Source organism: Nicotiana tomentosiformis, chromosome 3, assembly GCF_000390325.3.
Source record: "Nicotiana tomentosiformis chromosome 3, ASM39032v3, whole genome shotgun sequence".
NCBI classification, from domain to species: Eukaryota; Viridiplantae; Streptophyta; class Magnoliopsida; order Solanales; family Solanaceae; genus Nicotiana; species Nicotiana tomentosiformis.
In genome coordinates, this window is record NC_090814.1 from 3,840,014 (window position 1) to 3,912,102 (window position 72,089).

General features: G+C 39.7%; 1 long non-coding RNA gene, 1 other non-coding gene and 1 pseudogene across 2 annotated transcripts; 2 read left to right on the plus strand and 1 right to left on the minus strand.

The window, feature by feature from the left end:
• The first annotated feature begins 3,199 nt into the window (after positions 1-3,199).
• LOC104114588 (proteinase inhibitor type-2 CEVI57-like) lies at positions 3,200-4,527 on the plus strand (annotated as a pseudogene).
• A 2,324-nt stretch (positions 4,528-6,851) lies between these two features.
• LOC104114589 (uncharacterized) lies at positions 6,852-9,836 on the plus strand. Its single transcript, XR_690427.4, has 2 exons — positions 6,852-7,212; positions 9,534-9,836. It is a non-coding gene; the product is annotated as an uncharacterized lncRNA (long non-coding RNA).
• A 21,338-nt stretch (positions 9,837-31,174) lies between these two features.
• Positions 31,175-31,281, minus strand: LOC117276703 (small nucleolar RNA R71). The gene has a single exon (XR_004506973.1). It is a non-coding gene; the product is annotated as a small nucleolar RNA R71 (small nucleolar RNA).
• Between the last annotated feature and the right edge of the window lie 40,808 nt (positions 31,282-72,089).

Below are 72,089 nucleotides of genomic sequence, written 5' to 3' on the forward strand. Positions count from 1 at the left end.
CTTCTACCCGTATTTGATGGATAGTTCTTTCCACAAGCGGATGTCGGGCGTGGTAATTTCCAAAATATTTTGAACCCATCGGTCCAAGCCTTCTACCATCGGTGGGACCCATCAGGCCGCTATAATATATAGGAGTTAAATAATTAATACGGGCATGGAAAAGCATTTAGGAGGAACGTAATGAAAGAAACTTATGATAGCGGTTCCAAGCAACCGAAAAGGATAAAGTCGTTGTTGGAATAATGTTACCAGAGGCAACTGCAACGAACCGTTCCATCCACCCTCGGTCATTGTCATCATCCATGCTGGATATCAAAGCATGGTGACCTCGCTTGCAGAGATTTATCATTCCCCCGCGGAAGACTTTGGGGGAGTACAAATTCATCATATGAGCCAATGATAGCTCTTCTTTGGTTTCCAGACACAAATGCCGAAGGTAGGCGACCGTCCTCCACACGGAAGGACTTACTTGTGCCAACCACACCTGATAACAGAGACAAAATTCCGCTATGACAGTATCAAGTTCTCCGTCCAAAGAAAATGGACCAAAAGTAAAAGGGTACATATAAAAATATGTGAAACCCTCTCTGGGATGGGTCGCTCGCTCTGATAGATCGGGAGCAATAATGTCCAAATCTTGGCAGCAACAGTCTTCCTTCACAGTAGGGATACTGGAAGGACGAATAGAAGAGGGTACCTGCTAACCGCCCATGTACGGGGGTTATCAGTGGCAAATTTCTCCTCCAAATCCTTCAAAGTACTAAGCCTCTTAGGGATTATGGAACTTACTATTGGAGGAACAGAATCCTCGTTCTTAATCTTGTTCTTCAAAGAACCAGCACGTTTAGATGAAGAAGCCATTGAAGAAGAGAAAGAAAAGGTTCTATATTTGGAAGAAATTAGAGAAGAGATGTGGAACAGGGATGCAGGTTGGAAGTTCAAACAATTGAGCCTAAAGAAAAAGGGAGTCGAAACGTATATGTAAAAATTTTGGGCGGCTAAAATACTTGGCCCCAATTACCTCGATAACCGGCAAAAAACGTGCTAAATCATAGGAGGACGCGTGTTCAGGGCATTAAATGCGGAGAGACCGGCGTCTAATCAGCCATCAGTAACCTGCAAAAGGGATTATAGTAATTTTCGCCAAAAGGAGATTCTCGCCGACTTCCCGGTAACACAAAGTTGTGTCACCGAAAAGCAGGGGGACTATCTGTACTAGGTAAATACGTTATGCTACGTGGCCATCCAAGAAGGGGACACGTGAAATTAAAACCGGGAGGATGAAAAATCGGGCACATCTACCTCGTGTGTCACCAAGAAAGGCAAGTTCGTAAAAGCATTGAGCAGGCTGTGCCCGGTAGCATTCAATAAAAAATATTCTAAACATTAAAGAGTAATAGCTCATTAAAGAAATCTGAGCATTTATGTTTACCGTTAGGTTTTCATTATAATACTTTAATTATTGTCATTAGTGGTGGGCCCGATCATTACGCCCACTGAGCTATAAATAATAGGCTCAACTATTGGGTATCAAAGAAGGCATTTTCTAATATAGACCTCGATACTTTTGCTCTCCCTAGTTTCTTGTTTTTATCATCATCGTACCCTAAAACTCTGTTCTCGGGCTCTCCAAATCTATCGTTTTATCGGCATTTGAGCTAAGCATATTGGACGAAAATCGATTAATCCATTATCTTTTGGGATCAAATTGATTTATCTGTCTAGAAACCACGAACTAATTCAACTGTACCGTTTTCCGGGTGAACAATGATTGCTTATGATAAGTCGTAGACCGTGATGTTTGTTTGAGGCTAGCATACCTAGTTTGCCTCTATATACTTTTGCTAATGAAGTCACATGCTAATTTTCCTATTAGTTATTTCCCTATTTCCCTAAACTCGTAAATATGCTTGTTGCATGTCATATTATTTTTTTCCCTTTAAGCTGTATAATTACATTCAGTTATATATATATATATATATATAAAAGGTGGCTTTCCAAACAAGTATTTCAAACCCTGCGAGGGGCCAAACTAGCTACGACAAATTATTTTGAAGGTATGTCGAAAATTTTCGACTATTTTATAATTGGTGGGAACCTATACGATGTCATTTGGCACTTGTTTTCAAGTTTTCCGACTCAATACACAAAGCTCGATTAATTGATCGGCTGTCCACTAGTACGTATTTCTTTTTCTTCATGTGTGGCACAGCTACTGTTAAGTTTGGTAGAATATATAAGGGAAAATAATATATGGGTTAACTTTGATATTATTAATTTTTTATTTGGTAGTCTTTCTCAACATATGTGTAATTATTAATTGTACTATTCTTATACATAACAAATCATGACATTAGCAATACTATAATTTTTACTACATGAATATACTTGTATAAAGATAGAGTTGCCCTTTTAAAACATTTTCTAAATCTTTTTCAAATCGTCGCAGGACATTATTGAAAATAAATAATTTTAATTTTTATGCAATGTACATTTATTTTGATATAACAAATCAAACAGTCAATAAAAAATAATTACAACATAACTAATCCTACCATTACCAATCCCAACATACTCATAAACCCTATTTAGTACTATTCTTGTACACCATATCAAACAGCACCTTAAAGTTTTTAAAATTCGTAACCGTACCTACCACCATTTTTCAAGTTTTGAAATCCTTAATCACACCTACCACGTTGCTTAACTATATTTTACTTCAATTTAAGGCCAGTGCATCACATGATAGACCCGAATTCCAAGTCCTCACCATATGAGCAACTTGTTTTGAATTTAGATTATCAAAAACAGGAACAAAAAAAAAAGGCGCTAATTATAATAATAATTTAATCACAATAGTTATAGGAATCTCCACAAGAGTAAGGCATGCCAGTAACAAAAATACCTTAATACAAGATATTGATGAATAATTAAACCACTTAAAGTTAACCTTCTGCACGTTTTGTACAAAATATTGAATTTTCCTTTCCCAATAAAGTAGCAACCCTAATTTCTTTTACCAGACTTAGACAATTACTAGTATCTTGCAAACTGATTTATTCTATCCAGGAGCTATAATTAATCAAAAATATATACTTATAAATCAATTGATCCGTATGACTATTGAATTACTAGTGGATTTTCATAAACTAATTTTTTTTTTTTTTTTGTTCAACCAGATCTGTACGCATTTGCTATAAATAGGTGGACAGGATAAGACATTCCTTGCTCAAAAACGAATACACTTAGGTAAACACAAGAAAACATGGCTGTTCACAAAGCTGGTTTCCTTTCTCTTCTCCTTTTGTTTGGTAATGCTTTTATCTTAATCTTTACTTCTACGTTACGTTAAACCATTATATATATATGCTTGTATTTCCTTTGAACTCTTTTTCCAGAAATTTTACTAAAGGTATCAAAATATAAAAAGGTAAATGAAGAAAATAAGGGAAGTCAACATATAATGTGTGTATACATAAATATAAATTTTTGACCTAGCTAAACAGTTAAATTTTCCCCAGAAGGGTTATCAATTGACACCCTTTGCATAGGGTGGCTCTGCATTGTCTCTTTCTCATCTTAACCTTTGGTACTTCTACGTTGCAGGAATTTTTCTACTTTTAAGTGAGCTAGAATATGCAGATGCCAAGGCTTGTACCCGAAATTGTAATCCAAGAATTCGTTACGGGAGATGTCCAAAATCAGGAAATAAGAAGTTTAACGTAGGATGCACCAACTGTTGTGCAGGATCCCTAGGTTGCAACTATTACAGTGCTAATGGAACTTTTATCTGTGAAGGAGAGTCTGAGATTAAAGTCGAAACTATAGAGACTGAAGTCGAAACTATGGTCGAACCAAATAAGATTTGTCCCCGTAATTGTGATCCAAAAATTCGCTACGGGAGATGTCCAAAATCAGGAAATAAGAAGTTTAATGTAGGATGTACCAACTGTTGCGCAGCCAGAAAGGGTTGCAATTATTTCAGTGCCAATGGAACTTTTGTATGTGAAGGACAGACTGAGACTAAAGTCGAAATCATAGAGACTAAAGTCGAAATGCGGAAATAAAAAGAGTAGCGATCGAATATGCACCAACTGTTCCGCAGGCAGAAAGGGTTGCAACTATTTCTGGAACTTTTGTTTGCAAGGGAGAATCTAGAGTCGAAAGTATGATAGTTGTTAAACCTCGTCCCCGTAACTGTGATGCAAGAGTTGGTTACATGACTTGTCCACAGTTGGGATTGGCAAAACTTAGTCAAGTATGTGTCAACTGTTGCAGTGCAGGAGAAGGTTGTAAACTCTATGGTTTTGATAGATCTTTACTTTGTACTGGTGGGGATCGGATTCAAACCTATTAATCCTCATAAGGGTAGATGCCTTTTCTTTTTCTAGTTTGTACTCTCTAATTAAATAAATGGCTGAGGGTATGTCTCTTGGGTGGCGTATGATGCGACAGTGGATTTTTCCAATTTCCAATGTCTGTACTAGGTTTTCAAGAGCCTAATGAATGGAGTACTCGTTTATCTTACTAATTAAGTTTAATTTTATGCATTTATTATCTAAATAAGATTACAGCGGAATATCTGTGTTAAATACCATTGGTAAAAAATGGCAGCCCGGTGAACTAAACTCTCGTTATGCGCGGGTTCCGAAAAGAGCCAGATCATACGGGTCTATTGTATGCAGTCTTACCCTGTATTTTTGTAAGAGTTTGTTTTCACGATTTGAATCCGTGGCTCCCCTTAATACCATTGGTAACCTAATAAAAATGGTACTCCCTCTGTCCAAATGGATTTTGAAAGTCAAACTTCGCAATAGTAATCACAAGTTCGGACATGAAGCCTTTAAATTTTATGAATTAAAATTTATATATTTTGAGACTATATTAATAATTTAAAATATTTAAAAGATATATAAAAATATTAAAGTAAAAAAAATTCGTTACTATGAAAATTCGAACTGTATTAAACAAATTAGGACGGAGGGTATTTAGAGGGTTAAAGATTTTATTTTTCGCATCATCAGAGGAAACACGGATAGTGACTGTTATCTATACGATCAAGTCTATTAGCTTATTGCTGGGAGTTTCTTGTTCTCTTCTTTTCTTTAGTTCTATAATCTAACCTTGAAATGGGGCCATAGGTCGATTCATTGGAGTACGGCGTTTAAAGAAAAACTTTTAACACATATTTAACTCAATATATACAAAATATCAAAAGTACTTTAAGAATCTTGCAACTTTCAATATGTTCATGTAATTCGAGCAGCGACAAAGAGCCAAATATACCCTTTCACTTTCAAAAATGGTCTAAGAATACTCCTTATTATATTATTGGGTTATCTATACCCTTGCAGTCATACTTTGAATTCAAATATACCCCTCATTTAAACGGAGGGACACGTGTCATCGTCCTGTTAGTCAATTCTAAATATCTCCTAATTAATTAAAAATACCCATTACCCATACCCGAAAAATAATTTTTTAAAGCATTTTTTTTTGTAAAAACAGAAAAAAACTGAAATTATTTTTACTAAAAACTGGAAAAAACGAAAATATTTTTTTTTTTTCAGTTTTTACAAAAACATTGCTTTAGAAAAAACTGAAAAATATTTTCTAAAACAATATTTTTGTAAAAACTGGAAAACAAAAGGTGAAAATCAATTTTCTAAAATAATTTTTTTTGTAAAAACTGGAAAAAACTGAAATTGTTTTTACTAAAAACTGAAAAAAACGAAAATATTTTTTTTTCCAGTTTTTACAAAAACTGCTTTTAAAAAAAGCTGAAAAATATTTTCTAAAATAATATTTTTGTAAAAACTGAAAGAAAAACTAAAAAGTAATTTTCTAAAGCAATGTTTTTGTAAAAATTGAATTTTTTTTTCCAGTTTTTAGTTAAAAATATTTCAGTTTTTTCTAGTTTTTAATTGCTTTAGAAAATTGCTTTTCAGTTTTTTTTTTCCAGTTTTTTACAAAAATATTGTTTTAGAAAATATTTTTTAGTTTTTTAAAGCAGTTGTTTTTGTAAAAACTAGAAAAAAAAATATTTTTGTTTTTTTTCAGTTTTTAGTAAAAAAAAAATTTAAATTTTTCCAGTTTTTATAATTTTTTTTTTTGGGTATGAGTAATGAGTCTTTTTAATTAATTAGGAGATATTTAGAATTGACCAACAGGACGATGACACGTGTCCCTCAGTTTAATGAGGGGTATATTTGAACCCAAAGTATGACTGCAGGGGTATAGATAACCCAATAGTATAACGAGGGGTATTCTTATACCATTTTCGAAAGTAGAGGGGTATATTTGACCCTTTGCCGTTCGAGTAGGCCGTTTAGATTAACTGATAATCATTAGGTGCTGAAAAATATTTTTAAGTGCTAAAATTGATTTAATAAATAAGCAGTTATATGTTTGGATACAAGTGCTGAAATTTATAATAAGATGTTGCAGTATTTGATTAAAAAAAAGTGCTGATAAGCTCTTTTTCTGTTAAAATGACTTTTAGAACTGTTTACACTTATAAGAGCGTAATTTCTTCAAAATTTTAGATTCCAGATCGATTCAAATACAAAATATTCTATTTGTCATTTTATTTTTAATACAACTGTGCTTAGATAAGATAATTTTTATAATAAATATAATTTATTTTATGATAAGCATATAATCATAAGTTATAATAATTAATAAATTGACAAAAGTTTCTTAGTAAAATTAACCTAAATAGGACAAAATATTTGAAGAGAAACAAACACTATCTTCGTCACCACAACCACTACAAGAAATCGAAAAATTAACGGCGGTTTAAAATGGCGGCTTATTTGCACCACTGTAATAAGCAAAACATTATGGCGTTAGTTCAACAACCATATTGTTTATTTGGAAAACGGCGGTTAAGTGTATAATCAGACCGTTGCTACCTTTATTTCTATCAGGCACTAATCTCACCCTAAAAGATAGAACCCCCTCTGTCACTCTCATCCTAATAAACCCTTCTCTCCAATCTCTCCCTATCCCTCCCACCGATCCGGCGCATCCGGCGCATCCGTCATCTCTCTTCTCTTAATCTCTTCCCCTAAGGTCCTCGATTGGAAACTGAGTAATGTGGCTTTCGAACGGGAAGCTTCTGGTCTGCAATCGCCAACCTTCGTCGCGCGAATCTAGAGTTTCATTGTTGGTTTGCTTTGCTCTGTCAACTCCTAACTCCAAATAAGCAAGGTCCTCTCTACTTTTCCCTCATTTTCCCTATGTATTGATTATGGATTCATTTGGATCTAGGGTTTCATCGTGATTTTCTTTTCTCTGCCAATATAGTTGTTTGATATGCGCTTTTGTTGCTTTCTTTTATATAAAAAAAATATTTGTACTGATCTAAGGAAAAGTTTAATTTATTTCTGAAACTTGGTTGATTGAAGCAGGAGTTGTGCGTGAAGTAGAGCTTTTTATGGCCATCTACTGCTATGTCCTATAACTGATCTATATAATTATTTTGGTCAAAGGATTCGATTGTTTCAACGAAGTAATTATAGTGTCATTTGGAGTGATATCACTCTTTCTCTGCCTAGGTGATATGAGAATTACATTTCTGCGGGCAAAGAAAATACCAGTTGTTACTTCTTTACCCTTTTCCTCATCTTCTGTAAGTTTATGTGGCATTCTATTTCTAGTTTACTTTTTATCACTAAATGAATTTTTTTATTAATGAGATTATCAATAATTTTTCCTTATTTTAGCTTGGGAATTGCTGAAATTGGATAATTAGTGATTTAATTAAATCAAGCATTGTTTTAGTGAAAATTAGGTGCTTTTTTATTTTTCTTAATATATTGTGCTTGTTTTGCTGTGCCGACACCATTATTCCAGTGAGGTGAGGTGGCTGTTTGTTTTGGTTCAGTGGTTGTACAATCCGTGCTACTTTCAGCGTTGTGACTTCGCGAGCTTCACTGTACATGGATGAGTCTTAATTGATTATATTGATTGAATCAAGAGCTTTGTGTGGTATTGTTTGGACATTTATGTATTCTCTTATGTGAGCTATGGAGTGCTATTGTAGGTTTTTCTCTTCTTTTAAATAAGCATACTTGGCAACATGAATTGACTTGAATTTATTTATTCAAATATGTTCTTTTCATATATGTTTAATGTATTTGAATTAAATTTAGTATTCATTTTCTTTTAGATTTTATCATTGGTATCTGATTTTTATTACATTTTTGAGTTATCTTTTTTATATATGTTTAATTTACTGGATTGGAAAAATTTAGAGGCTCTAATACCGAATGGATCTTCCCTTCTTAATCATGCAGGAGCGTGAGCCCATAAGCTGAAAATATTACATAAAAAAAATTGGTCCTCGCTTGGTAGACATGTACTAAGAGGCATGTGAAAGTATGCGAGGCATCGGCTTTTTTTTCAGTTTACAATCTTTTCATTACTTGTTGGTTGACTGTCTTCATTGCGTAGTCTATTTGGCAATAACATTAAGCATTTATGAGAGTTTGATTTAGATGTATTGGCCATAAAGTTCTTATTTGCAGTCTATTGAAGACAAGCACATGATTTCTTTTTTCTAATCTTTGTTTAGATCATTCATATAAATCAAACTCCAGCTGATCTACTTTCTTTAGTGATTCGTAGTGACTTTAATCATGTGTTTCAAATGGTTGGTAAGAACTTTATGATCTACTCTAAGAACATTAGATATGCAACATGTGTTGTATGAAAAATAATCAAATGATAGTATCTTTCATTTTTTTTTATTTTACATGTGAGGTGATAATAGTTTTTTAAAAGTCGTTCGAAATCTTAATGTTATAAATAACATTTTTTCTGTTTTTATTGTACATGTGAAGTGATAATAGTTTTTTGATGTCTTTCTATATCTTTGTGTTATTGACAAAACATGACTTGTCAAGAAAGTTAGTTGGTGACATATAGAAAGTTGGGTACATATAGCTTTTTATTTTCTATTGCTTTCCATAATTTGGACCTCTACATTCTGGTTTGCGTATTTGATTTAAAGGCTCTTCAGCCATATTATTTTGATGTTAAATAAAAATGATCATCATTTAGAGAACCGAGTTACTTTACGATATATATATATGAATTGGCAAATTGCTCTACATCCTTGTTTTCTTTAGAGATAAGAGGCTTGAGAAATATGATTGATACCTTGTTCTATAAATTGCCAGATAGAAATTTGATACTCAATTGAAGTTTAAGTATTTTTCTTGAGGTGTGTCAAGAGAATATACTATGAGCAGAAGTTAACATAATCAGGACTGAGATATGCAGAATTATTTTTTCAATTTCTTTAGTCTGCCAAGTCACGCAATTGAGTCAGTTGTTGGTTAGCTTTATTTGAGTTCCCTGTTGAATTGACATCCATATTTACTTCGAGTCTGATCAACAACTTTTATGTATTTTATGAGTTACATGGTGTCATTGCTAAGAGTTAGAGTTAGACTAAAAGAGTGTCTGCTTCTTGTAAACACTCGCCGAAATTTAACTTCTATATGTGATGTAACTTTTTTATGCAGAGAACAAGAATTAGAGCTTCTGAGGATAGATATCTGAGAAAAGATATTCCGGGAGATGAAGATGAGTTTAAAAAATTAGTTAAAAAGATCCCCCAAATAGCAGTTCTGTTTGGATAAATATACATGACATTTCTGGTATTTTTAGCTGATGTTAAGAAGGCAGACTCAATGCCAGATTACGCCGAGTGCTCATTCAAAAATGTTGCAAGAAATGACTATGATTCTTTTTGGAATTTTAGTTCATCTGATGATGTAATATTGAAGTACCTATACATGATTTTTAATAATATATATTTTACTTAATTGATGGCTTGTATTTGTGTCAGAATTATTCTATAGTATTTGACATGTTTTGATATATTAGTATGATAAAGAGGATTAATTATAAGAAGACAAAAAAGTAAACACTGTTTTAAACCGCCGTTATATGCCAAAATAACCGCCGTTATAATACTGTTTTTTTTTGTAGTGAATACTTAGAAAGCAATACACCAAAATTTTTATATTTCATAATTTATTACATACAGTTCAAAGATTAAAACACAATCACATAAATACAAATATGCAAAAGGAATAGAGAATTTTCTTATCTTAAATAGTCAATGAAAATTGCAGACTTGGGGGGGGGGGGGGAGGGGAGGGTTAGGTTGTAAAAATACTTGAGGCAGTGAGTATCAATGTAATAATTTTGTTCTAAAAAGAAATATTTTAAGGATAAAATAGTAAAAATCTTAGTCAAACTTAAAATGCTTATAAGCTAAAAATTCATAAGTTGGGGGTGACCAGCTCATGACTTTTGACTTATTTTTGATTTATAAGCACTTTTAACTTTACCAAACACGTAGATAAGTCGAAAAATACTTATAAGCTAGTTTGACCAGCTTATAAACTTAGTCAAACAGCTTATAGTTTGACCAGCTTATAGAGGGTGTTTGGCTATAAAATGAAAGTAGTGTTAAAACTAAAGAATTTTTAAGTACAATGCATAAAACTGAAGAAAGAGTGTCCTGTAAAATAGAATCGAGGGATACTATATTAATATTTATATACAAAATATATGAAGAAGAGGAACAAGTATAATATCTCAAAGCTGACGCAAATTGGTATTTAGTTTTTCTGTCGCACGACGATTGGCGGTGCTGGGCGGTGATGACCGCGAAGAGTGGAAGCTTTTTATTCGGGCTTTGATTTTGGGAAAATTGTGAAGAAGAGAAACGAGAGTTTTAGTGAGAAAATTTGGGACATAACACTTTTGAAATTTGCTAGGGAGTACGCAGATTTAGTTTTATCCATAATTGTTTTTCAATATAGAATAATTTATTGTGCGAAATAACAGTAACACGTCAAAACTTATCTTTCTACTCCACAATTTCAATGTGGTATTAATTTTAAGGATATTTAAAAAATATACAAAATGCATTTATAATAAGCTTAAACCATGATGGAAATATTTAACAGGAGACGTCTATATAGATGCATAAATCGGATTTGGAAATGTGGATGTCTGATTTATAAGTCCGAGAAATTCGATATATGATTTGAAGTGTAATTTATATGATTTATAATGTATGTGTTACGCGACGTATAATTCCGAGAAATTCAATACATGATTTATATGATTTATAATGTGTGTTACGCGACTTATAAGTCCGAGAAATTCGATACATGATTTAAAGTGCAATTTATGCGATTTATAATGTATTTAGGTTAGGTCCAAACACACACGCAAGTATACGCGATCGACAAGTAATAGAGTAATACGAAAGTATCGTTCCCGCAAAGATTTATGATCAACTATTTTCCAATCTAAGCTATTGTCACGACCCAAAATCCCACCACAGGCGTCATGATGACACTTAGTCTCTAAAACTAGGTAAGCCGATTGCAATTTCATTTCGAACCATTTTTTATAAACATATAATTATAACAACCTTCCAAGACTAGTAATACGGAATCACGAACTCTAACTGAATACATGCAATGATCTCAAGGATCGAATATACAATACTATTCGAATAAGAGTTGATAGTACAATATAATGGAAAGACTCCAAGGGACTGCGACGACCAAGCAGTCCTACCTTGAATCCTTGCGATCACACTCTAATCTCTGCCCGAATCTGATATCTCCAATACCTGGCTCTGCACAAAAATATGTAAAAGTATAGTATGAGTACACCACAGTCGGTACTCAGTAAGTATCAAGACTAATCTCGGTGGAGTAGTGACGAGGTACAGTCAAGACATTCACTAGTAAAATAACCTGTGCAATATAACATACAAAAATAATAGAAAATAAATAGCAGTGATGACAACAATAATCAACTTGTGACATGAACAACAAGGCAACAAGAACACCATAAATATTGCTTAAACGAACAATAAACACAAGTATAGCCAATTAATCAAGTCCTTCAAAATATACATATTTTATCTATGAGTTTTTCAAATAAAAGTCTTTAGAATGTAATCCGTACAATTAAATATATCCCGAATATACTTTCTTCAAATAAATATCTTACGAATATAATTCTTTCAAATAAATATCTTTCAAATATAATTCTTTCAAGTAAATATCTTTCGAATATAATTCTTTCAAGTAAATACATTTCGAATATACTTCTTTCAAGTAAAAGTTACCACGTGACACCTCATTTAACTTTTCTGGTGTGAGAAATATATTCAACATATCACATCGAATGGCACGGTAATACCTTCGTGCACTTGTCTCATTCTCACCCGATATATATATGTAGATCAAATCAATTGTCACGGCAACACCTTTCGTGCATTTATCTCTTTCTCACCGTGCATACATATAACAATACCAACTAGGTAGGAGAAATGCTAATAACAATAAGAGAAATAAAGTGGGAGGCACACAGGAAGTAACAACGACTACAAGACACATAGAAAACATAGGTCCATAATAACAGCTCAAGATAAAGGCATGAATGTATACATAACGAAAAGATATCACAATATAATGTATGTCTCTTGTCTTCGCCTGCACGGAAACACCCTTCGTGCCATGAACATATGATAATATAAAAATAATGGCACAGTATCACCCTTCGTGCTTTCACTCTCATCCTCACATGATAATAGAAATAAAATGACACGGCATTATCCTTCGTGCATATTAAGAATGACACGACATCACCCTTCGTGCTTTATACTTTTTCTCACATGATAATATAACTGAAATGACACGACATCACCCTTCGTGCTTTACACTCTCAAATGGCACGATATCACCCTTCGTGCTTTACACTCTCAAATGGCATGGCATCACCCTTTGTACTTTACACTCTCAAATAGCACGATATCACCCTTCGTGCTTTACACTCTTCCTTACCAAGCACATGTATATCATTAACAAGCAAGGTAGGAAGCATAAAGAACATCAAGGAGAGTATTTAAACGACAATACAATACAACAATTCATATCACGATTTGCCCACCTGCCACAACCAACTCCAAAGATACAACAAAAATTAATTAATTTCAAAGAAAATAGCCCAAGGCTCCACACAATGTACATATATAAAATCTCAAAAACAATAACAGAGATGGAAAAGTAACTCAACATAGGACAACACCTTCTTTAATCCATAATTTTGATAAATATATTAACACCTCTTTTTAAGCTTATTTAATTAATTATTTGCAGATGGAAAATTCATAATGAAATTAATTCCAAAAATTATCAAATCAACAAACACACGGAATTTACATAAAATCCAAGTGGCAATCACCCTAAATTATCATATAAAATACAAACTCGACAAACAAGGAATGAGGCATGACAAATAAAGGATTTATTGTGTTTCAATAATTTTCTAATTTAATATATAAGGGTGTCTACAAATTTTAACCGGTATAAATTGTACATATAAACCAAGTACGTACTCGTCACCTCGCGTACATGGTTTTCAATCACACAATTTTCAAATAAGACTCAATGCCTAAGGGGTAATTCCCTCACTCAAGGTTATGCAAGATACTTTCCTTTTTGTAGTAATGTCGATATTCCAAAATAGCCTTCTTGCTTGAATTGACCTCCGGACAGCTCAAATCTATCCAAATTGATTGTATAACTTCAATAAAATTCATCGAAAACAATCCCGAATAATAAAATGTCAACTTAAAATTTTGCATTAAAAAGTCAATACGGGACTCGCCTCTCGGAACCCGACAGATTTTTTATGAAATCCGAACATCCATTCCGATACGAGTTCAACCATACTAAATTTACCAAATTTCGATAAAGAATCGACCTCCGAATCTTAAATTTTCGTTTTTGAAAGATTTTTCAAAAATCTCATTTTCTTCCAATTGATTCACTAATAAAAGATGAAAATAATCATGGAATCAAGAAATATAATAACAACCGAGTTGGAAACACTTATCCCAATCCATGTGGTGAAAATCCTCTCACGAAAGGGAAAGAAAGGGTAAGACTTTGGTCGGGCAATTGTTGCAGTTCAAAAATCGCCTAAATCCGAGTTCCCTAGCTCCAAAAATGTTGAAATGAGCTAAATTCTATATCATGTGCCAACAAGTCTGAAATCATATTATGGACTTAGTCGAGGCCTCAAATCACATCAAACAATACCGAAACAATGGAGCTGTTCCAATTTTCAGAATTGAATTTCGACTCCGATATCAATAAAGTCAACTCCTGGTCTAACTTTCTAAAAATCTTTCATTTTTCAACTTTCGCCATTTTGAAGCCAAAATCAATTACGGACTTCCAAATAAATATCCGGATATACTTCTAAGTCCAAAATTACCATACGAAACTATTGGTATCATCAAAATTCTATTCCGGAGTCGTTTGTTCAAAAGCCAAACTCCGGTGAAACTTTAGAAATTCAAGCTTTATAAAATCAAACATATTTTTAAAGCTAACGAAAAACATGCCTATGCACCTCGGAACAACTTCAAATTTTGTACATAAGTCAGAAATAGTTATGAAGTTAATCGAACTCTCGGAATCCAAATCGGGACCCGGTATCAACAAAAATCCAATTATGACCAAATTTAAGAATTCTTTAAACCTTTAAATTTTTAGTTTCCGTCAAATGGCGATAATTCAAGCTAGGGGCTTCCAAATTTGATTCTGAGCATACGCTCAAGTCCCAAATCACGATACAGATCCACAAGAACCATCAAAACACTAATCTGGATCCGTTTGCTCAAAACATTCACCGAAGTCAACTCAAATGAGTTTTAAAGGCAAAATTTCATATTTTCTTTGTTTTTTCACATAAAATTTTCCGGAAAAAGATACGGATTATGCACGTAAATTGAGGAAGGCTGAATGAAGCTATTCGAGGTCTCGGAACACATAAATGAAGGTTAAAATTAAAAATGACATATCGGGTCATCGCATTCTCCACCTCTGAAACAAACGCTCGTCCTCGAACGTGGCAAGAATTATTCCGAGGTTATCAAATTGCTGATTTTTCTCTTACACATATACTCGCGGACGATTCTACGTCACCGCAATAGACATACGTCTGACCACACCATCTCAATTGAGATTATTTCTTTTATCCATATTTATAACTTTAAAACCAAATTTCTTACACTCCAAACACTTTCAAAAAGTCTGATTTTCATATCAACGCACGATATTAGCCTCAACCGGTGGTAGCAACTCGTGCCTACACACGCATCATACATATGCCCATAACCACATCTCTCGTCTTAATAACTGTTCATAATCAATTACAACATTGTCAATTAACCTCATGTTAACAAAAATCTCGTTTCAAACCTTCACCTTACTAACAACAAGACACGAGGCACGAAGACCTCATAATTATTTACCTAAATTAACGAGTCACATTTAATGCCACCTGGGCACTCACATCGTAGGCTAAAAACTCAATAATTACAACACGAATATGGCTAAATGTGCACAGAAAAACACATACAAGAATTATCAAATAAGCCTAACAGGCATGACTCCCAATTAGTACTATAGTACAAATTAAATTTCACTAAGGGAGAATTTAAAACACATAAATTTAACCACAAGGGTCTCATCCTGATATGACTTCCACCATGACTTGTAGCCCAGTTTAAACATATCAAATCATATTAAAATGCGAGGATCCCGTCCTCAGTTCTGAATCACAAGTAATATGCACATCGTGCCAATCAAAATCTTTCCATTTTTTCGTTAAAATAATTTCCGTTAAACAAGGTCACAACACATAATGAACCCCCATACCGGTAGCGCATATAATTTACAAATTGTAGTCAGTTATCCGAAAACTACGTCAAACTCACCATAATGAGTAACAAAAAGTCACTTTCAACCTCACAACTCTTTTTAGTGACTAACATAAAATGATAGACATGGATATCTCCATAGAATCTCCCAACATGAGTAAACACATAAGTAGATTATAGAATCACGAAGCTCACTCATAAGTGGAGCATAATAGGAGGACTTGCCTCGATACTTAGAACCGAATCAGGTTAAGGAAATTATTACTTTATAATAAATCAATATCTTACTTGTAACGACACCATCTGATGTAGCGACCTCAGTCATACCATAGAAAATATATCAACGGGCCGAGTCTCCACCTCTAGGACGCCCTCTACCCGCCCGTCCTCTACCCTAAACATGTTCTAACATCTTGGCAATTTCTACCACTAGCCGAAATGAAGTATCAGCCTATAGCTCCCAAGTCATACAAAATTTTACGATCATAATTGAGTCCTTTAATGAATTTGTGGACTCGCTCTCTGGTTGTAGGAACAAAAGTAGGAGTATGGCGGGCTAACTTACCGTACCTGATGGCATATTCTGACACCGTCATGGTGTCTTGACACAACCATTCAAACTCTGTGCACCACGCATCCCAGAGAGTTTGGGAAACAAACTCAAAAAAAAAAACATCTCCGAAAATTGAGCCCAAGTTAGTGGTATTGCATCGGCTAGTCTATCAACTTCATAAACTTGCCACCATTGATACGTTGCTCCTAACAGTTGAAATGTAGTAAAGGCAACTCCGCTCACTTCCACAATGCGTATGGTGTGGAGAATACAGTGACATTTTTTTTTCTAGAAATCCCTGGGCATCCTCGGTAGTTGTGCCATTGAAAGTAGGTGGACTATACCTCACAAATCTCTTTTGTTCTTCTTTTGATAGCCACTGGCCTGAACTCAGGTTGAACCGGAATAACAGGTTGTACCGGTACAATACTGATGGTAGGTTATAATCTCATGTTTTAGTCGATTATTACATTTCAATTTACTGTACTTTAGTTGAGTTTGAGCTTTAATCGCTAGTGTTTTGCACTAATTATGTGTTTTATGCCTCGTAGGAGTGATTCCTTGCTATGTAGATGTTATGGAATGAATTCAAGTAATTTGGAGCTTTGAAGTATGAGTAAAAGGCCAAGGAATTAAGCCGGGATCGTGTTTGGGGATCAACGGATGATAGTAGAATGAAACGAAGAATCGAGAAGGTACATTGCGCACTGTCTAATACAATGAACATAAATTTTCACTCGGAACTCTATTTGGGCTCCACAATATATAGTTGGAAATATGTTTCAAAGGGATACAACTTTCATGATTTACGTGTTTTCAAATTCCTAACAGAACAGGGTGATACACTGGGCCTGATGAAGCCCTTATCAAGCAACTCCTACAATTGCTCCTTCAACTCCTTTAATTCAGGAGGAGCTATACAATATGGAGGAATAGAGATGGGTTGAGTGCCCGGAAACAAATCAATGCCAAAATCAATATTTCTATCAGGCGGCATACCCGGAAGATCAGCTGGAAACACATTTGGAAAGTCCTTCACTACTGGAACTGACTCGACTGTAGGGGTATCAATACTAACATCTCTCACAAAGGCCAAATACGCATCACACCCCTTCTCAACCATTCGTTGAGCCTTAAGAAATGAAATGACCCTGCGAGGAGTATACTCTAAGGTACCTCTCCACTCTAATCTCGACAAACCTAGCATAGCCAGCGTCACGATCTTAGCATGACAATCAAGAATAGCATAATGGGGCGACAACCAGTCCATGCCCAAGATAACATCAAAATCTACCATACTGAGAAATAACAAATCGGCTCTGGTCTCAAAACCACTAAGAGCAATCAAACATGACCGATATACGCGGTCCATAACGAGAGAATCTCCCACAGGAGTAGATACATAAACAGGGGAACTCAAAGAATCCCGAGATATCCCCAAATGTGGAGCAAAATAAGAAGACACATATGAATACATAGAGCCTGGGTCAAATAATACTGATGCATCCCTATGACAGATGGGGACAATACCTGTGATAACTGAATATGAAGAAACAACCTCTGAACGGGCTGGAAGGGCATAGTACCTGGCCTGACCTCCCCCTCTAGGGAGACCTCAACTTCCCCGACCTCCACCTCGAGCTGGCTGAGGAGGTGGGGTAGCAGCTGGTGCTGGAAGAATGGCCGGAGGACCCGGTGGAGCATGTGAAGGCTGATAAGTCTGTGGAGGTGCACCCCTCCTGGATCTGGGGCAATCTCTAACCAGGTGACGAGTGTCACCACACTCAAAACAACCTCTCGGAGGACGCGACGGTTGAGACTGACTCGGACCTGACATGCTGGACTGGCCGATAATAGCACCTCGAGTAGGAGGCATACTGGATACTGGCGGTGCATAATAGGGCTCCTGAGGGCTAGGAGGAGCTGGGACACCGCTGGCTGCTGGAAGAGCTGAATGAACAGGGTGACTCACAAAACCCCTACCATAGCGTGCTGCTGGTGCACGAGCTCTTGAATAATGACCAGTCTCTCGAGACCTCTTGGCCTCTCTCTTCTCTCGGTCACGGGCGAACATGCCCTCCACTCTCCTGGCAATGCTCACTGCCTGCTGATAAGTGGTGTCCATCTCCAACTCCCTGGCCATACTGGTCCGAATAATGGGGTGGAGTCCCTTAATGAAGCGACGAACCCTCTCTATGACTGTAGCAACCAGAGCCGGTGCATAGCTAGCTAACCCACTAAAATGGACTGCATACTCCGACACAGTCATAGAACCCTGACGCAACTGCTCGAACTCTGCGCGCCAAGCATCCCTGAGGCTCTGAGGAACATACTCACGCAAGAACATCTCTGAAAAGTGAGTCCAAGTGAGTGAGGCTGCCTCGTCCGGACTACTCAGCTCATAGGCACACCAACACTGATATGCTGCTCCCCTCAGCTGGAAAGCGGTGAAAGAAACCCCACTCGTCTCCACAATGCCCATAGTGCGGAGAATACGATGACACTCCTCAAGAAAACCTAGAGCATCATCTGCAGCTAGTCCGCTGAAAGTAGGTGGGTGGTACTTCTTGTACCTCTCAAGTCTGAGCTGCTCTGCCTCATAAGCAGCTACCCTGATCTCATGCTGAACCGGAGCCACTGGGGGCATAGGAATATACTGTGGGTCCTGATCAACCTGGACCCTCTGCTCAGGGGTGCGGGCTGCGGGAGTCTGTGCCCCTCCCCTGGCTTGAGATGTAGCGGGAGCTATCGAAAATAGTCCAGCCTGAGCCAGAGTGCTGAACATGCTCAAGAACTGAGCTAAAGTCTCCTGGAGGGCTGGAGTAGCAATAGGGATCTCCGGCGCTGGCCCTCCAGCTGGAGCTTCTGGGGGCTCCTCTGACGCAGCTCTCGCAGGTGCTCGGGCTGCACCACGTGGTCGTCCTCTACCCCGACCCCGACCCCGACCCCAGCCTCTGGTAGCTCTGGTAGGGGGCTCGGGTGCCTGATCGTCGGTCCTCCCATTGCGGGTCCTCACCATATGTGAGAAAGAATAAGATAGAATCTTAGAATTTTTTTGGTGTCAATAACTCGCGCGACAAGGAAATCAAAGAAATATGATTGTTCCTAATAGTTACATAGCCTCCCGAAGATAATTACGGACGTCTCCGCACCGATCCGCGAGACTAATAAACCGGCTTGTGACTCGCGACTCCTACGAACCTAGTGCTCTGATACCAACTTGTCACGACCCCAAATTATCCCTCCGTAAGGTGTCGTGATGACACCTAGTCTTTACGACTAGGTAAGCCTAATATTGCAAAAAATATAAAGAAACACAACATTTTAAAAATAAATAACATATTATAAATAGCCAAGAGTAGTACCACTCGGCATATACAAAATAATTTCACAAGACCTGGAATATCGCTAAGTCACAAGCTGCTATAATATATGTAGCTCTATACAAAAGTTTGAAGATAATAAAAAATAAATCTCTAGACGAGGGAGTAGAAGGGGACTCCAAAGATCTGCGGACGCAAGCAGAAATACCTTGAAGTCTCCTAGAATCAGCAGCACACGCTAATTCAAAGGCTGATAGCTCGTACCTGGATATGCACACGAAAAACATGTGTAGGAAAGGGCATGAGTACACCACAATGGTACCCAGTAAGTGCCAAGCCTAACCTCGGCCAAGTAGTGACGAGGTCAGGTTAAGGCCCTACCGGAGTAAATATAGTAATTTAAACAGTAAAAGATATAAGTAAGATTTACGATAACACAGTTAAAAAGGGAGCCCTCGACTCAGAACAAGGTAAACATAGTGGAAAATCTCTCGGGATATCATCCCGTAGTATCAAATGAATATGCAGTACCTGGGGGATCTCCCGAAATACGTCCGTAGTCCCAAAGCAAATATACAGTGCTGGGGGATCTCCCGAAATACGTCTGTAGTCCCAATTTAAATATGCAGTACAGGGGGATCTCCCGGAATACGTTCGTAGTCCCAATTTAAATATGCAGTACAGGGGGATCTCCCGAAATACGTACGTAGTCCCAATTTAAATATGCAATGCAAGATGAAATGGCAGGTATGGCACTGAGTTATACAGTTTATACTGGACACAAATAAGGCAAATAAGGACTTAACTAAACATGACGCACAGAATGTCAATTAGGTAGTTAAAACACGTAAGCATGCTTCTCTAGTCTAAGTTTCACAATTAAACGTATTAGTGCAATTTAATAAGGAAAAAAAATAATTTATGATTTAGAAAGGAAAAACAGGATTTTTTTTGCAATAATAGCCCGTGTACGTACTCGTCACCTCACGTACACAGCGCCCACACACCAAATAATATCAAGATATCCTAAGGGGGAAGTCCCCAACACAGGGTTAGGCAAGCCACTTACCTCGAACCGCTAAAATCAACTTGATATCACGTTCTTGCCACGAGTATCTGACTCCAAATGGCCCGAATCTATTCAAAACAGTACAATAACATCAATACGCACTAATGGAATGTATCCCACAAGAAAACTACAAATATTAGGCCAAAAATCTGAAATTGGCTCAAACCCGGCCCCGGGGTCCACGTCTCGAAACCCGACAAAATTCACAAAACTAGAAAGATCATTCACTCACGAGTCTAACCATATCAAATTTACTAAAATCCGACACCAAATGGTCCTCCAATCCACAATTCAAACTCCCAAATCCCTAGTCTCCAACTTCAAATTTCCACATTAATACACATTAACTAGGTGGGAAAATACATCGCAAGGCAAGATTATTGACCAAAAATAAGCACAAGGAACTTACCTCAAGAAATACCTTGAGAATGCTCTCAAAAATTGCCCTAACCCGAGTTTGCAAAGCCAAAAATGATAAAAATCGCGAAGCCCTTCGGTTTTAATCATTGCCCAGGTATTTCCGCACCTGCGGAACCTGAGCTCGCACCTGCGGGTGCGCTTATGTGGAAAAACGTGCGCATATGCGCAACTCACTTACCTCCTCTGCCTTCGCATCTGCGCACTCGCGCCTGCGGAGTCCCTTCCGCTTCTGCGCATCTTGTGCATTTGCGAACGTCCTTGCGCAATTGCGGGTATCGCAGATGCGAAAACTTCCTTGAACCTGCGACCCCAGGCCAACTCTCGATTTCTCTCATCTGCGTTTCCATCTCCGCATGTACGGCTCGCGCACCTGCGGTCTCTTTTACACAGGTGCGAAAACACCAGAACCAGCAAAGTTTAGAAATTCCTCTAAGTCCAAGTTTTCACCCGTTAAGCATCCGAAACACACCCAAGGCCCGTGGGACCTCAACCAAACATACCAACTAATCCTAAAACACCTTACGTACTTAGTCGTGCTCTCAAATCCCATCAAACAACGCAAAAATCACGAATCACCCTCCAATTTAATTTTAAAGAACTTGAAACTTCAAAATTCTACAATCGATGTCGAAACCTATCAAATCATGTCCGATTGACCTCGAATTTTGCGCACAAGTCATAATCAACATTATGAACCTACAACCACTTTCGAAATTCCATTCTGAGCTCGATATCAAAATTTCTACTATCGGCCGAAATCGCCGAAAAACTAGCTTCCGCCAATTCAAGCCTAAATTTGCTACAGACCCCCAAAACACATTCCGGACGCGCTCCTAACCCCAAAATCACTCAACGGAGCTAACGGAGTTGACGGAATTCCACTCCAGATCCGTCTTCACACGGTTCCGACTACAGTCCAAATTCTAAGGCTAAGCTCTCATTTGGGGACTAAGTGTCCCAAAACACTCCGAAACTCAAAACCAATCATCCCGGCAAGTCACAATAGTAGAAAAACATTTGGGGAAAGCAGTTAATAGGGGATCAGGGCTATTACTCTCAAAACGACCGGCCGGGTCGTTACATCCTCCCTCTCTTAAAACAATCGTTCGTCCTCGAACGAGTATAAAGACATACCTGAAACTGTGAAAAGATGAGGGTACTGGCTGCGCATATCCTGCTCGGTCTCCCAAGTCGCCTCCTCGACCAGCTGACCCCTCCACTGGACCTTTACTGAAGTAATATTCTTTGACCTGAGCTTTCTGACCTGCCTATCCAAAATGGCTACTGGCTCCTCAACATAAGATAGATCTTTGTCCAACTGGACAGAGCTGAAATCCAATACATGAGTCGGATCACCGTGATACTTCTGGAGCATAGACACGTGGAATACCGGGTGAACTTCTGCTAGGCTGGGAGGCAAGGCAAGCTCATAAGTAACCTCCCCAACTCGCCGCAATATCTTAAAAGGACCAATGAACCTCAGGCTCAGCTTGCCCTTCTTCCCGAATCTCATGACACCCTTCATAGGCGATACCCGAAGCAAGACCCGCTCACCAACCATAAATGCCAAATCACGAACCTTACGGTCTGCATAACTCTTCTGCCTGGACTGGGCCGTGCGAAGTCTCTCCTGAATAACCTTCACCTTAACCAGGGCATCCTGGACCAAATCTGTACCCAACAATCGGGCCTCGCCCGACTCAAACCATCCCACTGGAGACCGGTACCGCCTACCATACAAAGCCTCATACGGTGCCATTTGAATGCTGGACTGGTAACTGTTGTTGTAAGCGAACTCTGCAAGTGGCAAGTATCGGTCCCATGACCCTCCAAACTCCATCACACAGGCACATAGCATATCCTCAAGAATTTGAATTGTGCGCTCGGACTGCCCGTCCGTCTGAGGATGAAAGGCTGTGCCCAACTTCACCCTAGTACCCAACTCCTGCTGTACGACTCTCCAAAACCGTGATGTGAACTGTGTACCTCTGTCTGAAATGATGGATACTGGAATACCATGAAGGCGGACAATCTCTCTGATATAAATCTCAGCCAACCTCTCTGAAGAGTATGTAGTCAACACTGGAATGAAATGGGCTGACTTGGTCAGCCGGTCCACGATCACCCAAATAGCATTGAACTTTCTCAAAGTCCGTGGAAGTCCAACTACAAAGTCCATGGTGATCCGCTCCCACTTCCACTATGGGATCTCTAACCTCTGAAGTAATCCACCCGGCCTCTGGTGCTCATATTTGACTTGCTGATAGTTGAGACACTTGGCCACAAACCCAACTATATCCTTTTTCATTCTTCTCCACCAATAGTGCTGCCTCAAGTCCTGGTACATCTTTGCGGCACCCGGATGAATAGAGTACCGCGAGCTATGGGCATCCTCAAGAATCAACTCCCGAAGCCCATCTACATTGGGCACACAGATCCAGCCCTGCATCCTCATCACACCGTCATCACCAATAGTCACATCTCTAGCATCACCTCGCCGAACCCTGTCCTAAAGAACTAGAAGATGAGGATCATCATAGTGGCATTCCCTGATACGGTCATAAAGAGAAGACCGAGCAACCACACAAGCTAATACCCAGCTAGGCTCTGAAATATCCAATCTCACGAACTGGTTGGCTAAGGCCTGAACATCCAAGGCTAAGGGCCTCTCAGCTGTCGGAAGATATGCCAAACTCCCCAAACTCTCTACCCGGCGACTCAGGGCGTCAGCCACTACATTGGCCTTCCTAGGGTGGTATAATATAGTGATGTCATAGTCTTTAAGTAGCTCCAACCACCTCTGCTTACGCAAATTAAGGTCCTTCTGCCTGGACAAGTACTGCAAACTCCGGCGATCAGTGTAAATCTCATAGGGAACACCGTACAAATAATGACGCCAGATCCTTAGGGCGTGAACAATAGCTGCTAACTCGAGATCATGAACTTGATAGTTCTTCTCATGCACCTTCAACTGTCTAGACGCGTAGGCAATCACCCTACCGTCCTGCATCAATACCGCTCCAAGGCCAAACCTCGAGGCATCACAATAGACAGTGTATGACCCTAAACCTATAGGCAATACTAATACTGGGGCTGTAGTCAAAGTTGTCTTGAGCTTCTGAAAGCTCTGCTCACACTCCTCGGTCCACCTGAACGGAGCACCCTTCTAGGTCAGCCTGGTCATTGGTGCTGCAATGGGTGAAAATCCCTCCACAAAGTGACGGTAATACCTTGCCAAACCAAGGAAACTGCGGATCTCCGTAGCTGATGACGGTCTAGGCCAACTCTGAACTGCCTCCACCTTCTTCGGATCTACCTTGATCCCATCACAAGACACTATGTGGCCCAAGAATGCCACTGAATCAAGCCAGAATTCACACTTAGAAAATTTTGCATACAACCTCTTCTCCCTCAAAGTCTAAAGCACGGTCCTTAGGTGCTGCTCATGATCTTCCCGAGACCGGGAATATACCAAGATGTAATCAATAAATACAATGATGAAGGAATCAAGATAAGGCCGGAATACACTGTGCATCAAATGCATAAAGGCTGCTGGGGCATTGGTAAGCCCAAATGACATGACAAGAAACTCATAGTGACCATATCTGGTCCTGAAAGCAGTCTTCGGGATATCCGGCTCCCGAATCTTCAACTGATGATAGCTAGAACGCAAGTCAATCTTGGAAAACACCCTGGCACCCTGTAACTGATCAAATAAGTCATCAATGCGAGGCAAAGGATACCTGTTCTTCACTGTAACCTTGTTCAACTGCCGATAATCAATACACATATGCATAGAACCATCCTTCTTCTTCACAAATAAGACCGGAGCACCCCAAGGTGATACATTGGGCCTGATGAAACCCTTATCAAGCAACTCCTGCAACTGCTCCTTTAACTCCTTTAATTCAGGAGGAGCCATACGATATGGAGGAATAGAGATGGGCTGAGTGCCCGGCAACAAATCAATGCCAAAATCAATGTCTCTATCGGGCGGCATACCCGAAAGATCAGCTAGAAACACATCTGGAAAGTCCCTCACTACTCGAACTGACTCGACTGTAGGGGTATCAATACTGACATCTCACACATAGGCCAAATACGCATCACACCCCTGCTCAACCATTCACTGATCCTTAAGAAATGAAATGACCCTGCGGGGAGTATACTCTAAGGTACCTCTCCACTTTAATCTCGGCAAACCTGGCATAGCCAGCGTCACGGTCTTAGCGTGACAATCAAGAATAGCATAATAGGGCAACAACCAGTCCATGCCCAAGATAACATCAAAATCTACCATACTGAGAAATAACAAATCGGCTCTGGTCTCAAAACCACTAAGAGCAATCAAACACGACCGATATACGCGGTCCACAATGAGAGAATCTCCCACAGGAGTAGATACATAAATAGGGGAACTCAAAGAATCCCGAGATATCCCCAAATGTGGAGCAAAATAAGAAGACACATATTAATACGTAGAGCTTGGGTCAAATAATACTGATGCATCCCTATGATAGACGGGGACGATACCTGTGATAACTGAATCTGAAGCAACGGCCTCTGAACGGGCTGGAAGGTGCATAGTACCTGGCTTGACCTCCCCCTCTAGGGCAACCTCGACCTCCCCTACCTCCACCTCAAGCTGGCTGAGGAGGTGGGGTAGCAACTGCTGCTAGAAGAATGGCCGGAGGACCCGGTGGAGCACGCAGAGGCTGATAAGTCTGTGGAGGTGCACCCCTTCTGGCTCTGGGGAAATCTCTAACCAGGTGACAATGTCACCACACTCAAAACAACCTCTCGGAGGACGCGGCGGCTGAGACTGACTCGGACCTGGCCTGCTGGACTGGCCGGTAATAGCACCTCGAGTAGGAGGCATACTGGATACTAGCAGTGCATAATAGGGCTCCTGAGGTCTAGGAGGAGCTGGGACACCGCTGGCTGCTGGAAGAGCTGAATGAATAGGGTGACTCACAAAACCCTTACCATAGCGTGCTGCTGGTGCACGAACTCCTGAATAATGACTAGTCTCTCAAGACCTCTTGGCCTCTCTCTCCTCTCGGTCACGGGCGAACATGCCCTCCACTCTCCTGGCGATGCTCACTGCCTACTGATAAGTGATGTCCATCTCTGACTCCCTGGCCATATTGGTTCGAATACTGGGGTGGAGTCCCTCAATGAAGCGACAAACCCTCTCTCTGACTGTAGCAACCAGAGCCGGCGCATGGCAAGCTAACCCACTGAAAAGGACTGCATACTCCGACACATTCATAGAACCCTGATGCAACTGCTCGAACTCTACACGCCAAGCATCCCTGAGGCTCTGAGGAACATATTCACGCAAGAACATCTCTGACAAGTGAGCCCAAGTGAGTGAGGCTGCCTCGTCCGGACTACTCAGCTCATAGGCACGCCACCACTGATATGCTGCTCCCCTCAGTGGAAAGAAACCCCACTCATCTCCAAAATGCCCATAGTGCGGAGAATACGATGACACTCCTCAAGAAAACCCAGAGCATCATCTGAAGCTAGTCCGCTGAACGTAGGTGGGTGGTACTTCTTGTACCTCTCAAGTTTGAGCTATTCTGCCTCAGAAGCACCTACCCTGGTCTCATGCTGAACCGGAGCCACTGGGGGCATAGGAATATACTGTGGGGCCTGATCAACCTGGACCCTCTGCTCAGGGGTGCGGGCTGCGGGAGTCTGTGCCCCTCCCTTGGCCTGAGATGTAGCGGGAGCTATCGGAAATAGTCCAGCATGAGTCAGAGTGCTGAACATGCTCAAGAACTAAGCTAAAGTCTCCTGGAGGGATGGAGTAGCAATAGAGATCTCCGGTGCTGGCCCTCCAGCTAGAGCTGCTGGGGGCTCCTCTGACGCAGCTCTCGCAAGTGCTCGAGCTGCACCACGTGTTTGTCCTCTACCCCGACCCCGACCTCTGGTGGCTCTGGCAGGGGGCTCGGGTGCCTGATCGTCGGTTCTCCCATTGCGGGTCCTCACCATTTGTGAGAAAGAATAGGATAGAATCTTAGAATTTTTCTGGTGTGAATAACTCGCACGACAAGGAAATCAAAGAAATATGATTGTTCCTAACAGTTATATAGCCTCCCGAAGATAAGTACGGACGTCTCCGCACCGATCCGTGAGACTCTAATAAACTGGCTTGTGACTCGCGACTCCTACGAACCTAGTGCTCTGATACCAACTTGTCTCGACCCCAAATTATCCCTCTGTAAGGTGTCGTGATGGCACCTAGTCTTTACGACTAGGTAAGCCTAATATTGCGAAAAATATATAGAAACACAACATTTTAAATATAAACAACATATTATAAATAGCCAAGAGTAGTACCACTCGACATATACAAAATAATTTCCCAAGACCCGGAATATCGCTAAGTCACAAGCTTCTATAATCTATGTAGCTCTATAAAAAAGTCTGAAGATAATAAAAAACAAATCCCTAGACGAGGGAGTAGAAGGGGACTCCGAAGATCTAAGGACGCAAGCAGAAATACCTTGAAGTCTCCTAGAATCAGCAGCACGTGCTAATCCCAAGGCTGATAGCTCGTACCTGGATCTGCACACGAAAAACATGTGCAGAAAAGGGCATGAGTACACCACAATGGTACCCAGTAAGTGCCAAGCCTAACCTCGGTCAAGTAGTGATGAGGTCAGGTTAAGGCCCTACTGGAGTAAATATAGTAATTTAAACAGTAAAAGATATAAGTAAAATTTACGATAACACAGTTTAAAAGGGAGCCCTCGGCTCAGAACAAGGTAAACACAATGGAAAATCTCTCGGGATATCGTCCCGTAGTATCAAATGAATATGCAGTACATGGGGGATCTCCCGGAATACGTCCGTAGTCCCAATTTAAATATGCAGTACAGGGGGATCTCCCGAAATACGTCCGTAGTCCCAATTTAAATATGCAGTGCAAGATGAAATGACAGGTATGGCACCGAGTTATACAGTTTATACTGGACACAGATAAGGCAAATAAGGACTTAACTAAACATGACGCACAAAATGTCAATTAGGATGTTAAAACACGTAAGCATGCTTCTCTAGTCTAAGTTTCACAATTAAACGTATTAGTGCAATTTAATAAGGAAAAAAAACAATTTATGATTTAGAAAGGAAAAACGGGATTTGTTTTTTGCAATAATAGCCCATGTACGTACTCGTCACCTCACATACACGGCGCCCACACACCAAATAATATCAAGATATCCTAAGGGGGAAGTCCCCAACGCGCTAATGGAATGTATCTCACAAGAAAACTACAAAAATTAGGCCAAAAACCCGAAATTGACTCAAACCCGGCCCCCGGGGCCCACGTCTCAAAACCCGATAAAATTCATGAAACTAGAAAGCTCATTCACTCACGAGTCTAACTATATCAAATTTACTAAAATCGGACACCAAATGGTCCTCCAATCAAACTCCCAAATCCCTAGTCTCCAACTTCAAATTTCCACCTTAAATACACATTAACTAGGTAGGAAAATATATGGCAAGGCAAGATTATTGACCAAAAATAAGCACAAGGAACTTACCTCAAGAAATGCCTCGAAAATTCTCTCAAAAATTGCCCTAACCCGAGTTTGCAAAGCCAAAAATGATAAAAATCGCGAAGCCCTTCGGTTTTAATCACTGCCCAGGTATTTCCGCACCTGCGGAACCTGGGCTCGCACCTGCGGGTGCGCTTATGCGGAAAAACATGCGCATCTGTGCAACTCACTTACCCCCTCTGCCTTCGCATCTGCAACGAAAGGGCCGCATCTGCGCACTCGCGCCTGCGGAGTCCCTTCCGCTTCTGCGCATCTTGCGCATTTGCGAACGTTCTTGCACAATTGCGGGTATCGCAGATGTGGAAAATTCCTCGCACCTGCGACCCCAGGCCAACTCTCAATTTCTCGCATCTGCGCTTCCATCTCCACATGTGCGGCTCGCGCACCTGCGGTTTCTTTTACGCAGGTGCGAAAACACCAGAACCAGCAAAGTTCAGAAATTCCTCTAAGTCCAAGTTTTTACCCGTTAAGCATCCGAAACACACCCGATGCCCCCGGGACCTCAACCAAACATACCAACCAATCCTAAAATACCTTACGAACTTAGTCTAGCTCTCAAATCCCATCAAACAACGCAAAAATTACGAATCACCCTCCAATTCAAATTTAAAGAACTTGAAACTTCAAAATTCTACAACCGATGTCGAAACCTATCAAATCACGTCCGATTGACCTCGAATTTTGTGCACAAGTCATAATCAATATTACGAACCTACAGCCACTTTCAGAATTCCATTCCGAGCTCGATATCAGAATTTCCACTATTGGCCGAAATCGCCGAAAAACTAGCTTCCGCCAATTCAAGCCTAAATCTGCTACAGACCCCCAAAACACATTCCGGACGCGCTCCTAACCCCAAAATCACTCAACGGAGCTGATGGAATTTCATTCCGGATCCGTCTTCACACAGTTCTGACTACAGTCCAAATCCTAAGGCTTAAGCTCTTATTTGGGGACTAAGTGTCCCAAAACACTCCGAAACTCAAAACCAATTATCCCGGTAAGTCACAATAGCAGAAAAACATTTGGGGAAAGCAGTTAATAGGAGATCGGGACTATTACTCTCAAAACGACTGGCCGGGTCATTACATCTTCTTAGTAATCGAAAGAGGCTAGTTGAATTATTGTTTAGACCCAGTTAGGAGGATAATCGAAAGAGGTTCTCCTAAAGATGAATCCACTACGAATTATTCCATATCTTCACTGAGTTTAACTTAGTTTATATTGTGAGGTTGAGACTTAATCGAGAGAGGAGTTTTTACTGAACATTCAAACTAATAATACAGTGAATTCGAGAGACTCACATGAACCTTAGAAGTGAATCAACTAGAGTTAATTCCCAAACAAGTATCTTACACCTATTTCATCAACCCCTATTTTCTCCCTTCGATAGTTTCTTGATTACTCTTGTTGCGATTATCAATAGCCAATAGTTTAGACTTTTAGTTAATTTTAGTTTAATTCACACAAATCTAAATTGTTGATCATCTTGGATAGCATTCAAGCTATAAACTACGAAAGCACTGTTTAAATCCAATCCCTGTAGATATGACAATCTTCTATACTATATTCGACTAGCGAGCATAATTTTATGCTGTGTTTTTAGCTCGTCAAATTTTGGCGCCGTTGCCGGGGATTGGAAATCAATAGTGATTGAAATAGTTTGTAGTTCTAATTCAGGAATTTTTTTTTCTTTTTATTTTATTTTTCTCTTTTTACGTTTGGGTGTTCTTTGACTGTGCGCAGGCTACAAGTTAGATTAGTGCATGACCGATCTTCTGGGAAGGAATTGCAACCATATAAACCAGAAATCGAGAAACATCTGCGACAGTTGAGGAAGGAAAGAAATCTCTCAGAGAATACAGAAACGATTGGGCAATCCTCAACCAAAGAAAATATGGCGGGAGATGATGATAATGTTGATTTGGTTGCGAGAGAGGCAACCCAACTCAGAGAGAAAACTGCAAGAGATTATGAAGAAGCCACACTTAGAGATGCACAAATTGCTTATGAGGAGGATAGATCTTGAAGAATAGCTCAGAATCAGCCCATAGGTGCATACCAATTCGGAAAATAGCTCCCGGACAAGGGAGACCACTTGGTGATTATGCGAGACCGGTCTACAACCAAGGCTTATCGAGTGTGAGACCACCTCCTGTTGCAGCTAATAATTTTGAGTTAAAGCAGGGGTTACTTCAAACCCTCCAAAATAGTTGTGTCTTTAGAGGAAAGATGAACGAAGATCCAAACAATCATCTAATGGACTTCGAGGAGATTATGAACACCTTTCAATATAATGGTGTGTCACAAGATGCAGTCTACTTAAGGGCATTCCCTTTCACTCTCAAAGATGATGCAAAGCATTGGCTTCGAAGCTTGCCCCAGGGATCGATTAGAACATGGGAGGATATGACCAGAAAATTTCTTGCTAAATATTTCTCCTCAGCTAAAACGGGCAAGTTTAGAAGAGAAATCCATAACTTCTGCCAGAACGAGACTGAAATCATGTTTGAAGTATGGGAGAGGTTTAAAGAGATAGTGCAAAAGTGTCAACATAGCGAAATAGAAATTTGGATGCAACTCCATGATTTATGGGATGGATTTACACCAACTTCACGCGAAACATTGAGCAACGCAGCAGGCGGTCCATTGATGAAGAAGACTCCAGAGGAGATAGTCACTATTCTAGATGAGTTGTCTGAAGATGAAAATCAGTGGCTCTTGGAGTTTGCTGAAAGAAGAAGATCAACGGGTGTTCACCAGGTTGATGCTAACACATCTGTGCAGGTACAACTTGATGCCATGGCCAAAGAAATAAGGAAGCTAACCTTGGCTTCAATACATAATGAGCCTCATGCAGCATGTGACATATGTGGAAGATGACACCCTACTCATGAGTGTCAAGCTTCAATGGAGGAAGTTAATGTTGTGGGTAATTATAATTTCAATGCAATGGGTCAGAAGCACCCCGGTTTTTTATGGAGTTCACCCAGGGGTACAACAAATGCATGGCAACAAAACAACTCCAAATTTCAAGGTGTGCCTGGTTTTGTGAATCAACAGAGGCCGCAATTTTAGCCTCAATAGCCAATTCAGTTGGGGTTAGAAGATCTTGTGAAATCCTTTATTGTAAAGACTGATGAAAGATTAGATACTCATGGTGCATCTATCAAGGAACTTGGGATAGGTTTGCGTAACTTGGAGAGACAAGTGGGACAAATTGCAACTGTATTATCTGAGAAGATCCCGGGTACTCTGCCCGCTGATACTGAAAAGAATCCCAAAGAAATGGTAAATGTTGTGACCTTGAGAAGCGGACAAGTGTTGAAGGATCCCTCTCCATTTCACAAAGAAGCTGCGCCTGAAAAATAAAGTGGGAAGGAGCTGAAAATTGAAGATGATAAAAAGACTGAGCAAGGACATGCCTGCTCTACCTTTTCCCTAAAAGCTCTATAGAGAAAGCTGGACAAGTAGTTTGAGAATTTTTTAGATATGCTGAGATAGGTTAATGTAAACCTACCATTCACTGAAATTCTCTCACAAATGCCAGCTTATGCAAAGTTCTTGAAAGAGATCCTTATGAAGAAGAGAAAGATAGAAGAGACCAAAGTGGTTAAGCTCATAGAGAAGTGCAGTGCAATCTAGCAAAATTAACTCCCACAAAAGTGTGGAGATCCAAGGAATTTTACTATACCTTACTCTTTAGGCACTCTTAACTTTGATAAATCTTTATGTGATTCAGGTGCCTCAATTAATCTAATGCCATTGTCTATTTACATGAAATTGGAGAGATAAGGTCGGTGCCAATATCTTTACAGCTGGCATACCAAATGACTATAACACCTGAGGGGATAGTAGAAGATGTTTTGGTGCGGGTGGATAAGTTTGTATTTCCTGTAGATTTCATAGTGGTGAATATGGAGGAGAGCAAGGAGGCCCCCTCATCCTAGGAATATCATTTTTAGTAACGGGTAGAGCTATACTGGATATACATGATAGAAAACTCATGCTTAGAGTGGGTGAAGAGACAGTGACGTTTGAGATGAATGTAGCAACTGGGGTGAAAATGGAGAAGCCAGCTGCAAGTGTTAAGTGGAAGGTGAAGAGTTCAAAAGAGAAAGCTCCAGTGATTGAAAAAGACAAGTGTGGGATATACCCCAAGAAGGCTAAGAAGAAGCTGTCCGCGTGGATGTGTGCACTAGTTCGCGCGAGAAGATTGGAGCCCGACTTTGATTCAAACCCCGACTAGAGATTCAGGGAAGTTTCCTCTACCTTATGCTTTTTAATTGTGTGTCATGAGGACATGCCACAACTTAAAGTGTGGGGTGGGGGATATGTTTGTATGTATATAAATTTGGTAGTTTCTTTTGGGTAGTAGTAGTTTGATAGAAAAATATTGAAAAAAAATCCATAAAAATTTAAAATTTTTGATTTTTCCCGACGATGGATATCATTTGACGGGTTTCTTGAGGGATTAAAGTCGAAAGAAAAATACAAAAAAGATTTTCTTTTGGTAGGTAATGTAATAATTCCCCCTTGATTTTTCTTTGTATCGCGGTTCTTTTCTAAGGGTTTTGTTTGAACCGAGTGTAGTTAGTTTTTGTTTATAGGAGTAGGAAAACCTTGTGCTATGATTTGAATTAAAAGCAATATATTTTGACTTTATTATGCTTTGAGAATAGTGAGTACTTTAGTCGTGACGCTTAGGCTCCGTTTTTGACTCGTGTAAATACCTTAAATTGTATAATCTTAACTTTGCTTAACTGCTTTAACTAGAATGTATTGATGAGTCCAATACCGAGGGAGTAATGTGTCATGTGTGTGTGAGGTTTGTATGATTCTGTGCATTGCATTTGATGTCTAGAACTTGCCCCGTGTGTTTGCAAAGCGAATTAGTAGTTTTGTTCAGTCTTAGAAGTGATATAGGAATTTCTTTGTTGAGCCAGTTATATGTTTTACCTACCTAATTATTATGTATCGAAGTTAACCTCTTTGAGCCTGTAATCCTGTTTCTTTGGTAACCACATTACAAGCCTTACCCAATTGTTTTAATTGACTATCTATTTGAACCTTGTACCTCTCATGAGCACTTGAATTGGTTATGAATTATGTAAAAGTTGAAGTGTGGGGTTTTTGGTTTGGCTTTTGAGTGGAACCATTGAAATAAGGAGAAAGGTGCAATGAATTGAAAAAAATAAGAGCCACTTGAATTGAAAAAGAAAAAAGAAAAATTTATGTATTTGTATGATTGTGAAAAATAATCTTTGATAAGTGGTAACTCTTGATGTATTTGTGATTAAAGAAGTTGAGAGTTAATGTATATTAATATGAAGGTGGAGTATTGGTCTGACATAAGTGTGGGGTTTGAACAATGATGTATTAAAGTGCTTAGGGAGGTGTAGTCACTCTTATATTTAAATGTATCATACCCGTCCCGCAGCCTACATTACAACCAGTTAAAAGTCCTACTTGATCCTTGACTGAATGAGCTTAATTAGTAGAGTAGTACACTACGGGCAAGCCTATGGTGCATCTTTTGAGGCATATGAATGTTGTTTATGAGAGTGAGTGAATTCTTTCTATCTTGAGTTCCTGATTGTTCTTAATTTTTATTGTGTGTGGAACTATTCTCTTTTATTGTGTAAGGGCACACGATTCATGAAGGAAAGGTAATGTCGTTGACCTCTATGTTAGAGTAAGTGAGTGAGTTGTGAATAATGCGGGATACTTGTGAGTCAAATCTTGAGGTGATGATGTTACACTATTGTGCTTAGTCTATTTTAAATATTCTTGGTGTAATGAGTTAGGAGGGTTGCTTAGTAAAGTTGTATCTATATAAAGTGTGGTTTGATTGCTCGAGGACGAGCAATGGTTTAAGTGTGGGGTGTTGATGGTAAGCTATAATATCATGTTTTAGTCGATTATTACATTCTAATTTACTGCACTTTAGTTGAGTTTGAGCTTTAATCGCTAGTATTTTGCACTAATTGTGTGTTTTATGCCTTGTAGGAGTGATTCCGAGCTATGTAGATGTTATGGAATGAATTCAAGTGATTTGGAGCTTTGAAGTCTGAGTAAAATCTCAAGGAATTAAGCCGGGATCGTGTTCGGGGATCAATGGATGATAGTGGAACGAAACGAAGAATCGAGCAGGTATATTGCGCAATGTCTAGTAAAATGCAGATCAAGTTTCGCTCGAAACTCCGTTTAGGCTCCACAATATATTGTTGGAAAGCTGTTTAAAAGGGATACAACTTTCATATTTTATGTTGTTTCAAAATTAAACATAAAATGGTGAAAAGTGCACGGCCGCACACTAGCCGCGCATTGGGCGCGCATATGGGGCAGAATAGTGTGAAAAGTGCACGGACAAGTGCGCAGGCACACTTCCAGGTGCGCGGCCGCGCACGTCCAACTCCGGAAAAGTGTTCTATTTCGCGTAGGAGAAAGTATATTTATTTGGGCCCGACCATACTTGGTATATATACATGAAAAACGGTATTTTGAGGACTTTTGACATAATTTAGACCTAAGGAAGAGAAAGTGAAGAGAGAGAAGCAAGAGCACAAGGATTTCACCATTCATCCTCACTCAAGACAAGGGTTTGGATGTTTTTATGTTTTCCTTTGACTTAAACTTAATTGTGATGAATTTTTCCATATCCATGGAGTAATTCTTTCTTAGGGATTGATGGATTTGGTGTTTTGAGAATTATTTGTGGATATTAACTCTAGTTTTGTATGTATTGAATCGTTTTGTGTGTTTTAATTATTGCATATATTTTCACTTATTTATGTAATCGAAAGAGGCATAACTTGTGATGTTTTTGCATTATCTGTTGGTTGAATTCGTTGATTTTTCTTAGTAATCGAAAGAGGCTAGTTGAATTATTATTTAGACCCAGTTAGGAGTATAATCAAAAGAGGTTCTCCTAAAGACTAATCCACTACAAATTCTTGCATATCTTCACTAAGCTTAACTTAGTTTATATTGTGAGGTTGAGACTTAATCGAGAGAGGAGTTTCTACTGAACATTCGAACTAATAATAGAGTGAATTCGAGAGACTCACTTGAACCTTAGAAGTGAATCAACTAGAGTTAATTTTCAAACAAGTATCTTACACCTATCCAATCAACCCCTATTTTCTCCCTTTGATATCTTCTTTCTTACTCTTGTTGCGATTGTCAATAGCCAATAGTTTAGACTTTTAGTTAATTTTAGTTTTAATTCACACAAATCTAAATTGTTGATCATCTTGGATAACATTCAAGCTATAAACTATGAAAGCACTGTTTAAATCCAATCCATGTGGATATGACAATTTTCTATACTATATTCGACTAGCGAGCATAATTTTGTGTTGTGTTTTTAGCTCATCAAATTTTGGCTGAAACCTGACCAATGTGAACCTGCTGCTCTAGAGTACGGGTGGTAGGAGTCTGAACTCCTCCCTCAATCTGTGAAATATTTGGCAAAACAGAGATCTATCCTGCCTGAGTCAATGTACCAAACATGTTCAGGAACTATGCTAAAGTTTCCTGAAGTCTGGGGGTAACAACAGGTAGCGCGTCTCCTTATCATCCATGATAGAATAGAGATATAAAGGATCAAACTCCAAAATCAACAAATTCCGCACAAAAATGATGAAAGAAGTGGAAATTTCCTAATAGTTCTGTAGCCTCTCGAAGATAAGTACAGACGTCTCCATACCGATCCGCAAGACACTACTAGACTCATTCGTGACTTGTAGTACCTATGAACATAGAGCTCTAATACCAACTTGTCACGAGACTGGTAATATGGAGTCACGAACTCTAACTGAATACATGCAATGATCTCAATGATCGAATATACTATACTATTCGAATAAGAAATTAACAGTACAATAAAATGGAAAGAATCCAAGTGACTACGACGACCAAGCAGTCCTACCTTGAATCCTTGCGATCATACTCTAATATCTGTCAGAATCCGATATCTCCAATACCTAGCTCTGCACAAAAATATGCAGGAGTGTAGTATGAGTACACCACGGTCGGTACCCAGTAAGTATCAAGACTAATCTCGGTGGAGTAGTGACGAGGTACAGTCAAGACACTCACTAGTCAAATAACCTGTGCAATATAGCATACAAAAATAATAGAAAACAAATAGCAGTGATGGCAACAATAATCAACTTGTGACTCCTCATTTAAATACATTTGTAATTACATTTCGAATATAATTCTTTCAAGTAAAATTCATCATGTAACTCCTCATTTAACTTCCCTGGTGTGAGAAATATATTCAACATATCACATCGAATGACACGGTAATACCTTCATGCACTTGTCTCATTCTCACCCGATATATATATGTAGATCAAATCAATTGGCACGGCAACACCCTTCGTGCAATTATCTCTTTCTCAACGTGCATACATATAACAATACCAACTAGGTAGGAGAAATGCCAATAACAATAAGAGAAATAAAGTGGGAGGAACACAGGAAGCAACAACGACTACAAGACACATAAAAAACATAGGTGCACAATAATAGCTCAAGATAAAGGCATGAATGTATACACAACGAAAAGATATCACAGTATAATGCATGTATCTTGTCCTCGCCTGCACAAAAACACCCTTCGTGCCATGAACATATGATAATATAAATATAATGGCACGACATCACCCTTTGTGCTTTTACTCTCACCCTCACATGATAATATAAACGAAATGGCATGGCATTATCCTTCGTGCATAGTAAGAATGGCACGACATCACCCTTCATGCATATTAAGAATGTCACGACATCACCCTTCGTGCTTTATACTTTTCCTCACATGATAATATAACTGAAACGCCACGGCATCACCCTTCGTGCTTTACACTCTCAAATGGCACGACATCACCCTTCGTGCTTTACACTCTCAAATTGCACGACATCACCCTTCGTGCTTTACACTCTTCCTTGACAAGCACATGTATATCATTAACAATCAAGGTAGGAAGCATAAATAACATCAAGGAGAGTGTTTAAACGATAACACAATACAATAATTCATATCACAATTTGCCCACCTGCCACAACCAACTCCAAAGATACAACAAAAATCAATTAATTTCAAAGCAAATAGTCCAAGGATCCACACAATGTATATAAAATCTCAAAAACAACAACAGAGATGAAAAAGTAACTCAGCATAGGACAACACCTTCTTTAATCCAAATTTTTGATAAATATATTAACGCCTCTTTTTAAGCTTATTTAATTAATTATTTGCATATGAAAAATCCACAATGAAATTAATTCCAAGAAATAACAAATCAACAAACACACGGAATTCACTTAAAATCCAATTGGCAATCACTCCAAATTATCATATAAAATACAAACTCGACAAATAAGGAACGAGGCATGACAAATAAAGGATTTACTATGTTCCAATAATTTTCTAATTTAATATATAAGGGTGTCTATAAATTTTAACCGGTATAAATTGCACATATAAACCAAGTACGTATTCGTCACCTCGCGTACATGGTTTTCAATCACACCATTTTCAAATAAGACTCAACGTCTAAGGGGTAATTCCCCAACTCAAGGTTAGGCAAGATACTTACCTTTTTGAATTTATGCCGATATTCCAAAATAGCTTTCTTGCTTGAATTGACCTCCGAACAACTCAAATCTATCCAAATTGATTGTATAACTTCATTAAAATTCATCAGAAAAAATTCTGGATAATAAAACGTCAACTTAAAATTTTGCATTAAAAATTCAACGTTGGGCTTGCCTCTTGGAACCTGACAGAATTTTTACGAAATCCGAACACCCATTCCGATACGAGTTCAACCATACCAAATTTACCAAATTTCGATAACGAATCGACCTCCTAATCTTAAATTTTTGTTTTTGAAAGATTTTGCAAAAATCTTATTTTCTTCTAATTAATTCACTAATAAAAGATGAAAATAATTATAGAATCATGAAATATAATGAAAACCGAGTAGGAAACACTTACCCCAATCCATTTGGTGATAATCCTCTCAAAAGTCGCCCAAATCCGAGTTCCCTAGCTCCAAAAATGTTGAAATGAGCTAAAAAATGAAACTGCTCAATAAAAACCCATTTCCCATCACTAAAAGTCTATTTTCCGTCACTAAAGGTCCGCACCAGAACCTGCTTGGACCATCAATTTAATATTTCACTAAAAGGCTCTAACTCCATCATACAAATTCGGAATTCGACGATTCTTATTCCTATGAGTCACAAATAATAATACGAACCTAGTCGTTCAATCAAAACTCAATTGGGAGCTCATATGCTCAATGAAATACCAATTTTGCTCGTTAAATAATTAACTCATGTTTCGCGCTAAAAACCCAATCGCGACTTGATGAAATTAGACCAAACATTCTAGATCATTCCTATAATTCATTATCAAACTCTCGAAAATGGGTGTGTTCAATTGGGCCTATTGAAGACAATCATGTGTTAATTAGGTTGTCATTGATGGAGGATTATGTTCATCGACTCTCGAAGCCAGTATTTTTTTTGAAGGCACAAGGCGAGATATGGCAGTTGCGATGTACAAATTAAGTGGAACCCATGGTGGAAACCTGAAAACCTCCCGTAGCTATTGCTTGGATTAGTTTCCCACAGCTGCCTCCTAAAGTTTTTGGTAAGGAATTTATATTTTCATTAGCAAGAGCAGTAGGTAATCCACTTCACGTTGATTTGGCTACACAAAATGGTACAAGACCTAATTGTGCAAAGGTGAGAGTTGAGGTGAATTTACTTGCAAAGTTCCCTCAAAGAATTAAGATAGTAGAAGAAGAAGATGAAATTGGGCCGGAGGAATCTAAATGGATTAAAATCAAGTATGATTACTTGCCAAAATATTGTAAGGCATGTAAGAAGAAAGGGCACAATGAAGTTGAATGTTGGGTGATTCATCCTGAATTACACAAAAGGTATGATGAAATTGTTGAGGATCAAGGTACTGGAAAGGAAGTAGTTAGTACTGTAGCTGCTTTAACTAAAGTGATTTCAAGTGGTAATGTTCTGGATAAACCAATCGCAAATCATGCCAAGCAGGAGTGGATGCAAGCAAGAAAGAACATGTATCAACGAGATAATAGAGGCCATATTATTGACACTACAAAGGAGAAGGAAGCTGACAATGGGAAGGAGAAGAACAAAGCTGAGGCAGTATCTACAAAAAATAAATTTGATGTACTTGAAGTTGAGGAAATATATCAACAAATGCTGAGGATTACTGATGGCAAATGTGAGGGTAATATCAAGGCATAATAGAAGAAGCAACAAGGAATTAAAGCCAAGAAGGTTCAGGAGAAGGAGCAGGTAAGGAACATTAAAATTCCCAGCTCCTATCCTATGGATGCTGGGATTACAACATCGGCTAAGGAAGGAACCTCTAATCCTAGTAATATAAGGATTAGGGTAGAGGAAGCAAGGGTCATGGAAGGGAAACTACGGTAGGCGCGAAGAGCCCTAATCCTAATGGTAATGGGATTGAGGATGTAGCTATAAAGAAGAGAACACTTGACTGGGTACAAAGAAAGTTTGGTACTCCTAAGGAGATGCTTAATGTTACCTTAAATCATTCCTGCCAAGAAATGCCTTCACAAACTTTTGTTGATTCACGTAAGTCAATTGGAGCAACTAGAGGTGATAGACCATTATGTACGGATGAAGTACAAGAGTTAGAAGACAATTCTAAGGCAAATACAAGTACAGGAGTCGAAGATCAAATGGGCAACACACAGCTGGAACATGCAGACAAAGTTGATAATAGGTCTATAGTAAACCCTAGCTTGCAGGAAATTAGGGTTGAAGATATTGAGAAGACTAATGCTCAGCAACATGTGCAACCAACTGGAGGTCCTATAGGAACACAAGAACAACATAGAATCACTTATGGTTCAGTTGTGGAATCATATGGGGAGAAGAACTTCAAGGAACAATAAACCCTAGAGGAAGTGTTTAGGTTTTTGACAAGTCTAGTGGTGATCCGGTGGAGATTTTTGGTAATGAGCAGGTTGGAGTGTTAATGTATAGTTCTTAAAGGATACAGTGAGGTCAAACCAATAAACAAATGCTGGCAAGGTTGCAAATTTTAATGGAACATTAAATTATGGGCATGGTGCTACAGTGAACCGTAGCTTGGGAAACGTTTATGAACTCCAATTTAGGATGATGCAAAAGGTTGTAGGTGATTTGGTGCAGAATGATAAGGGTATAGAGGAGATTAGAAAAGGGAAGAATGAGCAGGCTATTGTGCCAAAGGCAGTTGGAGCAATTGAAACACTGCCAATGGCCCGTGAGTCAGACACTGATCAGATTATGCAACTGCAGCTCAATGTACCATTGAAGATACCTATTCAGACATTACATGACTTAGTCACACACAATGTTGCACATGTGGAGATAGATTTTATGGATCAACAACAACTTGAAGAAGAAGGGAATGATGAGTCTACTACTGGGAATTTCAAACAAATGGCAAGGGAGACTGACCTATCACCCAAAACTAGTGTAAATGATGGTAAGAGAGCTAAGGAGCAGACACAACATAAAGAAGCACCTCAACCTAAAATAATTTTGCCCAGGAGGGTAGCTTCACAGACTAAATCACTGATTTGGAATATTAGGTATGTGAATACACATCAAGCCTTTCCTAGGGTGATCAATATGAAAAGAGAGCATAGTTTCTTTGTCATAGCACTGATGGACCCTTTTCAGAATGCAAGGCATATACAAAGGTATAAAAGGCAATTGAATATGGAGTCTGCCTTCTCAAATTTAAATGGAAAGATATGGTTGTTATTTGATGATGTGGTGGAGAGGGAATTGGTTATGGAGACTGCTCAACAGGTGAATGTTAAGCTATTTCACCTTGACATTGGCCAACATATTATGATGACCTTTGTGTATGCAAAGTGTTCATCATTAGAGAGATTGAAATTGTGGGAAAACTTATACTATATGGCAAGTGATATGGAGCTTCCTTGGTTAGTAGGAGGGGACTTTAATGTGGTGTTATATGAAGGTGAGAAGATAAGGGGCTTACCAGTGCATCCACTTGAATATGAGGACTTTGCATTTTGTGTAAACTCTTGTGGCTTGTTTGATCAAGGGTACAAAGGCAGTCCATTTACATGGTGGAATGTGAGACCTAATGTTGAGTTTATTTTCAAAAGACTGGACAGGATCTTTGTGAATTTACCATTTCAAGCACTTGATTAGAACTGGATCAAATCATACATCGTCTCATGACTTGTGGAGAGCAGACTACAAACTTTGTTAAGCCATTTAGATTTTTGAATTTGTGGACAAAGCATGCTACTTTCATGGATGTGGTGAGACAAAACTGGAATGCTGATTTCATTGGAGATCCTTTTCTAATGTTCAACCATAAATTGAAGAAGGTGAAGGCAACACTGTCTAAATGGAGCAAGGATACATTTGGTGGTATTTTCAAACAATTGGCAATTCTGGAAGATGTTGTAAAAGTAAAGACGATGTTCTTTGAGGAGGAGCCTACAGTTGAGAATAGGATTGTTCTTCAGAAAGCTCAGGCTGAATTGAAGAAATATTTGAGTTTAGAGGAGAAGTACTGGAGGCAAAAAGCTAGGATGGCATGGTTTGCTGAGGGTGATCGGAACACTAGTTTCTTTTACAATCATGTCAATGGAAAGAGGAAGAAGTTACAGTTGAAAAGGATCCAGAATGGAGATGGAAACTGCCTAGAGGATCAAGAACAAATGGCTATTGTTGCAGTTGATTTCTACCAAAGACAGTTCACAAAAGAAGGAGATCTTACAGATTTTTCTATGCCGGAGAATTTTCCTTCTAGGTTTCAATGGAGCAGAATTTGGAGCTATGCAAGTTTTCAACATTAGAAAAAGTTAAGGCTGCAGTATTTGAGTTTAGTGGTGATAGTGCCAGTGGTCCGGATGGATTCACTGGCCTATTTCATCAAGTCTGTTGGGAGGTTATCTCTATGTCATACACACTATGGTTCTTCACTTTTAAGGAGGTGCAACATTGCCAAAGCCCATTACTTATACTAACTTGGTTATACTGCCAAAGAAGCTAAGAGTTCAGACATTCTCAGAATTACAGCCTATAAGTTTGAGTAATTTCATCAACAATGTGCTTTCTAGGGTTCTACATGATAGGCTGGAAAAGTTTCTGCCTTCATTCATATCTCCAAATCAATCTGGCTTTGTGAAGGGGAGGAGCATATTTGAGAATATTCTGCTTACACAGGAAATTATCACTGACATAAGGATGAGAGGTAAGTCTGCTAATGTAGTGATTAAACTTGATATGGCAAAGGCTTATGATAGGGTCTCATGGAAGTATTTGATGCATGTATTAAGGAGAACGGGGTTTGCAGAGCACTTCATCAACATGATATGGAACTTATTTTCTAATAACTGCTATTCAGTGTTGGTGAATAGGCAGTCTTCAGGTTTTTCAAGTCTACTAGGTGAGTGAAGCAAGGAGATCCACCGTCTCCTGTCTTGTTTATCTTGTCAACTTAGGTGCTATCTAGGTCTTTGAATAATTTGTTTAAAGATAAGTCATTTGTTGGATTTGGTATGCCCAAGTGATCTGATCCTCTAAACCACTTGGCTTATGCTGATGATACAATAATATTTGCCTCTGCTAACCCTCCTTCTTTGAGCAAGATCATGGCAGTATGAGGAAGATATGAGCAGGTGTCAGGCCAGTTGATCAACAAAGCCAAGAGCTCTTATTATATGCATGCCAATGTTACACATGTACTATTCCAGACAGTTGGTGATATCACAGGTTTTACAAGAGGAGAGTTTCTTTTCATATACTTAGGGTACCCTATTTTCTACACTAGAAGAATGAAGTACTACTATGATGATCTTGTCAAGAAGGTGAAGGCTAAGTTGCATTCTTAGAAAGGAAAACTTTTGTCATTTGGAAGAAAAGCAACACTCATCAGTAGTGTGTTGTAAAGTATGCTAGTGCATCTATTATCAGTGCTTGATCTTCCTGACAATATACTGGAACACTTACATAAAATCTTTGAAAGTTTCATTTGAAGAACAAAGGATGAAGGGAGAAGTAGGCATTGGTCTTCTTGGAAGAACTTATGTCTTCTAAAAGAGGAATGTGCTCTAGGCTTTAGATCACTACATGATGTATCAAGGGTTATATTTTCTAAACTTTGGTGGAGGTTTAGGACTACTAAATCACTATGGTCTAACTTCATGCGGAACAAGTATTGTAAAAAGGAACTGCCTACTATAGTGCAATTTAGAGAGGGTTCTCATATGTGGAGGCAGATGTTGAATGCTAGGGAAGAAGTAGAACATGAGATTATGTGGGAAATGAAGAGAGGCACTACAAACATATGGAACGAAAATTGGACTGGATTAGGAGCTCTTTATCATTATTTGCCTCAGAATTTTCCAATAGATGAGAACTTGCAAGAGGTGGCAGAATTGAGGCAAGGAGGGGCATAGAATGAGCAACTGCTTGATCAGAATTTTGTTGATGAGATTGCTGAGCATATTAAACACAATGTACATTATGATGGTAGTGAGGTAATTCACTGTTAGTAGTGCCTGTCAGATTATGAGGCATATGGCAAACCCTAATCCAGAGTTCAAACTCACGTGGATTAATGGTCTGCCATTCAAAATTTCATTCTTCTTGTGGAGATTATGGAGACACATGTTGTCTACAGATGACCTATGGAGAAGACAAGGATACATACATGTCTCAAGATGTTCGTGTTGTCGACATCCACAAGAGGAAACATTTGATCACATTTTCTTGACGAGTCCTACTGCATCAAAGGTGTGGAAAGTTTTCTTTAGGGATGTAGGGATTAGTGTGCCCTCAGTGCAAGTGAAGCAAGTGATACGGGCATGGTGGAATGCAAAATATTGTCCTAAGTTGAAGCCTTTATACCAGGCAGCTCCAGCTATCATCACATGGGAGTTATGGAAGAAGAGGAACACGGGCAGGAATGGGGGGACAGTCTCTACTAATAGAGTTATTCATGAAGTCAACAAAAAATTGCATAAATTGGCAAGGGTTAGATATCTATGGTTATCTCATATATCTATATTGTGGCCTGACATGATCCAGTTCTTGGAAGGATACAAACCCATTATGATCACTGATGGTGCTTCAAAAGGGAACCTTGGACCAAGTTCACTTGGGTTTTATGTGAGAGATGATGTAGGAGAAAAGGCTTGGAAGGATACAAACCCATTACGCAAGGGCAGTGGACTTAAGGGTAACCAATGTTGTAGCTGAGGCAAAGGCTATTGTACAAGGCTTGGAATACTGTATTAAGAAGGATCTTCATCCTCTCATATTGGAGACTGATATTTTGGTATTGAAGAAGGTTATTGAAGGGGAATGGGATCCACCTTGGAGCATAGTGGGATAAGTACAAAAGATTAAGGATATGAGGGATCATTTTAATGTGATCTTTCAACATGTGTTCAGAGAGGGCAACACTGTCACAGATTTTATGGCTAACTTTGTTTTTTCTTTTGCAGGTACAAATCAGTTCCATTCATTCTCTGAACTACCTAGTCCAAGGAGGAGACTAATCAATATTGACAAATCACAAACTCCTAATCTTAGGGTTAGGATTTCCAAAAGAAGAGTTCTTGATTGATGAAGTTATTAGGTTTGTTAATGCCTATGCTTGCTTTTTGTCTTGTTATGCTTATATTTTGTACACTATTAGAGTATTTTCTAGTGGTATTAGCATGTTATCATGCTCATTCTGGTGGTAGTCTAATAGTGTATGGAGGGTTACATGTAAGCAGGCAGTGGTTAGGTGAGTATATAGGATCACGACATGTTCTAATTTGTAGATCTAAGTCAGTGTATACTCTAGGATTTAGCTACTAGTTATGCGTTGGTTACGTATTATACTGTAAGATGGGGCATAATTTGTTAGTTATGTTTGTGCATATGTGTACTGTCATGATATTATCTAGTGGTATTGGCATAATCTCATGCCCAATCTGGCGATGGTATGGCAGTGTATATAGCTCTTTTGAAGTGCAGAAATAGTACATATATGTAAGCTACTGCTGGCAACTCTTGCTGCATTATACAGATGTACTTTGGATTATTCTACAGACATGTTCATATACAAGAATTAGAAGATTGTTGCTCAGAGTATTGAGGTTCATCTGCATGGCATATGCATGTTGCTTAGATGCTTGCTCAGCCCTAGAAGTCGATGGTGTTGTTTGGAGATTCACATTTGCCTTGTCCTTTGGAACGCAAAACTTGGCACCTGGTGAGAGCATTATAGGTGCTACATTGAGGTTTTGTACTTGCCTTGTGGATACACACACCATCATATGTTGGGAGTTGACTATGAGACCATTTGAAATAGTTAGAATTATCATTTTTATTAGCCTTAGCTTAGCATCTTTTAGATTTGTCTTTGGACAAATTGTAAACTTTGGATTCTTGTTTATGGTTTATTATATATATATTAGCCACTAGGCACCCAACCTAGTGGTATATTTGCTAAATAAAATTACTAATTAAATAATAAAAATAATAATAGATTCATATAATATAGTCAAATCCGGGATAAAATCACTTACCCCAATGATTTCCTTAAAAATTCCTCTAAATATCGCCACAAACCGAGCTCTCTAAGTCCAAAGATGGGAAATGAAATAAAACCCTTGACCTAAGCCTTTTTATTCCAATCACTTTCGCATTTGCAGTCTTACTGTCGCACCTGCGGATGCCGCACCTGCGGAAAATCCATCGCAAGTGCGGTTCCAACTAAGGCACTGAAAACCCACACCTGTAGACCAATTTCTCGCACATGCGAGCCTGCTTTTGCGGAGTCACGACAGCACCTGCGGTCTTTCCCAAAATCCTCACTGTTCCGCTTCTGCGGAAGGAAACATCGTGCATGCGGATGTGCTTCTATGCCCAGGTGTCCGTACCTGCGAACCCAGGCCTGGGCTGCCTCTTTCCGCCTTTGCGCTTCACCACTCGTATTAGCGAGTCCGCACCTGTGGCCATTCCCACCGCAAGTGCGATGACACCAGAATAGTTGAATCTTCAGCAAAAATGATTATGTTCAATTTGGTTCCGAATTCAATCTGAATCACACCGGGCCCCCCAGAACCCCGTCTGAAAATACGAATAAGTTCCAAAACACATAACGAACCAACTCGAGGCCAAAAATCATATCAAACAACATCGATTCTATGAATCCCAACCCAATTCAAGCCTATTGAAATTATGAACATCTGACTTCCGAAACTAATGCCGAATTATATCAAAACAACTCCGATTGACCTCAAATTTTGCACATAAGTCATACATGACATGAAGGACCTATTCTAACTTCCAGAATCAGAATCCAACCTTGATATCAATAATGTCAACTCACAGTCAAACTTCTCAAGCTTCCAAACCTTTAACTTTATAACTTTTGCCAATTCAAGTCGAAACGACCTACAGACCACCAAATCAATATCCGGACACGCTCCTAAGTCCAAAATCACAAAACGGAGCTATTGGAGCCGTTAAAATTCTATTTCGGAGTCATCTACTCAAAAGTCAAAGTACGGTCAACACTTACAACTTAAGCCTCTAACTTAGGGACTATGTGTCCCAATTCACTCTGAAACTCATCCGAACCAAAACCAAACACTCCCAACAAGTCACATAACCACAATAGAACATAGAGGAGGCAATAAATACGGGATTAGGGATAAAATACTTAAAATGACTGGCCGGATTGTTACAAAAACATATCCCTTCAATTAAGCAATCTACATCCCTACTAGCACGAATTAGTAAGCTTAGGAGGTGTGTGTTTTTCTTCTTTTTGACTATCAACATTACTAGTCTTTTTTTTTGAAACTTTATTTTCTCTCTTTTTCCCTTTCTTTTTCTCCTCACACTCCATACATTTAGGTTCATTGGCTAGTGGTATTTTTCAGGACTTTAGTGCACCTTATGTGAGCTTCCATAGTTCCACTCGAAATCTACTTCCCAAATATCTCACCTTACTTCTCTTAGCGCCTAAGTGCCCTCGGAGGTAAAGGTTCAACAACTCAAATTAAGAACAAAATAGGGGTACGACTTGTAGTGTGGGTGCCAGAGAAAAGGTCTATAGGCTCAAAGGGGTTAGCAACGAAAAAACTTTATTTGTGAGTGAAAAGCACCTATGTGATCAAGCAAGAAACGCCTACATCATCTCCTAGACTATCACAACTTATTGATTTCGCTTTGATTAACACATGGGGCAAGTTCTAGACTACACAGGATAGCACAGAATACCATAAATCCTTACCCACATAGTGCACATGACTCAATCAAGACGGTTATATTCAACTCTCAAGTCAAGCAAGCACATATAGTTTGAGAAATGTTAAGCAATACTACACTAGGTGACATACAAGTCAAACAACTGAGAAAGAGGTGTCATAGAGTTGGCTACTTATTTTACTTAGGCATTACAAATTAGATCAAATATGCAGGAAGATAAAGCGCATGCCATTGCCTAATGTGCCAACACCAAACATGTCAACATGTATCTCAGAGCAACTCAGTTTTCTTCCTATCCTACTCCTAAAAAAATAAAAACAAAACACCTGGTTCAAGATACACCCTTGGAAAAGAATCGGCGTCCAAAAAAAAGCCAAGGGACTCTACCTAAGTATCCTAACAAAAGAAAAAGAAAATCTTTTTAGTGTTTTTTTAATCGGACTTTAATCCCTAAACAAAATTATCCAAAAGATCCATCGTCGGGAAAAGTCCAAGCTTTTCTGATTTGTTTTTCTATTTTCATTTTTTTCACAACTCTACTAACTAATTAGACTATGTGAGTTCTAAACTAATCTAAAACAATAATAAATAACAGTTTTATACAATCACAAGTCAGGAAGTAGTTTTTCCACCCCACACTTAGATAATGCATAGTCCCCGATGCATAAACAATTCAAAACAAAGTAAGGTGGAAAGAAGTACTCCCTTCTAGTAGGACCCATGTGGGTCATACTCGGATCCTTCATCCTCAGAATTCCCACTACCCGTAGCTCCAGGATCATCATCATCATCCGCTGCCAGGGGCACCAAAGCCATCGGCCCCGTGACATCATCACCAATCTCATCCTCATGATTTGAGCCTTTGTGGGTGTTCTCATCCTTTGATGGGTGGATGGGACTGCCAGGCGCAATCCCCAATATTTTCTTAGAAGAACTGGATAGATCATTGCGTAGATACATACGCTCCTCATACATCATGCCCAACTTGCTCATTATCACATTCAGAGAGCTATAGAGATACCTATTGAAGTTGTCGTCCCTCTCATTTTGCGCCGCCTGGCTCAACTTTGATGTAGATTCAAATAAGGAAGTAATGTCCAACATCCCCTTTGGTGCCTCCACAACCTCATCATAGCCGGGGTACTCCAGTACCTCACGAGAAAGCATGTACTGCGTTAACTGGTTGCCAAAGAAGAATCTTTTGATTATTCTCCCAAAGCAGGTGCAGGCCATATCCCCTAGCATGATCTCACCCACATTGATGGGTCACCAAGTTATTAGAAAAAATATAAAACACACTTGGAATCAAGTGCATTCACTGTTATGCTTAACCGGCATTAGTCTAGCCTGCACGAAGTTTTGCCACACCTTGGCAGTTTTGTGGAAGTCGGAGCAGATCATCTCAAGATGGGCATTCCCCTTAGTCCGTGTCCATTTTACATTAGAATCTACGCCATATAGAATGTGACGTAGAGCCTGGCAGCTTAGGCATTTGAAAAACTTTTGCAGCCTCCGCGGGTTAGGGCTATCAACTCCCAAAAATTCGCATATGGAATCCCTATCCATTGTCACCTCCTTTTCGCGGACCCACGATATGAACAAGTCCCCATTCTAATTTGCATAGAGTTCCCTCACCATGCTCAAATTTGCATGTCTTGGGCACTCTAGGAACTTATCCATCTTAATTTCTCTCAACCGGGCAAGCACATCCAGGAAGTTCTTTTCCAGAGTTTTCACATTAATTCCTATTTCGGAGACATACCGCCCATATGGCACAAAGGTATGATACCACACTACAAAAATAGGTTAACACTGGCGGTTTGTTTTGCATATATTGGTGGTTTAGAACCGCCAGAATATGCACTAACGGTGGCTTGAGAAAATGCCATAATCAAGTCCACCAGAAGTCTTTTATGGCGGTTTTCGTTAAACCGTCGTAATGGCTTACAAAAACCTCCACAATATTCATTGTTATTTGCGACCTTTAATTTTTCTTAATGTGGCGGTTTAAAACCACCGTAATTACGTATAAAAATACAAATTAATATTTCCATTATTGCAGTTATAACCGAAGTAATTGTCCAGGTCGAATGACTGATTTAAGCCCAATATGCTAAAATTATAGCTTTTCAAAACATAATTTTCACAATTTTGTTATGTAAAATTTACCATGGGGTTGTGCCAACTGTGTTATGGTAGGCTATAATCTTGTATTTTAGTCTCTTATTGCACTCTAATTTACTGCACTTTAATTGAGTTAGATCTTTAATCGCTAGTGTTTTGCACTATTTGTATATTTTATGCCTTGTAGGAGTGATTCTGATTTATGTAGATGTTGTAAAATGAATTCATGCTATTTTGGAGCTTTGAAGTCTGAGTAAAATCCCAAGGATTAAGTTGAGATCGTGTTCGGGGATCAACGGATGCACTTTAAGAACGAAATGAAGAATCGAGCAGGCATACTGCGCATTGTCCAGTAAAATGCACATAACCTTTAGCTCATAAATCCATTTGGGCTCCACAATATATTGTTGGTAAGATATTTAAACTTTCCTAAATTCCCAACTGATATTACCCAGGTGCGTGACCAAGTTCGTGATCTCGCATTGGGCGCGCACTTGGGGAAGAACGGTATGCAAAATGCGTGACCAAGTCCCTAGGTGCGCGACCGCGCATGTCCTGTCTGGGAAGAGTCCTATTTTGCTAAAAACAAAAGGGTAGTTTCGTCCGGGGCTTGTTTTGGGGGCGGATTAAATACCCCAAAATACCATTTTTGAGGGACTTTTGGACTGATTTCGACCTAGTGAGGCTAAGGAGGCTAAGGAGGAGTTTGAAGAACACAACCACAAGGATTTCATCATTCCTTCCTCACTTAAGATTCAAGTTTGGATTGTATTTATGTTTTTCTCTACTTTTATTTCATTTGTGAAGAACTTCTCCATGTCTATGGAGTAGAACCTTTTGGGTTTTGATGAATTTGGTGTATTGATGGTTGTTTGTGGATTATAACTCTATTTTTATGTATTTGAATCATTTTTGGAAGATTTAAATGTTGCATCTATATTCACTTGTTCTTGTAATCGAAAGAGGCTTAACTTGTGATATCTTTGCATTATATTGTTGGTTGAGTTCATAGATTCTTCTAAGTAATCAAAAGAGGCTAGTTGAATCCTTGATTAAACCTAGTTAGGAGGATAATTGAAAGAGGTTCTCCTAAAGACCAATCCATTACGAATTCTTGCATATCTTCACCGAGCTTAAATTGGTTCATATTGTGAGGTTGAGACTTAATAGAGAGAGGAGTATCTACAAAATAATTGTTCTGATAATTAAGTGAATTCGAGAGACTCACTTGAACATTAGAAGTGAATTATCTAGAGTTAGATCCCGAACAATTATCTTGCACCTTATCCTATCAACCCATATTTTCTCCCATTGATAACTTCCTTGCTTACCTTTGTTGTGATTGTCATTAGTCAATAGTTTTAGATTCTTAGTCAATTTCAATTCTTAATTGTATAAATCTCAATTGATGATTCTCCTGAATAGAAATCGAGCTATAAACTACGATAATACTATTTTAACTCTAATCCTTGTGGACACGATATTATACTATACTATCTTTAACTAGCGAGCACAATTTTAGTGTGTGTTTTGCGCTCGTCAAATTTTGGCGTCGTTGCCAGGGATTGGCAGTCAATAGTGTTTGAAATAGTTTGTAGTGCTAATTCAGGAATTAGCTTTTAAATTTTATTTTTTTAATTATTATTTTTAGTTTTGTTATATTAACTTCTCTTCAAGATTTCCCTTGTTGAAGAAATCTTGAAGAGCATATTCTTGATACTGAACTCTAAATATTGTAAAGATGGAGTACAACCAGCCTAAGAAAATGGTTGAAGAGTTAGCAACTGAATATTGTCAGCGGTCTGCTATGTGTTTTAAATGCGGTGAAAATCATCTATGGGTTGATTGTCAAGTAGGTAGGTATTCTTCCTATGGTTCATCTTTTGAACACTCTCACTTTGTCTCTAGTCTGTACAGGTATGAGGATTCATATGGGTATAATTCTGACTCAAGGTTGGATGAATACCCTTATTATGACTGGAATGAATGCGAAGTGAGACAACCACCTCAAGAGGAGAATTGTAGTTTAGAAGAGTTTATGTATAAGTTCATAAATAAGGTGGAAGAGAGATTTACACAAGATGATAAATCCATTAACAACATAACAATGCAAGTGAGTCAAATAATAAGTACACTTTCACTAAGCTCATTGCATTGTGATGGTGAATATATGGAGGAGATACCCAGTGAGAATGAGCCTACCCGAGATGATGAACATCTACAGAGAGAGTTGTCCACTCTGCAAGGGGACTTTATTTTAACTGAAATGATTGAAAATGAGGCTTTGGTTGATTATGAAGCAATAAAAGAAGAGTTCAATTCCCCATCCACATATCCACATTCACAATCTTTTGTAGAAGAGAATGAAGAAGCATTGGTCTTGGGCATACCACATGAATATTCACATGACCTTTCTTCTTATTTTTCTTATTCTAACCTTGATCACGTGGATTTTATTTTTGGGGATTTACAAGAATATGCACGGATTTATCTTGTGAATAAATGAAAAAAAACAAGTTGAGGATAATCCTACAAGAACAATTCACCACTCAAACTTAGGCCAAGAAAGAAAGAAAAGAGCGGGTCTTTCAAATATCCTTAAAGGACTTTGGCCTGATGAGCTCCATAAAGAATCTCGAGGAGCGAAAATGAAAAATGAATTCAGAATTAGGGGTGGAGTTCACAAGTTCTCGGAAACGGAAAAAGTCCAGGGGAGTTTTCTTTACCTCTTGCCTTTTATTTGTGTGTCATGGGGACATGCCACAATTTAAAGTGTGTGGTGGGGATGTAAATATATAAATAACTGTTTGTTTTCGTTTCCTGTATGTATTTAAATATGTAAATAACTGTTTGTTTTCGTTTCTTTTGATTGAAATTTTTAAAGTCGAAAAGAAAATTTATATATATTATTTTTCAGTAGGTAGTATAATAATTTCCCCTTGATTTTTCTTTGTGCCGCGGTTCTTTTTCAGGGGTGTTGTTTGAACCAGGTATAGTTAGTTTTATTTTCTTTTGAATTAGGAGATCTTGTGCTATGATTTTAAATGAAAGCAAAATCTCTTGACTTCATTATGCCTTGAGAATAATAAGTGCTTTAGTTGTGATACTTAGGCTCAATTTTTTGATTCTTGTATAAGCACCTTAAATTATATGATCTTAACTTTGCTTAACTACTTTGATTAGAGTGCCTTGATGAGTCCGATACTGAGCGAGTTTTGTGCCATGTGTTTGTGTAAGAGAGATTTTGTGTATTCTGTGCATTACATTTTATGTCTAGAACTTGCCCCGTGTGTTTACAAAGCGAAATAGTAGATTTGTTCAATCTTGGAAGTGATATAGGCGTTTCTTTGTTGAGCCAGCTATATATTTTAACCACCAAATTGCTATGTATCGTAGTTAACCCCGTTGAGTATGTAATCCTGTTTCTTTGATAACCACATTACAAGCCTTACCTTTTTGTTTGAATTGACCATCTATTTGAACCATTTACCTCTCGTGAGCACTTGAAATTTGCATGAACTTTGTAAAAGTTGAAGTGTGGGGTGGTTGGTTGGGCTTTGAGTAGAACTATTGAAATAAGTAGAAAGGTGCATTGTCGTAAAAAAATATGAGCCACTTGAATCGAAAAAGAAAATGAAAAAAAAAATAGTTTATATTCATTGATAGTGGTAACTCTTGATGTATTTGTGCTTAAAGAAGTTGGGAGTTGACATATACGGACGTGAAGGTAGAGTTAAGGTTTGACATAAGTGTGGGGGTTTAAAGGTTAAGTATATGTATTAAAAGTGCTTAGAGAGGTGTAGTTACTCTTATATCTAAATGTATCCTACCCGCCCCGCAACCTAAATTACAACCAATTAAAGTCCTACTTAATCCTTGACTGAACGAGCTCGATTAGTTGAGTAATACACTATGGGAAAGCCTATGGTTCATCTTTTGTGACATATGAATATTTTTCCGAGAGTGAGTGAATTCTTTCTATCTTGAGTTCCTAGTTGTTCTTGATGTCTATTATGTGTGGAACTGTCACGACCTAAAACCTAACCTGTCCTGATAGCGCCTATTGTGATATTAGGCAAGCCGACCTTTCCAAAATATTTTTAAAAAAATTATCAGAAATGAATTAAGACATTTGAATTAATCGGAGTCTTTCATAAAAATAGGGGTATAACCCAAATAAAACATAAGTGCGGAAAAATAGCCCGACATCGGGGTGTCACTAAATCATGAGCATCTAGATATCCAGTCTAATACAAACAGTGTCTGAGTATCAATACTGAAAAGAGAAAAAACATAGAAGAAGATACAAGGTTTGCGGACGTCGGCAACTACCTTGTAGCCTCCGATACTCGATAGCGCACGAACTCAACGACCTCCGTGATCAAACACACCTGGATCTACACATGAAGTCCAGGGTGTAGCATGAGTACAACCGACTCAGAAAGTAACAGAAATAAATAAAGAACTGAGAAGGTAGTGACGAGCTATACAAATACAATTCATTTTCAATAATTCCAGGAAAGAATAGACATGCTTTCAAATCCGGCAGTTCAAGTCAAATCAGTTTATACAGTTACAGTGCTGGTAATCAGGATATAGAATCTTTCAAAAATTTTACAACAATGAAAGATAGCAACTAAGTGCATCAACAAATAGAAAACAAGTACAGCCTCTCAGGGCAACAAACACTCAACTCGTCACAACAGCTTAATCACTCGGCTCTCAGCCCTCAGTACTCACACTCAATAGGTACCTGTGCTCACTGGGGGGTGTGCAGACTCCGGAGGGGCTCGTTTCAGCCCAAGCGCTATATCTGCACGGACAACTCACGTGCTATAGTATCAAAATGTAGAATCGCATGGACAACTCACGTGCCATAGTATCAATACCTCACAGACAGGCCCTCGGCCTCACTAAGTCATCAACCTCTCTAGTCTCTCGGGCTCTCGGAAATCACAAAGATCGGCCCAAACAAAGATGACATAGTGTATCAACAAAATCAAGAAGAGGCTGAGATATGATACGCAAGTAAAACCATAACTAAGTACAAGACAACAATTATCAAGTAATTCAACAAGTACGCGACCTCTGCGGGTCCCAATAGTACCATCACATAGCCTAGGCATAATTTCTAACATGATTTGCATTTAAATTTCTATAACATAGGAAGAGCATATAGCTAGCAACAAGTTATTCAACTTTACAGTTTCACGGAATGGACCAAGTCCCAATTCCTACGGTGCACGCCCACACGCCCGTTACCTAGCATGTGCGTCCCTCCAAAATACACACCTAATCCAATAATCCGGGGTTTCATACCCTCAGGACCATATTTAAAACTGTTACTAACCTCAAACCGCGCAAAATCCTATTCGGCAATGCCTTTGCCCCTCGAATTCGTCTCCAAATGCCCCGAATCTAGCGACAAGCACTATGAGATAATTAATATAGGCTAAAGGAATTAATTCCACAAGAAGAATACGAAATTACAAGCCAAAATCCGAAATTGGTCATAAGCCGGCCTTGGCCCCACGTCTTGAAATCCGACAAAAGTCACAAAATACGAACACCCATGCACTTACGAGTCCAACAATACAAGGATTTCTCGAATCCAACCTCAAATCACCTTCCAAAACTCGAAAGTTTAGCCTATGAAGTTTCTACCATTTCCCCCCAAATCTACAACTCAAATCCTTAATTAGATGATGAAAATAGCAATAGATTCATGAACTATTTTCCAATCCGAGTTAGAATTACTTACCCCAACAATCTTCTTGAAGAAACCTCGAAAAATCACCTCACACTGAGCTCTCAAAGTCCCAAAATCGAAATGGAAATCAAACCCTCGAAATCCCATTTTGTGTCTAATTCTTCCGCGTCTACGGACCCGCTGTCGCACCTGCGACGCTGCACCTGCAAAATTACCCTCGCAGGGGCAGAAATGACTTAATGGGCTGGGTTCGCATCTACAATGAAGGGTCCATACCTGCGTGTGCGCGCCTGCGGACAAAGGTTCTCTTCTGCGACCTTCTCCTCCATCTCACTCTCCGCATCTGCGGAGCTTCGAGCGCATCTGCGGGCTCGCAGATGCAGCAGTGTCCTCGTACCTGCGACCCCTGGCCATCTCCTCAACTCCTGCTTCTGCGCTCCGTAACCCGCACATGGGAGTACTTACCTGCGGTCTTCCCACCGCACGTGCGAAACCACCAGATTACAGAAACCTTCAGCCATTAGCCTAAGTCCAAATTCAAACCGTTAAGCATCCAAAACACCCTCGAGGCCCCCGGGACCTCAACCAAATATACCAAAAAGTCCTAAAACACCATAAGAACTCAGTCGAGCCCTCAAAATATGTCGACCAACAACAAAAACACGCATCGCCCTCCAATCCAAACTTAATGAACTTCGAAATTTCCAAATTTTACAAACGATGACGAATCATACCAAACCACGTCCGATTGACCTCAAATTTTGCACACAAGTCATATCCAACATTACAGACCTACTCCAACTTCCGGAATCGGAATCCGACCACGATATCAAAAAGTCAACCCCACAGTCCAACTTTTCAAAAATTCGACTTTTGCCATTTCAAACCTATATTAGCTACAAACCTCAAATTCATAGTCCGGATATGCTCCTAAGTCCAAAATCACCCAACGGAGCTAACGGAACCGACAGAACTCCGTTTCGGATTTGTCTTCACACAGTTTTGACTACGGTCAAAATCTTAAGACTTAAGCTTCCGTTTTAGGGACTAAGTGTCCTAAAACACTCCGAAACCAAAAACAAGACCTACCGGCAAGTCAAATAAGTAGAAACAGAAACAGGGAAAACAGTAAATAGGGGATCGGGGATAATACACTCAAAACGACCAGATGAGTCGTTATATCCTCCCCCTCTTAAAACAATCATTCGTCCTCGAATGAGCATACAGACATACCTGAAGTGGTGAAAAGATGAGGATAACGACTGGGCATATCATGCTCGATCTCCCACGCCGCCTCCTCGACCGACTGATCCTTCCACTGAACCTTTATAGAAGCAATATTCTTCGACCTCAGCTTTCGAACCTGCCTATCTAAGATCACCATCGGCTCCTCAACATAATATAAATCCTTGTCCAACTGGACTGAGATGAAATCCAACATGTGAGATGGATCGCCGTGATACTTCCGGAGCATAGAAACATGGAATATTAGATGAACTCTTTCTAGACTGGGAGGCAAGGTAAGCTTATAAGCAACCTCCCCAACACATCGTAATACCTCAAATAGACCGATAAACCTCGGGCTTAGCTTTCCCTTCTTCCCGAACCTCATAACACCCTTCATAGGTGACACCCGGAGCAAGACCCGCTCTCCAACTATGAATGCAACATCGCCAACCTTCCGATCCGCATAACTCTTCTGTCTGGACTAGGTTGTACGTAGTCTATCCTGAATCACCCTAACCTTCTCCAGAGCATCCTGAACCAAGTCTGTACCCAATAATCTAACCTCGCCCGGCTCGAACCAACCCACCGGAGACCTACATCGCCTATCATACAGAGCCTCATACGGTGCCATCTGGATGCTCGACTGATAACTATTATTGTAGGCAAACTCCGCTAGTGGCAAGAACTGATCTCATGAACCCCCAAACTCCATCACACACGCACAAAGCATATCCTCTAATATCTGAATAGTGCACTCGGACTATCCGTCCGTCTGAGGGTGGAATGTTGTGCTCAACTCCACTCGAGTACCCAACTCATGCTGCACGGCCCTCCAGAATCATGATGTAAACTGCGTACCCCAGTCGGAGATGATAGATACCGGTACACCATGAAGCCTGACGATCTCGCGGATATACACTCGAGCCAGCTACTCGGAAGAATAGGTAGTCATTACAGGAATGAAATGAGCTGACTTGGTCAGACGGTCCACAATCACCCAAACTGCATCAAACTTCTGCTGAGTCCGTGGAAGCCCAACAACGAAATCCATAGTGACCCGGAATCTCCGGAATCTCTAACTTCTGGAGCAACCCACCTGGTCGTTGATGCTCATACTTCACTTGTTGGAAATTTAGGCACCGAGCTACATACTCCACTATGTCCTTCTTCATCCTCCTCCACCAGTAATGCTTCCTCAAGTCCTGATACATCTTCGCGGCACCCAGATGAATAGAATACCGCGAACTGTGAGCCTCCTAGAGAATCAACTCACGTAAATCATCTACATTGGGCACACATAGCCTGCCCTGCATCCTTAATGTACCATCATCCCCAATAGTGACCTTCTTAGCATCACCGTGTTGGACCGTGTCCTTAAGGACAAGCAGATGGAGGTCATCACACTGACGCTCCCTGATACGATCATAAAGAGAAGACCGAGAGACTACATAAGCCAACACTCGACTCGGCTCAGAAATATCAAATCTAACAAACTGGCTAGCTAAGGCCTGAACATCCAATGCCAATGGCCTCTCTGCTGCTGGAAGATATGCTAAGCTTCCCAAACTCTCTGCCCGGCGACTCAAGGCATCGGCCACCATATTGGCCTTTCTGGGATGGTATAAAATGGTGATATCATAGTCCTTAAGAAGCTCCAACCACCTCCACTGATGCAAGTTAAGATCCTTCTGCTTGAACAGATGCTGTAAAATCCGTTGATCAGTGTAAATCTCACAATGAACCCCGCACAAATAGTACCGCCAAATCTTCAAGGCGTGAACAATAGTTGCTAACTCAAGGTTGTGGACATGATAGTTCTTATCATGAGGCTTCAACAGGCGCGGCAAATAAGTAATCACTCTACCCTCCTGCATCAGAACACACCCAATACCGATCCGCGAGGCATCAAAATACACTGTGTAGGAACCAGAAGCTGATGGCAGAACTAGAACTGGACCCATGGTCAAAATATTCTTGAGCTTCTGAAAACTCTCTTCGCACTCATCCGACCACCTGAAAGGAGCACCATTTTGGGTCAATTTGGTAAAGGGAGATGCAACATATGAGAAACCCTCCACAAAACGACGGTAATAGCCCGCCAAACCAAGAAAGCTCCAAATCTCCGTGGCTGAGGAAAGTCTGGGCCAACTCTGCACCGCCTCTATCTTCTTCGGGTCTACCTGAATACCCTTACTGGACACCACGTGTCCCAAGAATTCCACTGAACTGAGCCAAACTCACACTTGGAGAACTTTACATAAAGTTTCTCCCCCCTCAATCGCTATACCACAATCCTCAGATGCTGAGCATGCTCCTCCTAGCTACGAGAGTACCCCAGGATGTCATCAATGAATACAATAACGAACGAGTCCAAATAAGGCTGAAACACACTGTTCATCAGATGCATGAACGCTGCTGGGGCATTGGTCAGCCCAAAAGACATCACATGGAACTCATAATGGCCATATCGAGTCCTAAAAGTTGTCTTAAGAATATCTGAGTCTCGAATCTTCAGCTGCTGATACCCTGACCTCAAATCATTCTTGGAGAACACCATCGCTCCATGAAGCTGGTCAAACAAATCATCAATATGCGGCAAAGGATACTTGTTCTTGATTGTGACCTTGTTCAACTGTCTGTAATCAATGCATATTCTCATAGTACCATCCTTCTTTTTCACAAATAGAACTGGTGCACCTCAAAGTGACACGCTAGGTCGAATAAACCCCTTATCAAGGAGTTCCTGAAGCTTCTCCTTCAACTCCTTCAACTCAGCCGGTGCCATACGGTACAGTGGAATAGAAATGGGCTGAGTGCCCGACACCAAATCAATACCGAAATCAATATCCATGTCGGGCGGTATGCCCGGCAGGTCTGTAGGAAACACATCCAAGAAATCTCGCACCACCAGAACATAATAAATAGCAGGGGCCTCTGCACTAACACCCCTCACAAAGGCCAGATAAGATAGACAAACTTTCTCAACCATCCGCTGAGCTTTCAAGTATGAAATCACCCTACTGGGAACAAAGTCTATGGAGCTGCTCTACTCAACCCCTGGTAACCCCGGCATCGCCAACGTCACGGTCTTAACATAACAATCTAGAACAGCATGACATGGAGACAGCCAATCCATACCCAAAATTATGTCAAAATCGACCATACTAAGCAACAAGAGATCTACTCTAGTCTCCAAACTCCCAATAGTCACCTCACATGACCGATATACACGGTCCACAATGATAGTATCACCCACTGGAGTGGATACATGAACAGATTAAACTAGTGACTCACGGGGCATATCCAAAAAATGAGCGAAATATGATGATACATATGAATAAGACTAGGGTCAAATAATATAGAGGCATCTCTGTGGCAAACTGAGACAATACCTGTAATCACAGCATCTGAAGCAATGGCATCTGGTCTAGCAGGGAGGGCATAGAAACGGGCATGGCCACCTTGATCTGCCTCCCCTCTCGGGAGACTCCTAGCTGACTGAGCCCCACCTCGAGCTGGCTGGACGAGTGGTGGAGCTTCTAGGGCTGGTGCCATCGGTCGAGTACTCTACTATGGAGTCCCACTCAATAACCTAGGGCAATCTCTCTTGATGTGACCAAAATCTCCGCACTCGAAACAAACCCTCCTCTGACAGAACTACTGCTCCTAGTGCCCAGAGGAACTACTCGTGGAAACCTAAGCTGACAAGGCATGGTGAGAACTCTGCGCTGGTATTGCACTGAACGACGACTGGCCCTGTTGATGACTGTGTGACCCGTGGCCAAATGATGCACCATGGTGGACTAGGCGAGCCGTCTGAGCATGTCTAAGAGGACGACCCCTACCATGGTGGACCTGCCCCCCAGAAGGGACACCGCTAAATCCACCCTGTCCATGAGGCCTCTTGGCCTCCCTCTCAACCCGCTCCTGGATGCGAACCATCTCAATCTGACGAGCAATATCGACAACCTCGTCGAAAATAGTGCCAGACACTCTCTCTCTCTAGTCATAAGCAATCGTAGCTGAAAAGTGAGGCCATCTATGAAGCTACTGATCCTCTCCCTGTCTGTGGGAACCAACCAGATAGCATGACGGGCCAACTCTGAGAATCGCATCTCATACTGCGTCACAGACATATCACCCTGACGAAGCTGCACAAACTACCTGCGCAGCTCCTCTCTACGGGGTTGAGGCACGAACTTCTCCAGAAATAGATCGGAGAACTGCTTCCATGTAAGGGGTGCTGCGCCGACCGGCCTACGCCTCTCATAAGCCTCCCACCAACTGAAGGCAGCCCCAGAGAACTGAAAGGTAGTGAATGAGACCCCACTGGTCTCTAGAATACCTGCTGTACAAAGTATCCTCTGGCACTTGTCCAAGAAGCCTTGTGCATCCTCTCCCTCGGTACCACTAAAATATAGATCTTGGAGTCTCCCAAACCTCTCCAATCGACGCTGCTCATCGTCAGGCATGACAGGTACCACATAGTCCTGAGCAGCCGCAGCTGGCTGAGTTTGTGGTGCCCCCGGTGTCTGGAATACCTGTTCCACCTACTCTGGTGTGCGGGCAGCGAGTGTCTGAGCACTTCCCCCGTCATGAGAAGTAGATGTTGCAGCCGGAACAAAGACCGCCTGAGCAAGACTGGTACACATGGTCAGAATCTGAGCTAAGGCCTCCTGAAGGCCTGGAATCACCATGGGCACAGGTGGTGCCTGAGCTGGTCCCCCCGGCTCATCCACAACTGGAGCCTGTTCCTGAACTGGGGCAACTAGTGGATCTGTAGGTGCTGTCCTAGCTGCGGTGCGAGCTGCACTTCTACCCCTACCACGACCTCGGTGTCTCGTGGGCCTAACTGGTGGTACCAGTGACTGTCCATCCTACCCCGTAGTATGCGTCCTCACCATCTGTGAGAGAATTTGAACAACAGAAATTTAGTTACCAGAATTAAAAGATTCGCACGACAAGAATTCAAGAATGTGAAGTTTCCTAAGGGTTCGACAGCCTCTCGAAGATAAGTACAGACGTCTCCGTACCGATCCGCAAGACTCTCCCAAACCTGCTCATGACTCGTGAGACTTATGTAACCTAGGCTATGATACCAACTTGTCACGATCCAAAACCTAACCTGTCGTGATGGCGCCTATCGTGATACTAGGCAAGCCGACCTTTCCAAAACACTTTTAAATAAATTAACAGAAATGAATTAAGACATTTGAAATAATCGGAGTCTTTCATAAAAATGGGGGTATAACCCAAATAAAACATAAGTGCAGAAAAATAGTCCGACATCGGGGTGTCACTGAATCATGAACATCTAGATATCCAGTCTAATACAAACAGTGTATAAGTATCAATACTGAAAATAAAGAAAACATAGAAGGAGAGACAAGGTTTGGGGACGTCGGCAGCTACCTCGTAGTCTCCGGTACTCGATCGTGCACAAACTCAACGGCCTCCATGATTAAACACACCTGGATCTGCACATGAAGTGCAGGGTGTAGCATGAGTACAACCAACTCAACAAGTAACAGAAATAAATAAAGAACTGAGAAGGTAGTGACGAACTATACAAATACAATTCATTTTCAATAATTCCAGCAAAGAATAGACATACTTTCAAATCCTGTAGTTCAAGTCAAATCAGTTTATACAGTTACAGTGCAGGTAATCCGGATATAAACTCTTTCAGAAATTTGACAACAATGACAAATAGCAACTAAGTGCATCAACAAATGGAAAACAAGTACAGCCTCTCAGGGCAACAGACACTCAACTCGTCATAACAGCTCAATCACTCGGCTCTCAGCCCTCAGTACTCACACTCAATAGGTACTTGCGCTCACTAGGGGTGCGCAGACTCCGGAGGGGCTCCTTTCAGCCCAAGCGTTATATCCGCACGGACAACCCACGTGCTGCACGGATAACTCACATGCTATAGTATCAAAATATAGAACTGCACGGACAACTCACGTGCCATAGTATCAATACCTCACAGACAGGCCCTCGGCCTCACTCAGTCATCAACCTCTCTAGTCTCTCGGGCTCTTGGAAATCAAAAAGATCGGCCCAAACAAAGATAACATAGTGTATCAACAAAATCAAGAAGAGACTGAGATATGATACGCAAGTAAAACTATGACTGAGTACAAGAAAGCAATTAGAAAGTAATTCAACAAGTACGCGACCTCTGTGGGTCCCAACAGTACCATCACATAGCCTAAGCATGATTTCTAACATGATTTGCAGTTAAATATCTATAACATAGGGAGAGCATAGAGTTAGCAACAAGTTATTCAACTTTACAGTTTCACGCAATGGACCAAGTACCAATTCCTATGTTGCACGCCCACATGCCCGTCACCTAGCATATGTGTCTCTCCAAAATACCCACCTAATCTAACAATCCGGGGTTTCATACCCTCATGACCAGATTTAAAACTGTTACTTACCTCAAACCGTGCAAAATCCTATTCCGCAATGCCTTTGCCCCTCGAATCCGTCTCCAAATGCTCCGAATCTAGCCACAAGCAGTACGAGATAATTAATATAGGCTAAAGGAATCAATTCCACAAGAAGAATACGAAATTACAAGCCAAAATCCGAAATTGGGCCAAAGCTGGCCCCGGGCCCACATCTCGAAATTCGACAAAAGTCACAAAATATGAACACCCATCCACTCACGAGTCCAACCATACAAGAATTTATCGAATCCAACCTCAAATCACAAACCAAAACTCAAAATTTTATCCTATGAAGTTTCTACCATTTCCCCCCAAATTTACAACTCAAATCCTTAATTAGATTATGAAAATAGCAATAGATTCATGAAATATAGTCCAATCCGCGTTAGAATCACTTACCCCAACAATATCCTTGAAGAAACCTCAAAAAATCATCTCACACCGAGCTCTCAAAGTCCCAAAATCGAAATGGAAATCAAACCCTCAAAATCCCATTTTCTGCTCAGTTCTTCCGCATCTGCGAACCCACTGTCGCACCTGCGATGCCGCATCTGCGGAATTACCCTCGCATGTGTGGAAATAACTTAAAGGTATGGGTCTGCATCTACGATGAAGGGGTCTCACCTGAGTGTGCGCCCCTGCGGACAAAGGTCCACTTCTGCGACATTCCCCTCCATCTCACTCTCCGCATCTGCAGAGCTTTGAGCGCATCTGCGGGCTCGCAGATGCGGAAGTGTCCATGCACCTACGACCCCTGGCCATCTCCTCAACTCCCGCTTCTACGCTCCTTCACCCGCACATGTGAGTAGGCACCTGTGGTCTCCCCACCGCAGGTGCGAAACCACCATATTACAGAAACGTTCAACCATTATCCTAAGTACAAATTCAAACCGTTAAGCATCCGAAACACCCCCGAGGCCCTCGGGACCTCAATCAAATATACCAAAAAGTCCTAAAATACCATACGAACTTAATCGGGCCCTCAAAGCATGTCGACCAACAACAAAAACACGAATCGCCCTCCGATCCAAACTTAATGAACTTCGAAATTTCTAAATACTACAAACGATGCCGAATCATATCAAACCACGTCCGATTGACCTAAAATGTTTCACACAAGTCATATATAACATTACAGACCTACTCCAACTTTTGTAATCGGAATCCGACCTCGATATCAAAAAGTCAACCCCCCGATCAAACTTTCCAAAAATTTGACTTTCGCCATTTCAAGTCTAAATTAGCTACTACATACCTCAAATTCACAGTCCGGACATGCTCCTAAGTCCAAAATCACCCAACGGAGCTAACGAAACCGACAGAACTCCATTCCAAAGTCGTCTTCACACAGTTCTGACTACGGTCAAAATCCTAAGACTTAAGCTTCCATTTTAGTGACTAAGTGTCCCAAAACACTCCAAAATCAAAAACGAGACCTCTCGGCAAGTCAAATAAACAGAAAAAGATATGGGGAAAACAGTAAATAAGGTATCGGGGCTAGTACACTCAAAACGACCGGCCGGGTCATTACAGGAACTACTCTCGATTGTTGTGTGAGGGCACTTGATTCATGAAGGAAAGGTAATGTCGTTGACATCTATCTTAGAGTAAGTGAGTAAGTTATAAATAATGCGTGGTACTTGTGAGTCAATTCTTAAGGTAAAAATGTTACACTATTGTGCTTAGTCTATTTTAAATTATTGGTGTAATGAGTTAGGGGAGTTGTTTCAAAAGGTCGTGTCTATATAAAGTGTGGTTTGATTGCTCAAGGACGAGCAATGGTTTAAGTGTGGGGTATTGATGGTAGGCTATAATCTTGTATTTTAGTCGCTTATTGCACTCTAATTTACTGCACTTTAATTGAGTTGGAGCTTTAATCGCTAGTGTTTTGCACTAATTATGTGTTTTATGCCTTGTAGGAGTGATTCCGATCTACGTAGATGTTGTGGAATGAATTAATGATATTTTGAAGCTTTGAAGTATGAGTAAAAGTCCAAGGATTAAGTTGGGAACGTGTTCGGGGATCAACGGATGATAGTGCACTTTAAGAACGAAACAAAGAATCGAGCAGGCATATATCGCAGTGTCCAGTAAAATGCACATAACATTTAGCTCAGAAATACATTTGGGCTCCACAATATATCACTGGAAAGAATTTAAAAGGGCTACAACTTTCATGTTTACACTTTCCCAAATTCCCAACTAATACCACCCATGTGTGCGACCAAGTGTGCGATCGCGCACTTAGTGCAGAACGGTGGGCAAAATGCGCGACCAAGTGCGCGAGCAAGTCCCCAGGTGCACGACCGCACATGTCCTGTCCGGGAAAAGTCCTATTTCGCTAAGAAAATGGTAGTTTCGTCCTGGGTTTGTTTTGGGGGCGGATTAAATACCCCAAAACACCATTTTTGAGGGAATGTTGGACAGATTTCGACCTAGGGAGGCCAAGGAGGCTAAGGAGGAGTTTGAAGAGGACAAGCACAAGGATTTCATCATTCCTTCCTAACTCAAGATCCGAGTTTGGATTGTATTTATGTTTTTCTCTACTTTTATTTCATTTGTGAAGAACTTCTCTATGTCTATGGAGTAGAACCTTTTAGGTTTTGATGGATTTAGTGTATTGATGGTTTTTTGTGGATTATAACTCTATTTTTATGTATTTGAATCATTTTTGGAAGATTTAATTATTGTATTTATATTCACTTGTTCTTGTAATCGAAAGAGGCATAACTTGTGATATCTTTGCATTATATTGTTGGTTGAGTTCATAGATTCTTCTAAACAATCGAAAGAGGCTAGTTGAATCCTTGATTAAACCTAGTCAGGAGGATAATAGAAAGATGTTCTTCTAAAGACCAATCCATTACGAATTCTCGCATATCTTCATCGAGCTTAAATTGATTCATATTGTGAGGTTGAGACTTAATCGAGAGAGGAGTTTCTACTAAATAATTGCACTGATAATTAAATGATTTTGAGAGACTCACTTGAACATTAGAAGTGAATTATCTAAAGTTAGATCTCGAACAATTATCTTGCACCTATCCTATCAACCCATATTTTCTCCCATTGATAACTTCCTTGCTTACCTTTGTTATGATTGTCGTTAGTCAATAGTTTTAGATTCTTAGTTACTTTCAATTCTTAATTGTATAAATCTCAATTGTTGATTCTCCTGGATAGAAATCGAGCTACAAACTACGATAATAATGTTTAACTCCAATCCATGTGGCCACGATATTATACTATATTATCTTTGACTAGTGAGCACAATTTAAGTATGTATTTTGCGCTCGTCACTGTGATGGCTAGCAATTGCTCATCAGGAAAGCTTTCCTGAATTTGCCCCCTTCTTCAACATGTGCGCGAGTTGCCACGCACGAAAAATTGTCCGCCACCAAATTTTGTGTCCCTTTTCGATCTTTGATTTCCACATCAAACTCCTGCAAGAGAAGAACCCAACGAATTAGTCTAGGCTTAGCGTCCTCTTTCTCAAACAAATACATGATGGCTGCATGGTCTGTGTAGATGATGACTTTAGTTCCCACCAAGTAGGCCCTATATTTTTCAAATGCCCATACTACCGCTAGCAACTCTTTTTTTGTGACTGTAATTTATCTGAGCTGGATTTAGAGTTTGCTAGCATAGTAAATTGAGTGAAACACTTTATCTTTCCTCTGTTCCAATACGGCCCCAATTGCCATGTCACTAGCATCACACATTAATTCAAAAGACTCTTCTCAGTTTGGGGCGATGATAATTGGTGCGGTCACTAATCTCTTTTTCAACTCCTGATACGCCTTTAAGCGGTGTTCATCAAACATAAAAGGCGTATCCTTCTCAAGAAACCTGCACAAGGGAGCAAAAACCTTAAAGAAATCTTTAATGAATCTACGATAGAAACCTGCATGTCCCAAAAAGCTTCTGACTCCTTTGACAGAGATTGGAGGTGGCAGTTTGTCAATTGCATCCCCTTTTGCCTTATCTGCCTCCAACCCATCTTTGGACACCTTGTACCCGAGTACAATTCCTTATCGTACCATAAAATGGCACTTCTCCCAGTTCAGCACTAAATTCCTCTCTTCACACCTGGCAAGCACTTTACTTAAATTCGTTAAGCATTCATCAAAATATGGTCCAAAGACCGAAAAATTGTCCATGAACACTTCAATAAATTTTTCTACCATATCAGTGAAGATTGCCATCATGCACTTTTGAGAAGTCGCAGGTGCATTGCACAACCCAAATGGAATTCGCTTAAAAGCATAAATGCCACAAGGACAAGTGAATGTAGTTTTCTCTTGGTCCTCTGGTGCAATTGAGATCTGGTTATAGCCGGAATATCTATCAAGGAAACAATAGCAGTCTTGTCCGGTCAACCTATCTAACATCTGATCAATAAAGGGAAGAGGGAAGTGATCTTTTCTAGTATAATTATTCAGTTTCCGGTAGTCAATGCAAATTCTCCAACCGGTGACCATCGCCATTCCACCCTTTTTAGGTTCACTGGACTGGACTTACCCACTTGCTATCAGAGATGGGAAAGATAATACCTACATCGAGCCACTTTATGACTTCCTTTCTTACCACTTCCTTTATGATTGGATTCAAGCGGCGTTAGTGTTCCAAACTCGGTTTGTGCCCATCCTTCGTGAGAACTTTATACATATAAAATGCTGGGCTAATACCACGAATGCCATCCATGGTCCATCCAATCGCCTGCTTATGCTCTTTAAGCACGCGAGGTAGCTTTTCTTCCTGCAAAATAGATAAGTCAAAAGATTCAACAACAAGTAAAGTTTCATCAACACCTAAATAGGCGTAATGAGGATGGGAGGGTAGGGGATTGAGTTCCAATTTAGGAGCTTTCTCGATAAATGACTTGGGGGTGGCCCATTTGGTCTATCTAGAGGCTCAAAATAGATCATTCCTTTGATGTAAGCACATGCATCCAGATGATGCACCATCTCCTTCACCAAGTCAATATTGTCAAACAACATAAGTGCTTTCTCTAGAGAGTCATCCAGATATGCATCCACATCCATTTTTTCTTCTTCTTTTTCAATCACAAATATCATAGCTAGATCCTCATAGTGACTTAGGAGTTGAATTGTCCTGTACACATTAAAGATTTCTTCCACATTATTAACCCGGAGGATCATTTTTTCCTTCACAAACTTTAATCACAACATCAACGGTGGCTAAGAGAGGACGTCCCAATATGATGGGGACTTGTTCATTAGCTTCATAGTCTAGTATAATGAAATCTGCTAGTAGAATAAATTGCCCAATTTGTAGTAGCACCTATTCTATCACCTCGTCGGGGTGGACAATAGATCTATCATCAAGCTGCAACATGACTGTGGTTGGCCTTGAGGCTCCCAACCCCAATTGACTAAAAATTGATAGGGGCATCAAATTTATGCTAGTTCCCAAATCACATAGTGCTCCCAATTCGAACAGGTATGGTGAAGCTCCCAAGATCCTTCAACTTTTGTGGCAATTTTCTTTGAATTCTCGAGTTGCATTCTTCAGTAAGTGCCACTATCTCAAACTTTGTCAACCTCCTTTTGTTAGCCACAATATTTTTGATGTACTTAGCATATTTTGGGATTTCACGTAACACATCAACCAATGGGAGATTCAATCGAATTTGGCTCAGCATATCAAGAAATTTGTTGAACATCTTGTCATCACTTTTCTTCTTCAATTTATGTGGGAAAGGAGGTGGTGGCCTTGCAATCAGAGGCTTTTCACTTTTTTCAGTTTCTTTCTCAGCTTCTCCAACAGTTTTAGGGATCAGTTCACCCTTAAGAGTGACTTTTTTCTTCCCCCATTAGAGTAAAGGAAAACAAATCCAGTCTGATATAGTCCTTAGAGACATTCAGATATGTATCCGTAATCTCCAAGAAAATATGTATGTCTTTAGGGATCTTCACTTAACAACCCTACAAATAGCCTCGTGGATTGAATCAGTTGCACCATGTACTGCTTCAACTCAAAGTGCCAGTTATATCAAGTTCACGATAGCCTGAGTCATGTTCGCGAGACTAGGCCTTGCTGCCTCAATCACCGATTTTTTTTCATTTTCTGCTATCTCGATTGTTGTGGTACGACTACAATACCCAACTCTGCAATTCTTGCTCTTTCTTCCGCCTCCCTCCTTAACCTGTGGAAAAGTCTTCCGGGTTCAGGATCAGGAGGAGGAAGGTTGTTCAAACTATTGCTTCTTCTTAGCATTCAAGGTGAACACCTGTAAAGTCAAAAATAGTCAAACAGATTAACACTTGAACAAAAATAATAAGAACTTATTTCAAACAATTAAATAATTTCTAGATCCTCGGCAACGGCGTCAAAAACTTGTTAGGTCCAAATGCGCACGCACGTATACGCGGTCGACAAGTAATATAGTGATAAGAAAATATCGTTCTCGCGAGAATTTATGATCAACTATTTTTCAATCTAAGCTATTTATATATTTAATTCTCAAGTGAGTGTGAAGAAGATGGTTGTGAGTTTTATAACTAAATTACTACGAACTACTAAGCAAACAAGAAAATAAGATCGCAAGTAGAGCAAACAAACACTTAGGAAGAATTCGATGAGATAGAGATATTCGAGGGTTATAGGATTAACGTCTCTCATATTGCATTTTTTGGGTTGATGTAATTACTTGACTTATCTAATTTGTTGATTAGCAGGGGCTATAGAATCAAACTCGACAAGAACACGTGTGTATTTCTTGCAAAAATAACCAAGTAAGGCAACTAGAATATGTCTATCCTATTCGCGAATCTATTCTCCGATGTCCGGATTCAAGAACTTACACTATTCAACCTTATATACAACCTATAGTTCCCACTTTCGAGTTCAACTATAAATTCGCAGATAGTACTCTATTGTTAGCTATGCAATAGAATAATTAAGTGCAAGATTGAATAAATAAATTAATATGATAAAATCAAGTAAAACAATCAACCGTCAATTTATAATAGTCAAGAACAACCCATAACCCCAGAATAATGAGGTTCTTAGCCACTCATAATCATAACAATTATCAAAATATTGTTTTCAAACATAAAAGTTATAAATACTAGAAGAAGAATGAAAGAATCGATGAATTATGTGCTCTCGAGTGTTTCGTACTTGCGGGTTTCTCTCAAAGTCGCGCGCCCCTTGCCATAATAGGTTTGATTTTTGCTTTTATACGAGTTGGGGGCGTCTTGGGGTCGAAATAACCAAGTCCCGGGCGAATAGGACAACTTCACGTCACCAGCGCCCAGGGTAGCGTAGGGCGCTAAAAATTTGGAGGGTCTGTTTTGTGCGCCACAGGTAGCGCCCCACACTGCCTGTGGAACTACTTTGTGGCATTTTCTTGTTTCTTCCCATTTTCGCTTCAATTCACACACTTCCGTCCCAAATTACCTCCAGATGATTCCTATACATAAAAATACTACTAATTAGTATAAATCATTACATTACACATCTGAAATCTACGAAATATGAGTAAAATGCGAGGCAATATGCATATAAATATATATACTTTAAGCCGAATATCAATTTGTTATGCGACTTATAACTCGCAATTGATGAAGACCTATTTCGCATTAATTGAATGCGATTTATAAGTCGCATTTACTGATTGCGGTCCTTATTATTCCAGTGTTGCTGTAATAGGTTTAATCCAGAAAAGAAATTATATAGCGGGAGAGATGGCGCTACTGTTCAACACCACTCCAACCACTGCATCCTTTAATTCTTCAACTTTTGTTGTAACTGCTTACCCATGTATATCGCTATCAATGTTTAATATTGTTGAATAACCTCACTGTATGTGTATTAATTCCTCTGTGGTGATTTTCGTTTCTAGTTGTTTCTATAGGGCTTATTGTAAGATTTCAAATTCTGGGATTTTCTTTTGCTTGCATATGCTTTGTGCTTTATCGGATAGCTGCTATTCTCTTGGTGTTTTGAATTGGGTGTGGAAGAGGAACTGGGTTATTAGTACTATGTTATTTTGCTCTTCTTTCTCTGAAATTTTAGTTGTTTTCGTAAAAAATTTGTAACTTTGGGATGAATTACTATTTTTCGGATCTTTACCAGAAGGCTAGTGACCCCTTCATTGTCAATTTAGATTTTATGTCAGTAGGTTGAGATTATCATTGTATCCAATAATCTTTGTGATAATGTGTCGAAATCTAATAAAATTGTATGTCTAAATCTTTTCTTACCATAAATATGTAGTTCTAGTGGTACTACCAGTGTTTCTGCCTTAAAGGTGCATCCGCCACTGTTTATATGAAATGTATTACTCCTATCTGTATGTGGGGTGGGGGGATGATATAGCAGGTCAAAGACGTATCCTTTTGCAACCAAAGTCATAAGTCAATTATTGTATTCAATCACCCTTTATCCTCAAAGAGAGGAGTGCCTTGATTGCTAACAGCTGGTTTGGATGGATGTTACTTGTTGTTTCATAGTGAATTATTGTATTGTATTGTATTGTTTGATTAATAAA